General features: G+C 36.3%; 2 protein-coding genes and 1 pseudogene across 2 annotated transcripts; 1 reads left to right on the forward strand and 2 right to left on the reverse strand.

Moving 5' to 3' along the window:
- Positions 1 to 10208: 10208 nt before the first annotated feature.
- LOC104110613 (GRIP domain-containing protein RUD3-like) lies at positions 10209 to 11133 on the forward strand. The gene is made up of 3 exons (XM_009620140.1): positions 10209 to 10238; positions 10321 to 10460; positions 10767 to 11133. Exons 1-3 carry the CDS (start codon positions 10209 to 10211, stop codon positions 11131 to 11133), a joined length of 537 nt encoding a protein of 178 aa, XP_009618435.1.
- Positions 11134 to 12271: 1138 nt separating this feature from the next.
- Positions 12272 to 13921, reverse strand: LOC117280140 (uncharacterized). The gene is made up of 4 exons (XM_070200560.1): positions 13466 to 13921; positions 13004 to 13048; positions 12938 to 12957; positions 12272 to 12809 (listed from the first exon to the last, which is right to left on the reverse strand). Exons 1-4 carry the CDS (start codon positions 13919 to 13921, stop codon positions 12272 to 12274), a joined length of 1059 nt encoding a protein of 352 aa, XP_070056661.1.
- Positions 13922 to 17818: 3897 nt separating this feature from the next.
- LOC104110610 (D-galacturonate reductase-like) lies at positions 17819 to 21901 on the reverse strand (annotated as a pseudogene).
- Between the last annotated feature and the right edge of the window lie 50188 nt (positions 21902 to 72089).

The raw sequence follows: 72089 nt of genomic DNA on the forward strand, positions 1-72089 counted from the left end.
CTAATGTGACCAAATGTTCGCGGTCGCGATGCACACCTTTGTAGCCAAAACTCACCAGCTGAAAATGGCCTAAAGATGGTCTAAAACCACCCTGAAACTCACTCGCGCCCTCAGGGCTCCACGCCAAATATCCACACAAGTCTAGAAACATCATGCGAACTTGCTCGTGTGATCAAATCACCAAAATAACACCTGAAACCATGAATTGGACATCAACATGCATGAAATTTGAAGGGAGAACTTAAGAACTTCTATAACTACAACCAAACGTCTGAATGCTATCAAACCAACTCTGAACGACCCTGAATTTTGCAAGCAAGTTCCGAATCATAACGCATACCTACTCGATGGTTCAAATCTATCTTAACAATATCAAAATCACAAATCGCACCTCAAATCGACTTAATGAAGTTAATGAACTTTCAAAATTCAAAACTAACGGCGAACAAGCCTAAACGCGTCGGATTGATCTGAAATTTGGGACACAAGTCATAAATGATATAATGGACCTACTATAACTTCTGGAATTGAAATCCAACCCCGATATCAATAAAGTCACACCTCGGTCAAACCTATGAACATTTCCAAACCTTCAAATTTTCAACTTTCGTCGATTAGTGTCGAAACCTTCTAGAATTATCCAAATGCAAATCCGGGCATGCACCCGAGTCTAAAATCACCATCCGAACCTAACGGAATCATCAAAACTCTGATCTGAGGTCGAATATTAAAAATTCAAACCTGGTCTACTTTTCTAACATAAAGTTTCAACTATGAAATTCATTCTTCCAAACTAATTCCGAAAACACCTAAAAATCAACGCCCACGATTCACACACGTTATAATACATCATATGAATCTACTCAAGACTTCAAATAGCTGAACAGAATGCAAATGCTCAAAACAACTGGTCGAGTCGTTACAGTGACGACCAAGAAGCTCTACCTTGAATCCTCGCGATCAATAAGCTAACTCTGCCTAAGTCTGATATCTCCAATACCAGTATTTGCACAAATAATGTGCAGAAGTTTAGTATGAGTATAGAATGGTCGATACCTAGTAAGTATCAAGACTAACCTCGGTGGAGTAGTGATGAGGTACAAGTCAAGACTCCTACTAGGTAAAATAACCTGTGCAGTATAGAATTATAACGCTAATAATGATAGCATGGATCAATAAATGGCAATAAGAATCAACATATAATATAAACAGTAAAGTAATATGAATACTGTAAAGGTACCATTGAAAACAAATAAAGAAAACAAATAACAACCAATTAACCAAGCCGTTATAACACTAGTTTTGCAACGAAATTACTCTGAGATACCTCATCTCATAATCACAAGTCACGAGTCTTAACCCACAAATCATATGGTCACGGTACCTTGTGCCCACATTTCTAATCACAACCGCACAGAAAACTCACGTGCCAATTTCCTAATCCTCCCGATATCATAGGCCCTCAATCACAATCCGCATGTCATGGTCACGGGCTCACTATCACAATCCGCCTGGCATAGGCTCAATATCACAATCCGCCTGGCATGGTCACAAGCTCATTATCAACATGAGAGAAAATAATACAAGAATACATGGGTATGATCAATAAATGTTAAGTTTCATACTTTCGAACTAGTATAAGTGGCATGATACAGTGTATGCTTATGCGAGTGTACTAGTACATCTTAAGTCAACAAGTAATATCAAAGACATCGAGTAGCTCATTGAAAGCAACACAACAAGCACATAAGGTGTATGGCATACACAAGGAAAATCATACTAACATACGAATATCGTCAACATAATTCCCCCAGGCCATCACACCCCATCCCTGACATTTGCCACCCATATCTCTCTGATAACCACCCGTATCACTCTGCCATGACAATATCATCAACCACCCATATCAATCTGATAGCCACCTGCATCACTACACCCTAAAAATATCATTAGCCACATGTATCACTCTGATAGCCACTCGTATCACTCCGCACAATCAACAACTGTGAGATGCCACCCTTATTCCCTGCATAACAACAACAATGAGATGACACCCTTATGCTACACATAACAATAATCAATCCACACAACAATTCACATGGGCTAACATCATAACAACACGACATATCAACTCGAACCATAAGTGCCCATAGGCCACAACCTTTCCAAAAGAACCAACAATATCAATATTTTCATAACAAATAGCCCACGTCTCAAACACAATGTGTATAAAATTTCAATAACAACAAAATAAACGGGAAAGTAACTCAACAATGAACAACACCCCCTTTAATCATAACTTTAATTAAAATAGATTAATGCCTTTCAATAACTTCAACTTAAATTAATTGCTTATAGATAAATTCGATAATGAAGATATTTAAATGAAATGGCAAACGTCGGATTCTAGTGTATGAAATAGGCTAACAATGAAAGAGATGGAACGAACTAGAACCTACGTCTAATGCATGAGAATAACTCGGCAACAAAGGGTATCATGTAACAACAATTTCAATTAAGAATAACTCAACAATAAAGGAAGTCACACAATAATAAAAGAGGTAACAACTTCAAATAAAGCATGTGAAAGTAAACATGACAAATAAAAGATATAACATGTGCTAACAATTCTAAATAAATACATGAAAGAAGCCTAAGAGTCTTAACCGGTCAATTTCCACATATAATCCCGAGTATGCACTCGTCACCTCACGTACTCGGCTTTCGCATGACACAAATAGTACAAACGACTCAAATCCTAAGGGGTAGTTCTCCCACACAAAGTTAGGCAAGATACTTACCTCAAAAAAGCCAAATCAATACTCTAAAATAACCTTCTCGTGTGAAATAAATCTCCGAATGACTCAAATCTAGCCAAAATAACATAATCTCATAAATAAAAATCATAAAAAATAATTCCGGATAATAAAATTTTGATCTTTAATGAAAACTAAAAAGTCAACCCAGGGCTTGCACCTCGGAACCCAACAAACTCACAAAATTCGAACACCCATTCCGATATAAGTCCAACCATACCAAAACTATCCAATTCCGACTCTGAATCGGTGTTTAAAACTCAATAATTCACTTTTAAAAAGTTTAGACAAAAACTCCCAATTTTTCTTATTAATTCCCAAGTTTTGATGTTAAATCTAGTGATAGATCCATGTAAATCTCATAGATATATATTAGAATCACTTACCCTAAGCTTGTAGATGAAGGTCTAGGTTGAAACCCTTCAAATTCAAGCTCCCAAGTCTCTAAAGTGATGAAGAATGCAATAAAAGTCCAGAAATCCCGTTTATATAGTACAAAATCTGATCTTTCACAGTGTTGACCGCACTTATTATTTGTGTGGTTCGCATTTCCAAGTTCTGCGGCCACACTCCTGCAGTAACTGCACTACCAGTCCTTATTAAATTGACCATAACTTTTTGTACAAATGTCCAAATGCTGGAAACTAGACTCAAAGGGCTTACAACTTTTATTTTTGGACCATCCCCAAATTCTACATAGATTGAGAGATATATGCTCCCGAAGTCACGCAAACAAACCTGCAGATTCCCTGTTGTGGCCCTCAGTGCGGGCCGCAATTTGGCCATTTCCTCCACCCATGGGGGTTTGAGGCCACACATGAGACTTTGCCTCAGCACTCCAAAAAGGGCCTTCCATACTTCAACTGCTCTAGAATATCATCAAAGTGCCGAAATGCTCAAACTTGCTCAAAACTCACCTGAAACACACCTGAGGTCCCTGGGGCCCCATCCACATACCAACAAGTCCTAAAACACAATACGAACTTTCTCGAAGATTCAAATCACATCAAACAATACTAAAACCACAAATTGCACATCAATTCAAGCCTAATGAACTTCCAACTTCTAAAACTCATGTCGAACCATATCAAATCAACTCCGAATGACCTCAAATTTTGTATGCAAGTCCCAAATGACACAACGGAACTATTCCAACTCCCGAAATCGCAATATGAACCCGATATCAATAAAGTCAATTCCCATTCAATTCTCTCAACCTTCCAAACCTTCAACTTTCCAATTTTCCCAAAATGCATCAAATCAACCTACAGACCTCCAAATCCAAATTGGGACATATGCTTAAGTCCAAAATCAGCATACAAAACTATTGGAATCATCAAAATATCATTCTGTAGTCGTCTACACAAAATTCAAACTCTAGTTAACTCTTGCCACTTAAGCTTCTAAAACAAGAATCATTCTTCTAAATCAATCTCGAATCATCCAAAAACTGTACCCGGCCACACACGCAAGTCATATTACACAATATGAAGCTACTCGAGACCTTAAGCCACAGAACGGGACTCAAATTCTCGAAATAACTGGTCGGGTCATTACAAAACTACCCCGTAGGTATCAAATTGTTATGTGATACTAGTTGTGGGTGCTGCGTATGCACGAGGTAACGAGAGTCCATACATAGCTAAAGCATATTTATGTCAGGGTAGACTTAGGACTCTATCATATAATATTTGAATTATTTGAACTCAATTTGCTAGCTTAATTAATTGAATTCATAATTTAAATTGATTTAGGAATATATATTAGGCCGAGCTTTATCACCATGGGTTGTTGGAAAGATATTTTATAAACGGTAAAGGTTATTTTTACTTTATGCTCTTGTACTTGTGTTGTAAACACGTGACTTGTAATTCGATAAGTTTCTTACTTTCATGTGGATTGAATTATGTGAGTTACAGTTTTTACCTCATGGTTGTTGTTGTATTTCATATTTGTTCATAATTTATTATATTGTTTTATTGGACCACTAGTAGGTATCGATGTCGACCCCTCGTCACTACTTCTCTAGGGTTAGGATAGATACTTACTGGGTACGCATTGATTTACATACTCATGCTACGCTTCTGCACTAAATGTACAGGATCTGACATGTTCATTTGGTGGTCATCTTGGCGTATGGGCGCAACTGCTGAGGAGACTTTATGGTAAGCTGCATTTAAGGCTACGTATCGCGGCCCACAAAGTCTCCATCGTATTATTTATTTTATCCTGTCTAATTTACATTCCAAAAGGATATTGTATTATTATTGTACTCTTTAGTAAATGCTCATGCATTTGTGATACCGGATTTTGGGGGTGTTCTAGAATTTGCTTATGGTTTTTCTTAATATTGGTAAACGTTTACTTTATATTTTATTTAAATTGTATGTATCTACGATTCTTAACGTATTAATTTATCTATCTAATAAGATTCATGATTTCAAAACTAATAAAATGAATAATTAAGTTGGTAGTTCACCGTTGGCTTGCCTAACGGCGACGTTGGGCACCATCACGACCTATAGTGGGTTTTGGGTTATCTCATGGGGTTCAATGACTTGTGTTTCTGCAAAATTAATTGTCCGATCGGTTAGATCCACAACAGTTAATTATGATTAACGTTATTTCATGTGGTTGGCCATAGGGCAGATCTAGCTCATTACTTGTGTGCTCGGATGAATCCAAGCTTTAGCTCAAACAATGTACATGTGTTAAAAATTCCTTAAAAAGTATAAATAAGTACTCCCTCCATTCCAGTTTATATGAACCTATTTTCTTTTTGATTTGTTCCAAAAAGAATGATTTTTTTCTAAATTTGGAAACAATTTAGCTTAAACTTACAATTCTACCATTAATGAGAAGTTTTTATAACCACACAAGTATTCTGGGCACCTTTTGGTTTGTTTAGGACCACAAATTTCAAAAGTCTTTATTTTTTCTTAAACTTCGTGCTCAGTCAAACAGATTCACATAAATTGAAACGGAGAGAGTAATAAATTTCGAACCCAATAATCAAATGTGTTGTGCTAGAATTTAAAACTCAACTCATAATGTTTAAATCTTGAATCCCTCTCTTAATGGCTAAATCCATATAATCAAATGATTCTTCACATTTAGTGTTGATTAAGCAAAAAGTCAATTTTCTTTAGATTTTCTAATTTCTCTTTATCTTGTTGCAAATTTAGAGAAATATAATTTTTCTAATACTATATATATTCTGCTGTGTAAAATTAAAGTGGGATATGCACTTGCAATAGATATCCAAGTGTTGATATATATCATGAGCAGAAAACAGATCGAGTAATCTCTTTTAAAATTCAAGACGACCTAAATTTACGAGACATCCAACACTTTATGTTTTACCATGCCGCTCAACATGCTTTACTTTTGTTAAATATCTAATGGGAGGCTTTTCATATCCGCAAAAAGGAGGGAAAAGAGGGAAATTGAATACAATCATTTGATTATATGGATTTAGCTAATCATAGGCGAATTCAAGATTTGAACATTATGAGTTTGAGTTTGAGATTTATCACAAGGTATTTGATTATTGGGTTCGAAAACTATTATTTATTTATACTTTTTAATATGGGTGAGAATCGGTCGGTTCAGGTTCAATTAGATTGTAAATATTTTCGATTCGACATATCGGTTATCGATTTATAAAGATGTTAAATCGAACCGATAAAATATCGGTTAGTGGATATCAGTTAATCAGTTATTGATCGTTATCGATTTACCCGATAAGAATCGAAAACATTCTAAATCTCATGTTTTTATTACATAAATCATGATCATACTATTAAGAGAAAGGAAATAAATTTTTGTTCTTAAGAAAAAAAATATTAAATTTCAACTTTAGAAATCAAAACTTTGCATGTAAAAGTCCCAATGAATGAACTCAATTCTCAAAGTCAACAAAAGAAATATGTTAGTAGGAGTAATTAATAAGATATTCGACAATCTAATCTTATACTATTTCAGTACGAGCGGACATAATCCACAAGAAAATAGTAAAACCTAATCTTGTAAATGCTAAAACATCAATGCAATAAAAGAAACAAATAGAAAAACTAAAAATATGAACAATTAATTCTTTAAAGTTTAAAACCAAAAATCTTAACTGAAGAACAAAGATAAGAAATTCAGAAAAGTTTAAAACTTACCGTAAAGAATAAGGTACGAAGATGAAGAGTGACAACAGACAGAATTGAGAGAATGAGAGAATGAGATTTTATATACTTAGTGGGAAAAATTATAATTTTGATAAAACTTATTGGATTATTGATTAAACCGTTAATAAAATTGAGCAAATCAATCGACCCGAATCGAAAACTGAATAATTAAATAACATTAAATTGTTCTCAAATCATTCGCCCAATAACTCGATAACGATAACCCTATAGCATTTTTTCAGTTCGGACTATTGGTTTTATCCGATTTATGCCCAATCCTAATTTTAACGGATTTTAAAAGGCATGTGTACATTGTTCGAGCTAAAACTACTACTCCACTTGAACCTACAAGTAATGAGCTAGATCTGCCCCTATTAAGCAATGAAACAACGTTAATCATGATCAACTGCTTGTGGATCTAACTTATCGGATCATTAATTCTGCAAAAACACAAGTGTTTAACAAAAAAATAAGATTCTCGGTCAAAGCCTATTTTTAGAAGAACTTGGGTTACTGATAACCAAGAAATTCCGTACTTTCTCAATTATATGAAAGGAAATAAACGTGACAAGAAATATGGAAATAATTGATTGAAAACAAAAGAAAGTAATAGTATTCCAGTAAGAATTAGAAAGTGCCTTTACAAGTGAAATTCTCTTCCCTTATATAGGGGTTTACAAACATAATGTTTCATTCCTTTTATGTATGAGTCATTATGAGCATTAATGACATTAAATGAACCGTTATAATTGGCGATCGTAACTGTCCATGAAGATTCTGCAACGGTTTCAATTCTTCTTCCTCATTAATTGGAGTTTCGTGAATCTTCCCTTTTTATTGTCTTGATTCATTTCATCTGTGTCTCTTCATTGAACAATTTAGGCTTGAGCAATTGCGTCCTTTCATCTTGTGAGTGATCTTTTCATACCTCTTGTAACTCGTGCATCTTTTAATTATTATACTCCAGTTGTCATCATCTTAGTGATCCACGTATCATGCCCTTTCAACCACATATAATATCACGTGTATTATTTATTCTCTACCAATACAAATAGTCCCCCCACTTGCCGAATATTCTGCAATTGAATATTTGGGAAGTGGTACGTATTTATGGAGGGAATATTTTGCCGATGTTTCCCATATATCATTGCGTCTTCTTCAGAACCAACGCATTGCATGTCACTTTCATTTAATGTATGTGCCACGTGGCCTTCGTCGATTGGGTCTGCAATTCTGCGGCGGTTTTTAGGGCTTTCTTGCTGCCGCGTCAGTCACGAAGTAACTGTTTCATTATGACATTTCCTTCATGACTTACTTTACATAACAGTTGCTTTTTCTTATAAATACCTCATGTGCTTTTAGTTCCACGAAATCTTCAATCTACAGCATTTTTCTTATTTAATCATTTTTGTTCTTCAGCACGCATTATTTTCTTATATAACTATGTCTTCGTCAAACCCCGATCCTCGCAGAGTAGTAATTGTAGATGAACTTTCCCCTTCAACTACTCCTGTTAGGAGTAGAAGAGGTGGTAGATTATGTAGTTTAGTATCTGTATCTGTTCGTGGTTCTACTTCCCAAACCAATATTATTACTCCTTCTTCTTCTAGGACTAGGGCTTCTTCAACCGATAGATCTTTTGCCAGAAATAGGAAATAAAGTGAACCCATTCGAGAATCAATGTTTGATAAAATCGTTCCTTAAGAATTTTCTTTCTCTACTGATCGTGAATCGATTAGGAACCAAGTTACTTCTATGACTTTCCATGATCGTGCCGATGTCTATCCTTCCTAGATTACTAATGGCTTAATTTCTCTTGTGCGAAAAGAATCCCACTGGAAATCTGATTTTTCAGTTTTAGTTCCTGGCTCAAACCAAAGGATAACTTCGTACCAGGTTGGTTATTCTTTTGTTTACACATATCCTTTTACCTTAGGTTTCAGATCACTTATTGACCCAGTGATCATAGAATTTTGTCGTTTATTTAATATTTGCTTAGGACAGATTGGTCCTATTGTATGGAGAGTTGTTGCATGTCTGCGATACCTATCTAATTTGGCTTCCTTACCCTTTACCTTTCAACACTTGCTTCATCTTTATTCCCCTAAGTTATTTCATTCAGGGGTCTTTACTCTCGTGGCCAGAAGCAAAAAGGTTTTGGTTAGCCCTGAAGATGATAGAGATCATGGCTGGTACGCACGTTCATTGCTGCTCCCACAATTGGTTTAGTGGGTGAGGAGAACATGCCTTTTTCAGAAAAGTAGAATTTTGCACGTAAGTATTTTTTTAAGTATCTATCTTCTTCTTTTATGAGGGAAGAAGAGACTTACGATCTCGTGAATTTTTTTTTTTCGTTTTCGCAACCATGAAAGTTTTTGAAGAAATACCAAACTTCCGTGCTGGGGTAGAGAAATTGTTGTCGGTTGCTCCTATGGAAAGGAAGGTCTTGGAAATACCTATCTCATAAGTTTGGTTGGAAAGTCAAGACTCATGGTATTCTTCTCTTTAATTTTCCTCCTTTCTTTTGTATTTACTTGGAGGTTACTAACTTTTTCCTCTGCTAGGGTTTCCCATTCGAGGTATCAGTGTCGCATCTATTACTTCATCAAGACTCTCTTTGTCCCTTGCTCAAGAGATGATTTTAAATTCTTCATCAAATAGAAAAGCGGAGGGAGCTTGTGGCTCAGAGGGTGAAGAGGAACAAGAAGAGGGTCCTTTAGTGCGCATGCCTTGGGCTAGGAGGCGCGTTATTTCAGATGATGAAACCACCCTTCCTCCAAGTTCAGTTCCTGTGAATGAGCCTGAAAGTGCTACTTTAGTGAGTTTTGATGAAAAGATAAATATTGCCCCTCGTGACTCTACCAATCAATTATTTTCCCGTGGTTTTGATAGTGAAGATTTTGGTCCTGTTTTCGGAGAAGTACCCCTTTCCTCTTTTCCACTGTCAGTTCCTATTGATTCTCAGATTTTCGCTCCTGTTATTGCTGCTACTGGTCCTCCCGTGGCTGTTTTCACTTCCTCAACTATCCCTATTGCTACCACTTCTCATGTTGAAGTTGGTACTTCCAATAGCAATAGTATGATGAAAAAGGTTACCATAGAAGTCCCCGAGGATGGTAATCTTTTGAAATAATCTGGTCAAGCTGACGTATGGCTAAAACCTCTACTTGGCCCAGTTGAGAAGTCGAAGTTGGAAAGCCACAGTTCCTTGACGTAAATGAATGATATTGTTCATTCATCTTTGAAGGTACAAGTCCTATCTCTTTCCTTTATTTTCCTCGTGATTTTTTATCTATGATTGATAATCACTTCTTCTTTTTCTTTTGTAGATCAACTTGATAGTCACGGAGCTTATGAAGAGAATAGTCCACACTGAACAACTAGTCAACGATTATCGTACGGAGGCGGACAACTTGAAGGAACAATACGAGGGTCTTCAATTGGAGAAAGAAGTTTTAGATGAGGAGAAGTGAGCTTTAGAACAGCAAATAAGAGTGATGGCGGCATAATTGGCAATTAAAAAAGCCTCTTCCAGTCAAGTTGGCAAAGATAAAGACATCCTTGAGTCTTCATTTGCAGAGAAACTTTCCAAAGCTACCGAAGAGATTAGGGGTTTGAAATAACTCCTTAATCAGAAGGAGACCTATGCCGGGGAGCTTGTTCAAACACTCACTCAGGCTTAAGAAGACCTCCGTGCCTCTACTGATAAGGTCCAGTTCTTGGAGAGATCCCTTGCCCCTTTGAAGGCTTTTTATGATGCCTCTTTGACTGAAAGAGAAGAGTTGAAGGCTGAAATTGAGCAATGGGAGAAGGACTATGAGGCTCTCGAAGATAAATCAACTCTTGACGTAAGCTGGGCTTTTCTGAACACGCGCCTCGAGATTTTGATGGAGGCTAGCCAGGAAGATTTTGACTTGAATGCTGAGATTGCAAAGGATAAGGAAACTATTAAAAAAACTCAGCAAAGTCAGAACTTTTCCTCACCTGAGGTCGGAGTTCCCGAAGGTGATGAACTTACTCCTAGTGAAGTTGGTGTTCAAGCCTCTTCTGCTCAAGTCGAATCTTCTCCCGCTGCTGATGATGCCATATTGGATTCTGCCTCTCCCACTGCTGATAGTGTTTCTTTGAATTTTGCCCCATAGTGTTCTTAGTTTGTTTCTTGAACTTTTGATGGGAAGTTTGTTTTGTTTGTTTTTATTTTTTATTTTTGGAATGATTGGCTAGTTTTTACCCATGGTCCATTTTGGGGTTTGTAATCAAACTAATACCTTGGTTTTAACTAAGTTTATATTTAGTTTTAGCCAGGTTTATTATATAATATTTCGTTTGAGTTTATGTTTTACTCTTTGACTTGCATTTTAAAAATGCTTTAGTATTTAGTAATTTTGGTATAGACACGAATTTTATAAAAGAGGACCCTTTTATAAACGACACTAATGAAGAAGACATCTCAACTTCATATTGGTGTAAGTATATGAAAGAAGTAGGAAAATACATATTTCGAAGAGATTTCTTAAATAATTTGAGGAAGTTTCATATTTTGAACTTTCAAATTATATAACACTTTACATGTATTCAAGTAACCTTTTGTACAACATCTCTTTCATAACTATTTTCCTTATAACAGATTTCATAAAATCTAGGGTATATTTTGCAACCCATGACTAACCATTACCCTTAACCTAAATACTCGTAGGATCTTGTAATTTTACATCCGCTAGTTTACACTTTATCAAAGCTTATTACAAAGGTTTTTGAATCAGACTTGTTTTTTGGCTCTTCATTAGCTCTTGATTTTTTATTTTTGGGTTGATCGAGGCTTGACTTGAATTCTGACTCTTTTAGTCTTCTTTAGTCATCGTTGACTTTCAGTCTTCTTTGCCTTCCATAGTCCCCCAAGTGTTAGAGCTTTGAAGTATGAAATCTCGAGCACTTGATTATTCCTTACATGTGATCCATTTCCTAAAAAGGAAAATACATACGGGACTCGGAGGTATATTTTTAGATGATGACTACTTAACCCTTTTTATTTCCATCAGAAAGGTTGTAACCCAGGCCGGGAATAATTTTGTATCTCATGTGTCTTTCAGGTCTAATATCATCATTTGGTGTGGGCTAGCTTTTTGCCTATCATCTAAAATTGTTAGTATAATTTAACTGAACAAAACAAAATCGAAGTTAAGTGATACCTGACTATGGGTATTTCCCTTGCTTAGAAATAATATTTCTTCAAATGAACAGCATTCCAATTCCGAGGTAACACCTTGCCGTCCATGGTTTCTAATTCATAGGCACATTTTCCAGCGATACCTCGAACTTTATAATACCTTCCCAATTTGGGTTCAACTTTCCTGTTCCAGCTGATTTTGTTGATTGAAAAAACCTTTTGAGAATGAAGTCCCCAATCTTGAAGTATCTGAGATGAGCCTTCATGTTGTAGTATCGTTCAATGGTTTGCTTCTGTTCTACCATCCTTATTAGAACTGCTTCTTTTCTTTGCTCGAGTACATCCAAATTCGTTCTTAACTCTTCATCATTTGATTCTTCTGTTGCTTGTGTGAATCTCGTACTTGGCTCTCCTATTTCAACTGGGATTAAGGCTTCTGAACCATAAACAAGTGAAAATGGTATTTCTCTCGTGCCTGTCTTTGTTGTTGTTCGATAAGCCCATAATACTCCTGGTAACACCTCGAGCCAATTGCCTTTTGATTCTTCTAATCTTTTTATCAAATTATTAATAATAATCTTGTTTGTTGACTCAGCTTGTCCATTTGCCACAGGATGATAAGGTGAGGAAGTTATTCGTTTGATTTGCCAACTTTGAAAAAATTATGTGACTTTCGAGCCTATAAACTGTGGGCCATTATCACATACGATTTCTTTTGTCACTCTGAATCGGCATATAACATTCTGCCAAATAAAATTCATTACTTCCTTTTCTCGCACCTGTTTGAAAGCTCCTGCCTCTACCCATTTGGAAAATTAATCCATTAATACTAACAAAAATCATACCTTTCCTTTAGCTTGTGGCAAAGGACCCACTATGTCCATTCTCCACTTCATGAATGATCACGGAAAAATAACCGTGTGTAATAATTCTGCTGGGCGATGCATATTATTGTCATATCATTGGCATCTATCACACTTTGCTACAAAACTTTTTGCATCTTCCTCCATTTTAGGCCAGTAGTATCCTGCTCTAATTAGAGTTTTTTACCAAAGATCTACCTCCTGCGTGATTTCCACAATGCCCCTTATGCACTTCTTTTATCACATATTCTGTTTGAAGAGGTCCAAGGCATCTTGCTAAAGGTCCACCGAATATTTTTCGATATAAATTTTCTCGAATTAAACGGTAACGAGCAGCTTTTCGTCGAAGCGACTGAGACTCTTTTTTCCTTCAGGTATGGTTCCATACTGCAAAAAATTAACAAGCTCGTTTCTCCAATCTCAAGTCAGATTATTGAAACTTACCTCATTTTTATCCTGGTCTAGTACTGAATGAAATAAATATATTACAATAACATTTTCTGCACTTGTTATTTCCGCAACTAAAGCAATATTAGCTAGTGCATCTGCTTCTGCATTTTCTTCCCTGAGTATTTGTACAATCTTCCATGATTGGAATTGCCTTATCAATTCTCGTGCCTTTTCCAAATATTGTTGCATCATCCGTGCCTCTCTAGTTATATAAGTCCCCTGCATCTGATTGACTACCAGCTGAGAATCACTTTTAATCACGATTTGCTCTATGGAGAGTTCTCGTGCCAATTCTAACCCTGGAATTAGAGCTTCGCACTCTGCTTCATTGTTAGTAATAGGGCAATATTTAACTGCTTGTCTTATACTTTCTCCCGAAGGTGAAATTAAAACAATACCCAAATCTGCTCCTTTAATATTTGAGGAGCCATCAGTAAATAGAGTCCACATACCTGGATTAGATCCGGTGAATATTTATAATTCCTTTTCTACTTCAGGAACTATTTTTGTGCTTAAATCTGCTAAAACTTGTGATTTTATTGCAGTTCTAGGTTGGTACATAATATCATACTCACTGAGTTCTATTGCCCACTTGGCTAATCTACCTAACAATTCTTGTTTATGCAAAATATTCCTTAAAGTTTAAGCAGGTATTACGGAAATAGGGTGACATTGAAAGTAAGGTCTTAACTTTCTAGATGCCATAACTAATGCTAAAACAAGTTTTTCTTAATTAGGATATCTAGTCTCAGCATCCAACAAATATTTACTGACATAACAAATTGGAGATTGTTTACCTTTGTCTTCTCATATCAAAAATGCACTTACAGCCATTTCTGAAACTACGAGATAAACGAACAGCCTCTCACCATCTTTTGGTTTAGCCAGCAAAGGTATATTTGATAAGTATGCCTTCAAATTTTTGAGGGCTTGTTGGCATTCTTCATTCAATTTATGAGTCATCACCTCTGGAGGCATACCTGTCATATTCGAATGCGACCAAGCAAAACAAATTGCGTTAGTTTTTAAAAATTCAACTAACTTACTTCTCATTCCTGGGCTCAGGTTTTCTCTAACATAAACTTTTTGATCTGGCCATTGTTCGAATAGCACAACAGCTTCGAGCTCCACAATTGTTGTTTTGATGTTTTAATTCTCCTCTGGTTCTTGAATTACATCCAGACTCGAATCCATATTAGTTTGCTTTGATACATTTTCATATGTGATTTGATTTACCACATCTTCCACAAAATCCTCATTTGTATCAATGCTTTCCTTGTGTGACTGCACCACTGAATTGATATTCTTAGAAGTTTGTTGATCTCCTTGAAATAGTTGAATTCCCCATTTTGAAGGAAACTTAATAACTTGAAATGTCTGTGTCTATTACTTGATATTTTGTCTCTTTAATGACTCCTTCCGCGAATGTAGTTAACATTATCTCGCCCTTCGTAATAACGGTTAAATCGTTGAATCCAGATAAGGAACGTGCTTTTGGTATCATCTGGTCGCCAATTTGCATTTCGTTCGCCACTCGCAATAAGATAATATTCACGGATCTACCTGGATCAATCAAAACTCGTTTTACATTAGTATCTTGTATAAGTAAAGATTTTACCAGTGCATCATTGTGAGGAATCATTAAGCCATCCGCATCTACATCATCAAATGTTATGCTATCTTCTTCCAAGGTTTTTCGAACCCGCTTTCCGTGGGTTACTGTGACTTTTGCCGTCTTTTTCGCAGTTGTGTACGTTACACCGTTGACTTATTCTCCCCCGCTTATCACGTTAATTGTTCTCTTTGGAGATGGAGGTTTTGGAGGTTCTTGCCTATTTTTCATGTAAGACTGTTTACCTTTCTCGTTGAACAGGTCTGTCAAGTATCCCTGCTTCAACAAATGTTCTACCTCACCATGTAATAGTCTGCAATTTGATGTTCTATGGCCGTGATCATTATGAAACTCGCACCAGAAATCTGGATTTTTTCTGTTTGGGTTTGATCTCATTTCCTTTGGTCATCGCACCTTATCTCACATACTCCTTAAAACAGCTACCAAATCAGAAGTACTTATATTGAAACTATAGTCTTCAATCCTTGCATTTGTGTTGGTATCCCCATCACGCATATCTCGATCTTTTATGAACCTAGATGATGATGAACCTGAATCTTTGTTCCTCAATCTATGGTCAGATCGTACATTTTCTGGCTTGGAACGTGTGTCTCACCCTGGGGATCCCATATAAGGCTCATGCCTGTTTTTACCGAACCTCTTTTCAGATTCTGACCGCCTTGGTCCTGTTCTCTCATCAACCTTTGACTGAGCAACGATGTCTTCTTCAATCCGTAGCTTGGTACTATACCTGTTATATACGCCATTCCGTGTTGTGGCAAGAAATTCTCATAAGCTTTTTTTAGCCTTCTCGTGGCTTCTGAACTTTTTTTGTTTAGATTACTAGCGAACGCCATAGCTGCCCAATTATCAGGTACTCTTGGTAGCATCATTCTTTCATGCTGGAATCTATCTACAAATTCTCTGAGCAATTTTGTATCTCCTTGCTTCACTTTGAAGATATCTTCCATTCTTTTTTTAACTTTTTGATCCCCCCAGTGTGCTTTTATAAATAAATCTGCAAGCTCAGCAAAAGAGAATAGAATTTTCAGGTAAAAGAGAATACGATGTTAACGCCCCTTTCGTGACTGTTTCTCCAAACTTTTTGACCAACACTGACTCAATTTCCTGCTTGGTTAAATCATTACCTTTTACTCCTGTGGTGAATGCAGTGACATGGTCACGTGGATCGGTTGTTCCATCATATTTTGGGATGTCAGGCATTTTGAACTTCTTGGGAATGGGCAATAGAGTCGCGCTTGGTTTCCAGGGTTGTTGCGAATATTTGTCAATATCCACTCCCTTAATCACAGGTGGTACACCAGGTATTTGCTGGATGCGGTCGTTTTGTTCTTTCACCTGTTTATGCAAAGTTAGTAGTAAAGTTTGTAAATCAGAATTATTTGGTGTACGTGGTCTCCCATCACGTGACTCATTGGGAGTTCCCCCGCTTCCTGAATTAGCAAGCCCTGAGAGTGAAATTTCCACAGTTGCAGTATTATTTGGGGAAGGAGTTGGTGGTATAGTTGACAGTCCCCTCACGAAAGCTTGGAGAGAATTATTCACGTGTTCATCGATCAACTGTTTCACAACATCCTGCTCAACGGTCTGCTCATCTCCATGTTGTTCATTCGTGTGAGTAGCAAATCTTTCAGGTGTTCCTTCTCGAGAAGTGCGTGGAGATCCCTGAGGTGATGGAACTGGAGTTCCTTCTACCTGTTGGTTGTTGTCATTGACAGTTGACATGATTTGGTTGTGAGAGAGAAAGATTTGAAAAGTAAAAAGATTATCAGATTTCCGGTAACGGAACTAATTTATTTAACCAAAAAATAAGATTCTCGGTCAAAGCCTATTTTTAGAAGAACCCGGGTTACTTATAACCAAGAAATTCCGTACTTTCTCAATTATATGAAGGAAAATAAACGTGACAAGAAATATGAAAATAATTGATTGAAAATAAAAGAAAATAATTGTATTCCAGTAAGAATCAAAACGTGCCTTTACAAGTGAAATTCTCTTTCCTTATATAGGGTTTACAAATATAACGTTTCATTCCTTTTATGTCTGAGTCATTATGAGCATTAATGACATTAAATGAACCGTTATAATTGGCGATCGTAACTGTCCATGAAGATTCTGCAACGGTTCTGATTCATCTTCCTCATTAATTAGAGGTTCGTGAATGTTCCCTTTTTATTGTCTTGATTCATTTCATTTGTGTCTCTTCATTGAACAATTTAGGCTCGAGCAACTGCGTCCTTTCATCTCGTGAGTGATTTGTTCGTCCCTCTTGTAACTCGTACATCTTTTAATTATTACACTCTAGTTATCATCTTTTTAGTGATCCACATATCATGCCCTGTCAGCCACATATAATTCCACGTATATTATTTATTTTCTACCGATACAACAAATAATTTAACACTATGAGATAACGTTGTGGTTGGTTTGGCTGCCAACGAGATAAGTGTTGGTTATGGATGGTCTATTGCCCACATATAGTTCAACCCAAAAGGTTTATTGTGCATGTACGAATAGTCTGTTGCAAAGCACAGTGGCATTGCTGGACTAGAGATATTGAGATGTGACATGTATATTTGCTACTATTTTTTTTATAAATATCTTTTTTAATGAAATACTTTATTCATGCATCATAGTAATTTGAAAACTTAATTTATTCAGCGACTGATCACTTAATTTTTTTAATAAAAAATTTAAACAAATATTTTCATTGCTCAAGAAATTAAATGGGTTTATTGTAACTTTATGAATCTTGAAATGTAATTAATTCGCCAAGACAACAATTACATCTCTGCATCTAATTGCAGGAAAATATCATGAGGTCCATAAAGAGAGGCCATGCTAAAACCTCTACGCTGTGGAAGCTCACTTATTTTCTTCGACTCTTCTTCAGAAAGTGACCAATCAAATATTTGAAGGTTCTCTTTCATTCTCTCCTTGTTGAAACTCTTTGTAACAAGATTCACCCCTTGCTCATAAACCCACCTCAATGCTACCTGCACAAAGTCAATTAATTTTTATATTATCATGTCATTTAAAAAATAAATACGGATAGTAATCTATATTACGTGAAAATAAGATTATATTGTACTAGTAGTGTAAAAATATTTTACACAACCAGTATGGTCAAAGGTGTATCCAGTGTAAAAGCAATGAGTTTAGTTGAATCCATAACTTTCGCTCATACCCTGTATTTTTGCCCAAAAATATATTATTAAATCTGTACCAACAATGAATTTGAACACATTAAATTAGATGAGATGTGGTAAAATTAAGAATTTGAAAACATAAAGTTCAAATCCTAATCTAAGTATGGTGTGGTTATACCTCGAACAAAAAATAGATCTCGCCGGTAGCTAAACTAAGGCCATTTAGAATTAGGAATACGCATAATCGGTCCAATTCTTGTTTGGTCATGAAAATCGGAAAATAGTTTAACATTAAAATCTCTTTTATAGTACAAGTTCTACGCATAATGAACATGACTTAATGCCATTTTTTATATATGAAAACTTGTTTTATGATCGAAGAAAATTAAAACATAGAATTGGAGACAAAAGGAAGAGTATTGAAAGAGTGTTTGATAAGAAACCTAGACAAGAAAAAGAATCAAACAAGAAAATGAAAAACATAAGAAAACAAGAGAAATTAAAAAAAAAAAAAAACCTGAGCAGTGGTTTTTCCTTTGGATTTGGCAATTTCAGTTAAAACATCACATTCACAACTCTGTTATCACCCCATAATGTATTATTTGAACCCAAGGGAGAATAAGCAGTGATTTGTATTCCCTTTGCCTTGCAAAATTCCCTCAGTTGCTTTTGTTGCCACATTGGGTTCATCTCCGCCTTTTCAAAACACAAGAAAACAAAGGCATCTATAAAACAAACATTGCAGTTTACTTCTAATTACAAATAAATTGTCAGAAAACAAATTTAGTGACGTTTTCAAAGCAGCAGCAACATCAATAACATACCTAATGTGATCTCATAAGTAGGGTATAAAGAGGGAGAGATGTACAGAGATTTTATCCCTGCTTTATGTGAAGTAGAGATATTATTTCTAATAGTCCCTCAACTCCAAAAAAAAAAAATTTCAAAATAGGTTTGAAAAGTAATAGAGTAAAATCTGACATTTTCAAAAGCAAAGAATTAAAACACCAACCGAGCAGAGACGGATTCAAGAGTTTTAAGTCAATGGATATGAAGTAGCACTCCACCAAGTTTTCCTTTGTGACGTTAGTGGATGCATAGTTAAAATAAATACACAAATATTTAAAATATTTACATATGTATATATTTCGAGTTGCAGGCAATGAGTACGTCCAGATAAAAAATGTGCACCTGCCCCTTGGAGTGGGTTGGTTCAGTCAATTTACTCCATTTGATCCTTTTTATCCGTCATTTTACTTAAAAAACAATTGATTTTAACACATTAAAAAATCAAAAAGACATTAATTATTTTTCTATATTTCCTTATTTTGACTACTCCAAGAAGGTATTTAGAAGAGATAAGGTAATTTAGTCAAACATTTCTTACAAAATTACAATTATTATTAGGTGATTTTTTTATCCGTCGTTATAGAAAGAAAAAAAAATTGATTTTACAACATTAAAAAATCAAAAAGACATTAATTATTTTTTCAATATTTCCTACTCTGACTACTCCAAGAAGGTATTTAGAAGAGATAAGGTAATTTTAGTCAAATATTTCTTATAAAATTACAACTATTATTAGGTAATTTTCTTAATGGACATTCCAAAACCTTAAACAACAACAACGTAACAACAATATATGATCAAGTGTAATTTCACAAGTAGAGTAATATGCACGCAGTCTTACTCCTATCTTGTACATATAGAAAGACTGCTTCCAATAGACAAGCGTACTAACACCTTAAAATAGATTTTAAAAATGGATTATTTTTATCTTGGGGAGCTGAAAAGATTGGAAAAAAGACTCACTTGATTGATAGCTGGAGGAATTTTAGCAATGGAAAGGAGTTCCTCAAGCTTTTTGCAAGAGAAATTACTAACACCAATTCCTTTTGTGAGGCCAAGACTCTTGCATTCTTCCATTCCTTCCCACACACCTTTGATATCCAATGGGTAAATGATTTCTTTTGGAACTGGGAGTTTTTGTATCGTTTCACTTATTCTCAGAGGCATGTGAATTAGATACATATCCACATATTCCAATTGCAAATTTCTGCACCAAAAAGGTACAAAAGTTTTGACTTACTTCGACAAGATTTTGGAGCAGATTTGAATGTTTGCTAAAAAAAAAACTATAAATTAAATACTTGATAACTCTTGGTACCACGACTCTCTTGTAATGTGTACAATGGTAGGATATCCTATGGGGTTAGTTATCCTACTGTTTATATGGGATAGTTAATTCCACCATTTTAATGTAAAATTTATCACAGAATTAGCTAATAAATATAATCAAGCATGAAATAAATATAACCTTAAATTATTTCTCGAAATTATTATCCTTATCTCATGTACCAAACGACTTAGTAAGATTTAATTCAATTCATTCTTTTCGTAGAAACGGTTTAATTTCCTTGAATTGGTTTGCAACTCTAATGGTTGACACTGACGATAGACATTGGTTGTATATCCTTGAATTGGTTTGCAACTCTAATGGTTGACACTGACGATAGACATTGGTTGTTTTGTTTTTCGTCGCACTTCCAAGACACTTCATAAACGCGTCGCGTAACAGCTGAACACATAAATTTTGGAACCAATGCAAACGAAGCATGTCCAAAAGTAAACCAACCTCACTACTACAAAAAATAATCGGATTTCAAAGTAACACGATCTCTTTCAAAAAATTCACATGGTGTTACAGCGGTGCATTTCGGATCCTCCAAAAATACTGCATTATTAGAGGATCTGACACAAATACGGCAACATTTTGAAGAGTCCACGCAACATAGATTATAAATTATGTCATTGAATTTATCGCAATATAACTCACGGTTACACCTACTTACTCAACATTATATTTTTTATTTAGCCCTTCTAAAAGGAATATTGGCTCTAAAAATTTCATTTATGTCTACCAAAACGACAGGAAATGTTTCGGCAAAAGTAGGCATACGACGTACGAAAAATAAATTAAATTTATGAAAATTACATAAAAAATAATATAAGTCATAATAGTTAATAATCCAAAGTATTTAAGAAAAGTGTGGTCAAAGAACAACCTCTTTCAACTCCCCAAATAGTATATCCTCACATAAATTGGTACAAATGAAGTACTCCCTCACTTTTACTTGTCCAATATTTTAAAAATAAATTCACTTTTACTTGTCACTTTTAGCATATCAAGAGAAGACAGTTTCATCTTTCATGTTATACCCACAGTATTAATTACTCATTTCAAATCATTTTCTAAAATTCATTAAAAATATGCATCAATTAATATGAGTATCATGGTAAATTATGCAGCTTATTTATTAATGAACGGGGGTATCATTACCGAAGACTGAGTTTACAAGCAGGAACAACTTGATCACGTTCAGCAAAAGTGGACCATAACTTAGTAGTGATGAAAAGCTCATCCCTCGACTTGATGATACCAAGATGAAGAGCCTCAACAATGGCTTCTCCGAGAGACTTTTCCGATGGATAAATAAATGCCGTGTCGAAGTGGCGGTAGCCGGCTTTAATAGCTTCTAATAGGGTAGATTTCACTGTCTCCGCCGACTCCGCCGGCGGAGATGAAGAAGCAGTTCCCATGCCAATCACTGGCATGGCCTTGTCACAATTGTTCAAACTTACTTCTTGCATTTTTGGCCTTGTTGTGTGAATGTCTTGATACTAAACTTAAAATGCTCAACTTTAGTACTTGGTAAGAGTATTTGTATTTAGAAAAAACTTTCGTTCTTTTTTGGTAAATTGAAAATTTGCAAAATCTTTAATAATTTACCTTGCATAGATCTTGGGATTATTATAGACAAATGAGTAATTCTCACATATAATTAATAAGTGCGGAAAAGACTTTAATTATGCGGAAAAAGAATCATTTGTCTATTTGGAATTTAAGTTATTTCATCTTGACATGTCAGGAAAAAAAACAGGTATATACTAATGACACTTTATCTTCTTGGATTTTTGAAATATCTTCCCGAACATTTTAAGAAAATTATACAAGGTATATCTTATTTCATTTTATATTATAATTGCTATAAATAGTCACTATCTATACATTAAAAGGAAAAACAAATTCGCAACCGGAGTTTACTTTTGTTGTTTTCGCAGTATGAAGCTTGTATTTAATTTGAATTTATTTAAAATACCGTTTTACATAATGAGAAATGTTGCCTTATGTAGATTATGGACCGTTTAGACGCGGCAATAAAAATGGGTGAATGACACAGTTATCCACAAAAATAAAATTATTTACCCTTACCTACCCATTTATTTTTCTACCCATCAATCTAATTACATTTCCTACCCATAGTAATTTTTGCGGAGAATTTTCTCTTTTTTCTCCAATTCTTTTTTATTTCTATGTTTCTTTTCTTTTTTCCTTTTTTTCTTTCTTTTCTCCTTTTTTCTCGTTTTTTTTTTTTTTTCTCTCTCTCTTTTATTCATTTATTTTTGCACAAATCGTATTGTTATTTCTATCATAACTTATTTCACACTCAAATTTGACTCCTTCTTTATTTTTTTATTTTTTTTCTTTTCTTTATTTCTTGTTCCATTTCTAATTCCACGTGATTGCCATGCAAACCTTATCTCCTTCCCTACAAATATTAGTACACACTCTACATTAGCAATAACACCAAATCTCCATATATACTACTAGTTAGTATAGAAATGATAATAAAATATTGAAAAATGCAATAAAAGTATAAGTAGCAAAAAAGACTTCTAGTACCATATGATATCAATATGGTATACATTTATACCAACAGAGTATATGATTTCTCTAGAATATTGCTACAACTATGTGCAACTATACCACTCTACCAAAATATTAAAGGATGCAATAAAAGTATGAGAAATTACATGCTCGCATTGCAAGCTAAATATTCGCAAAGCAACTTGCTCAATTTGTATACTAACAGGGTATATAGTTATATGGGGTCGTTCCAACAATTGCATGTAACTATAAAAACTATTACATAATACACATAATCTATGTCCATCGGCACAAAAAAAATTCAGCACTGCAAATCATGTTCATATAAATAATTCCAGAATAAAATCCACTTAAATATGTAGCTAAAACAACCAAAACAATGTTCAAACTACCATATGATAACAATATGGCATATAACTATACCAACATGGTATACAGTTTTACTGATTAATTTTCGGCAACTATATGACTATACTACTATTACATAACACACATGCATAAAGAGAAAAATAAAAAAATAGTGTATCACATATTAATATAATAAAGTATTTCAAGATATTGTACTATATTACTATTATTAAAAGAAAATCAAATAGTGTATCAATTAAATGCAGCTAATACAACCAAAAAAGAATTCAACTAATATATGATACGAATATAGTATATAGCTATACTAATAGGGTATATAGTTGTATGGGGTCGTTCCAACAACTGCATATAACTATAAAAACTATTACATATTATACAAAATCTATGTCCATAGGTACAAGAAAATCCAACATAGCAAAATATGATCATATAAATTATTTCAGAATATAATTCACTTACAAATATAGCTAAAACAACCAAAAAATATTTTAACTACCATATGATACCAATATGACATATAATTATACAATTAGGGTATACCGTTCTACTAATTAATTTCAGGCAATTATATATGACTATACTATTATTACATAATATACATGCATAAAGAGAAAAATTAAAAAATAGTGTACAACATACTAATATAATAATATATTTTAAAATATTATACTATAATACTATTATATAAAACAAATGCATAAAGAAAAAATCAAAATGATTACATAATACATATGCAAAAAGGAAAATTAAAAAAATTTAAGATATTGCACTATTCTACTATTATTAAAGAAAAATCAAATAGTGTACCAATTAAATGTAGCTAATACAACCAAAAAAGGTTCCAACTAACATATGATACCAGTATAGTGTATATATATATACCAACAGGGTATACAGTTGTACGCAAAGAGTTTAAAAAAGATTTTTTTAATTCAATTATTAAACTGAAATAATATCAGTTGTCACATAATCTAATTAACTCAATTTTGTGCGTCATCGATTATACTAAAATTTAGATATATTATAATAATATACTATATACTATTTTGAAATGGAGAATAAATTAATAAAAAATATTCAGTAGACACATAGATCCTATAGAAGAAAAATATTTATTTATATTTGAGAAGACAATAAAAGAAAAAATAGGTTGGGGCAATTAATGGGGTTTCACGTTATTCGAGATTAGAAAGAAAAGGATTTTGAAAATAGGTAGTTGAGTAAATATTTTAGATTGCATAGGTACACATTGTAAGACAAATTAGAATGAGCAGTAACGGGTAATTAAAATTGCCTGAATAGGCATTTAGAGTAGATTTCCCAATAAAATTTTGAAAGGATCCATTAACAATTTTGCCGTCCAAACCCTAAGCAATAGTTGAGCTATGTATTTTTTTTTTGGGTTTTTCGTCTCCTATTTGGTACTCACTTTGGGCTCGACTAATTAGATTCATGTCGGAAAATTCCACTTTAGGTGGTAAATCGCTCCCTAATAATGGCAGTACCAATTTCGGGACTCAAACTCGAGACCTTTATTTTTTTGGGTAAAAAACAGCTTTCTTTTTAACCAAAAATATGCGTTACAAAACCAGGAATTGCTGACCAATTCCTACACTATGTATGACAACTCTATGCATCTTCTATACACTACCCAGCCAATAACAATATTTGGTTCCATCTATATCCTATACACGTCACAGTTAACTATTCAAAGTGCAAAAGAAAAAATACATCTCAAAGTTCATAGAACCTAAATATACTATGGAAACCAGTTCAATGCCTCCAAATGCTTATGTCGGCTGGGGTATAAATTGCCTTTGATGTGTATGTAGACTGCAATCTCTCTACAGCGTCTACCTGGAGATGAACTCTCACTCTGAAATCTAATCTTGTTTTTGTCTCTCCATATAAGATATATCATCATCCCAAAAGTAGCTGAAACAATTGTCCCATATCCGTTTTTTCCTTTTGGCACAAATGGTCACCCATTGTACTTTCTCCTATTATATTTTTATTTGCCTGGTACATCCCATCCAAGTCAAGAGTCTAAGCCAAATACTCTTTGTATATTCACATTCAAAGAATAGATGCTTGGAGTGTTCATCAGCTAGACCACAGAAAACACAAGTTTGGGGCACTTGAATACAAAATTTATGTAGTCTCTCGACACTAGGTAGCCTACCTTGAATAACCAGCCATTTGAATTTGTATCTAGGGTGTAAATGTAGATGTAAGGTTAGGATTTTCAAGGGCACCTGTGGGAATTAAGGAATCCGCAACTGGTACAGCTTCTTGATGTTGAATCTTTCATCAGGGCATTGCAGTTGAACTAATCTTGAAGTCGGGTCACCTTGCAAGGTAGGTAGTTCAATAATAAGTTTCCTGAGTTTAAGGATTTTCCTCACAACTTAGGCTGCATTCTTGGGTATGGGCATACTATCCATAGTTTGATGCTTAATGTAGTAAGCATGAATCCATCTTATCGACAAATATTCGGTCCTTCTTCTTTGTGATAGCCCATAGGTGTTTTGCCATAGATGCTTTATTCCAATGGTAGAGATTTATCACATTCAAATCCCCAATAGCTTGTGGAATACATATCTTCTCCCATGACACCAAAGCCTTCCTAGAGATAGCAGATGTACCTGTCCACAGGAATGTCCTACATATATCTTTAATCATTTTCAACACCTTCTTTGGTAGTAGGAAGATTTGTGTCCAGTAGGATTGTACTCTAAATATCACAGATTTTATAAGTTGTAATCTTCCTGAGTATGACAGCATCTTTAATGTCCAGCAGTTGATTTTAGCGGTGATTTTCTCCACCAGTGGCCAGCATTGTAGAATAGAAAGTTTTCTGGATGCTAGTGGTATACCAAAGTATCTGAAAGGTAATGTGCCCTCATTATAGCCAAATTCATGTAAGATGTCCTCTTTAAAGGTTGCAGATATGCCAGCAAGGTAAATGGAACTCTTGTCTGCATTTGCCTGTAACCCTGAGGCCTTTGAGAATTTCATAAATTCCTGCTCAACCAGCTTAATAAAAGGGAGGTATACCCTGCAAAACATCAACAGATCATCAGCAAAACATATATGGATCACCCCATATTTTTGCATATAGGATGGAAGTGAAACTCCTTGTTTAAGTTCAGCTAATCAAATTCCCTTTGTAGATATTCCATAGCAAGAACAAACAGGTAAGGTGACATAGGGTCACCTTGCCTTATTCCTCTTTGTCCTTTGAAAGGTTTAGTAAGGCTACCATTAAGAGTCAAAGAATAAGTAGCAGTTGTTATGCATTCCATGATCCACTCAATAAATTGTGTGGGAATCCCAGCTCAATCAATAGTCTTTTCATAAATTACCAATCCAGTGTGTCATAGGCCTTCCTAAGATCAACCTTGAGCACACACCTTGCTAAAATACTCTTCCTGTTGTAGCCTTTGAATAACTCATGAGTGAATAGGTTATTATCAGTGATGCTCCTACTTTCAATGAAAGTTGATTGAGATCCTCCAACCAATCACCTACTAGTGTCTTTAGCCTCCCAGAGATCACTTTTGTAATGATCTTGAACAATGTTGTACAACATGCTATAGGCCTATAGTCCTTCACCTGTGTGGGGGGAGGAACTTTTGGAATCAAAGTAATAGTAGTACAATTTATGGCCTTATTCATCTTCCCTGAGTGGAAGAATTCCAATACATTTGCAAGCACGTCACCCTTAACCTCCTCCCAGTATTGTGTAAAGAATTCTATTGGAATTCCATCCACACCTGGAGTCTTATAATTTATCATGCTCTTGATAGCATCTAAGATGTCTTCTGTTGTAACTTTCCTGATCAAATCAAGTTGTTGAGTCCTTGTCAGAAAAGTACCTTTCTTGATCACCTCAAGAATTGGGACAAGGAAGAATATTTGATGACTCTCCCATCAGCTTGGTAAAAAAAATAGAGGAATTATTTTTCTACCTGTTTTGGCTATGTAATTTTGATTCCATCATCAGTGTGTATAAAATTTATAGTGTTTGCACTTGTGCGTAGCTTCCACTGAGCATGAAAATATTTTGTGTTATAATCACATTATATCCATATGGCTCGAGATTTCTATCTTAAGACTTGTTCCTCAATATTGCTCCACTTTTTCACTTCAATAATTGCTTCCGTTTCTTGTTCAATAAGAGTCTGGCATAATGGTTGTAAGGAAATATTTGACTACACTAAGTCCAACTTCTGCTTAGCTTGGTTCAGCTTTTGTTGATAAGAAGCCATTTATGCGTTAAGATCCCTCACTGCCTCCTTCAATCGTTTAAGTTTCTGCCTTGTTCTTGACATCACTACTCCTATATATTCCTCTCTTCACACCTGTCACGACCCAAAATTCCCACCTTGGGGACTATGATGGCACCTAACATTTCACTTGCTAGGCAAGCCAACGTTAGAATAATCTTAACCATTTTTAAACAATTTAAATTAAGCAGAAGTCAATTACTGAAATAAAATGTTGAAGACCATAACTACCGAATCATCAAAATACATCTCTGAATCTGGTGTCACAAGTGCACGAGCTACTAGAATGTTACAAATAAAGGTCTAAATAAATTTCAAGTTGTTTGAAAGATAATACACAACTAAGATAAGATAAGATAGAAAGGGACTTCAGAACTGCAAGCGATGTGCAGTTATACCTCAAGTCTCCTCTAGGTAGCTAAATTCGAGCAAGTCTATGGTACGCCGCTGGGACCAACTCCAAAATCTGCACAAGAAGTGCAGAGTGTAGTATGAATAAAATCAACCCTGTGTACTCCGTAAGCGTCGAGTCTAACCTCGACGAAGTAGTGACGATGCTATGACAGGACACGTACGTAAACAACCTGTACAAGTATATACAAATACGAAACAAAAATAATACAATTAATAACACTTTATAAATTTGGGAGGGAACATGCAAAGGGGGATGATATAATAATTTTAGCCGAAGAAGAATCACTTGGCAATCAATTAATTCCTCATCAAAAAAATGAGCAACTGATAATATGAAAATGGCACGGCACCACCCTTCGTGCTTTTACTCTCAATCCTCCCATAAACTGATAAATAAATAAATAATAATAATTGGCACGACATCACCTTTCTTGCTTTTACACTCTCTGAAAATGGCACGGCATCACCCTTCGTGCTTTTACACTCAAAAATGGCACGGCAACCCCATTTGTTCTTTTACACTCTTTATCACCATGACAATGATAGTATAAATAATAAAAATGGTACGGCATCACCCTTCGTGCTTTTACACTCTTTCTCACCATATTCAAAAATAATTAAATCAATAAAAATTGCATAAATAATTTTCAAATAATAAATAATAATCTTAAGCATGAATATATTAATTAAATAAATAATTATTCAAAATGAATTAAATTCCTCCAGCATGCTTTGACTCAACCACAGCTAAGGGTGGCAAGTGGGCCGGTCCAGGCCCGGGACCGGCTCGGGTCCGTGGGCGAAACGGACAAGGGCCGTTTGGCCCGGTTTTAGTGGGCCTGGGCCGGTCCTATGATTTGGGCCCACCAGGCCCGGGACCATTTAGCCCGCCATGGCCGGTCTTGTGGGCCTGGGCCGGTCTTGTGGACCGGTCCCTTAGCGGGCCAAACGGTCCCAGCGACTATATTAAGCATGAATTTTTAAAAAATATAGTTGTTGGGCTGTCAAAAATAGTCGTTGGCTATTTATAAAATAGCCATTTAACCCCCCAACTTTGTTTTAATCCCAAATTTTTTATAATTATACTTTTTTCCTATTTTCAACTATAAATACCCCCTCATTCTTTTATTTTTTCTTATAAAATCATCAATCTATCACAATCTCTCTCTAATTTTCTTCTATAATTGCTACTATTGCTTACTTTATTGTTACAATTTGTGAAGTTGGTGAATTGAAGTCTTCAACGATAATTAATTTTTAACAAGTTGTTCGTCAATTCGGTAAACTCGTTCCAACTCTTAAGTTTCAATATTATAATTTTGTTTGTTTTATTTATTTTTTATTACTTTATTAATTAAGATGGCTTCCTTAAAAAAACTTTTTGGTAAAAATAAGGGAAAATCCAAGAGTGACGAATCTAGTGCTCAATCTGTTCCTCCTCCACTGCCCCAGGCTCCCCGAATCAAACTTCATATCCGTCCTACACCTGCTATTCTTGATAGCGATAATAGTTTATTACAATTTACTGAAAGTCAATTTTTTCATAATATTAGAGCTGGTGAACAATTAGACCATGAATTAATGAATGCTCTTTATTCTAATCCAACTATTGATGAAAATGATGACGAGGAAATAGATTTTGATGAAACTCAATCGGATGATGATACACCAACTAGTCATGCTCCTGATGTTAACCCAACTAGTGATAACCCTGCTAATCCAAATGATACCCCATTTGATACTCATGTTACTACCCCTACTTTTTCTAGACAACCTAGCAAACGGACAGAAACATCTCCCGTTTGGCCATTTTTTACTCAACTAATTCCAGAAAATAAGGCTAAGTGTAAAACTTGTTGCACAGAGTTAGTTTTTAAATATTTTGGATCGCGGGGGAGGGGGGGTTTGGCTAGACACATAATTAAATACCCTCAAGATAGAGTGAGATATCTTCGTCTGAAAGCTTTGGCCGAGGGAAAAAGTCTACCTACTCCTAGTCAGGTTGACCCTAGTACCGGTTCAAATCAATTTCAACCGGGAAATAACACTGTTACCGATGGTATTTTATATTATGATCCAAAAAAAGATCGGGAAGAATTGGCAAAAATGGTAACTGTTACCAAGCTACTTTTCTGCCACCACCAACGGAAAATCCTCTGGACCTTGATAGATTTATAAAGTTTGTAAGAGATACCATGTAACTTGTATGAACAAAAATTAGTATGTATTATGTAACTTATATTTTGGCACATCTAGTTTCTTTTTCTTCTCAATGGTGGTATTAGCACCTTGTTGTGCTCATTCCATAGGGGGATGAAGAACTAAGAAAGATATTGCCATATTTTTTAATGCTATAATAAAATTACAAGGCATATCTCTTTACAATATTTTTGTCTTTAGACTTAGATATTATTTTTAACATCCTTTTATCTCTAATTTCTATTTAATTTTTAAAAAAAAATTTGTTGGGTCCACTTAGCCCGCGGGCCGGGACCATTTAACCCGGGACCAAAAGGTCCCGAGCCGGTCCCTGTAAAAGGACCGTTTAGCCCGGGACCGTTTGGACCGGATCACTTAGCCCGTATAGGCCCGGGACCGGCCCACTTGCCATCCTTAACCACAACGCATAATAAGGGTGACATGTGGGATGGGCCCGGTCCTAAGTGGGCTTCGCGGGCCCGTCCTAAGTGGGTCGGTCCTAGGCGGGCCGGTCCTAAGCGGTCCCAGGCTTTGCGAGCTTCTTTTTGGAACCGGCCCGGGATCGAGACCACGAACTAACAATCCCGGATTAAGTGGGCCAGTCTCGGGCCTAAGCGGACCCAAGCGAGCCTAATTGGGCCCAACAGATACTATCTATTTTTTAATTTTTTTATAAAAGTTAGAGAAACAAAATGGTAATAAAAATATCTATATATATATAATAAGATGTATATATAGTATAGTATATATAACTATACTATATATACATAGTATATAAGCCATATTCGATAGTATACATCTTACGATATATATAGTATAATAGCTACTTTCTATTTTTTTTACAAAACTGTGACCTAAATTTTTTAATTCAAATTTAAAGACAAAAATATTTTAAAGAGTTATTCAAAGAAATGCGTTATAATTTTATTATAGCATTAAAATATCACGGCAATATCTTTCTTAGTCTTCCTCCCCCCTATGGAATGAGCACAACAAGATGCTAATACCACCATTGAGAAGAAAAAGAAACTAATCACGATGTGTCAAAATACAAGTTACATATTAATTTACATGGTATCTCTTATAAATTTCATAAATCCTTCAAGGTCCGGAGGAATTTCCGTTGGTGGTGGCGGAATAGAAGCTTGGTCATCACTACTTCCAGGCGAAGCATCATCCTCCGCAAGTTCAGCTAGCATTTCTTCGTAAGCTTCGTCTACCTCTAGTTGTGATTCAAGAAGTCCAAAATTTATTCTTTCTGAACGGATCCAATCTCTAAAAAGTACTGATTTTTCCAAACTCTCCCTCATAGACGCTCTATAATCATCGAGTGAAGTCTTGCTTGTCTGAAAGCGCTCTCTGATGCTATTGTTGAAGCTTGAATAGTTAAAATATCTCGGGCCATCCTTAAAAGAATCGGAAAGTGTTTTTATTTGTCCTTCCACCATTCCAAAATATTAAAGGAGTCGTCGGGATTCACTTCCTCAATTCCCTATGACAAATAAATTTCAAGCTCATTTAGTTATGAAAAATCACTAGTACTAGAACCTTGAGAACCCCTGAACCCCGCCCAAGCACTAAGTGCTCTTACTCCCGCAGTTCTTTTAGATGATTGAGAACTAGAAGAAGAAGGAGTTGGAACATTTGGTCTAGCATGATCTAATGCAACTTGATAAGCATTATAAATAGTTTGAACATTTATTTTAATTGAGGCTATTGCGTCCGGAAGTTTAGACAACTCCTCATCTTCAAGTGCTAAACCATTATAAACAGTTTCACACCAAAATTGAGGACCTCCTAATTTCATAGTAGGATTTAATAATGCAACAACACCATAAATAGGGGGAATAAGGAAAAAATAATTTTTAAACTTTTTTCTCATATAATCAATAGCAAGTTGATAAATTTTCCCACCCTTTGAAAAATGATCAAACAAATTTTCAAGTTCTGCAATATAAACTAAACAGTTAGAAATAGTAGGATAATATTGCCCAGAAAATTCATTTGTAGCAATATGAAATTTTTTTAAAAATCTACAAGCATTTTAACATTATCTCAATCCGTATTTGTAAGGTGCTAATCATCATCACTTACGTGAGCATTAAACATTGAGTTTATGGGGTTTCTATATTCATATGCAATAACTAAACTTTCATACATGTAATTCCATCTAGTTGGACAAGGTTTAGGAAACTTTATTTCTCTTAGGCCAAATTCATCGCATCTTTTAAAATATTCTCTAAGTCTACTTCTACGGTTTGAATAAAAAAGCCAATTAAGAGCCATTTTAACCTTTTCAATTTCAACATTTAAAATTCGCATACCATCACCCACAATTAAATGGTAAATATGATAAATACATCTAACGTGAAAAATGTTACTAGATGCAGGACTTAGTGTAGTGGTAAGCAAGGGTACAACATTTGTGTTACTAGTAGCATTATCCATTGAAACTGACATTATTTTATCACTAATGCAAAAATATCTACAAATATCCGTAATCATGCTAGAAATAAACTGCCCTATGTGACGTGAATTAATTATTCTATAAGCAATAATGCGCTTTTACATTATCCAATCCTCATCAATCCAATGACCGGTAACAGTAAGGTAATCACAGTCATTACCACATCTACCAATATCAGTTATAATAGCAACACGACAATTTATATGAGTAAATAAATAGCGCAAATATTGTTCATATTCATGTTTATATTTATAAATATCGCTCTTTACGGTTGTGCGAGGAAAACCTTTATAAGTAGGATTATAAACTTTTCTAATATAATGCACAAAGTGAGGGTTAGAAGGAAAACTATAAGGTAAGCACATAACAGTAACTATTTTTGTCAATTCTTCCCGTTCTTTTTTTGGATCATAATATAAAATACCACTGGTAACAGTGTTAATTCCCGGTTGAAATTGATTTGACCTGGTACTAAGGTCAGCCTGACTAGGTACACTTGTCCCCTCGGCCAAAGCTTTCATATGAAAATATCTAGCTTTATCTTGAGGGTGTAGCAATATGTGTCTAGTCAAACTTGCCCTCCCCCTCCCCCCCCCTCCCTTCCCACACCCGACTTCCAACATATTTAAAAACTAACTCTTTGCCACAAGTTTTACACTTAGCCCTATTTTTTTCTCTTAGTTGAGTAAAAAAAAATGGCCAAACAACAGATGTTTCTGCCCGTTTAGAAGGTTGTCTAGAAAAAGTAGGGGCAGTAACAAGAGGGTCAGACGGGGCATCATTTGGATTATTATTAGTTGGGTTAACTTCAGGAGCAGGACTAGTGGGTGTATCGTCATCCGGTTGCTTTTCATCAAAATCTATTTCTTCATCATCATTTTCATCAATAGTTGGATTACCATAAAGAGTATTCATATATTCATGGTTTAATTGTTCACCAGGTGCAATATTATGGCAAAATTGACTCTCGATAAATTGTAATAAACTATTATCGCTATCAAGAATAGGAGGTATAGGATGAGTAACAGGTTTGGGTCGGGGAGCCGGGGGAAGTAGAGGAGGAACAGATTGGCCACTACATTCACCACTCTTGGATTTTTCCTTATTTTTACTAAATATTTTTAAGGAATAAGCCATCTTAATTAATCAAGCAAAGTAAATAAAACAAACAAAACTATAATATTAAAACTTAAGAGTTGGAACGAGTTTACAGAATTGACGAACAACTTGTTGAAAATTAATTATCGTTGAAGATTTGAAGACTTGAAGACTTCAATTCACCAACTTCACAATTTTGCACAAATTGTAACAATTAAGTAAGCAATTATAGAAGAATATTAGAGAGAGATTGAGAGAGATTGATGATTTTGTGAGAAAAATAAAGAATGAGGGCGTATTTATAGTTGAAAATAGGTAAAAAGTATAATTATAAAAAACTTGGGGTTAAAACAAAGTTTGGGGGGGTTAAATGGCTATTTTGGCAGACCAAACGACTAGTTTTTAAATGGCCAAACAGTCAAATTTTCTTTTTTTAAAAAATTATCCGTTGGGCCCGAATAGGCCCGTTTAGGACCGCTTGAACCAACCCACTTCCCAGCCGGTACCGGTCTCGCGGGCCTCACCTATGGGACCGGCCCACTGCCCAGCCCACCTCCCCACGATCCTGGTCCTATCCGGTTAGGACCGTTTAGGCTCACTGCCCATTTGGGCTTGCGGTCCTGGGCCGGTCCCGATCCTAACCGGCCTACATGTCACCCTTAACGCATAAGTACTCATCACCTCACATATACGTTGTACCCGCACATTAAATTACGTAGCAAATAAATAAATAAATCATACTCCCTCAAGTCAAGTTAACCACGATACTTACCTCGCTTTGCAACCAACTCAAGATTCCAATAAACCTTTTCCCCGTGAATTCGTGTCCGAAATCCTCAAATTTAGTCATAAGCAATTCAATATACTCAATACAAATTGTAGGAATTGATTTCATATGAATTTACTATTTTACGAATTAAAATTAGAAATTCATCTCAAAAATCAACAGTGAGTCCCACGTCTCAAATCTCGGAAAAACTTACGAAATCCGAATATCCGTTCCAAGACGATTCCAACCATACAAAAAATATCAAATTCCAATGTCAAATGGACCTCCAAATCTTAAGTTTTAATTTTTGGAAAGTTTTACAAACATTCCAATTTCTTCCATGTAAATCCGGAATAAATGATAAATATAGACACGGATTTATAAAATATAATCACTTTTGGTTATAGAACATTTACCCAATTCAAATTCGTGAAAAATTCCTTTGGAATCGCCTAAATTCGAGACCCAAAACTCAAAAATGAGTAAAAATGGCTAAATTACGATTTTATGGGTTCTGTCCAGCATTTTCGCACCTGCGGACTATATTTTCGCATCTGTGGACTCGTATTTGCGAGACAAATCTCGCATTTTCGGAACAGGGCTGCCCAGCAGAGGACCGCATCTGCGGTCCTTCACGTCGTAGAAGCGACTGCGCAGAAGCGCGAAGGAAGCCGCAGAAGCGAGACCTCCGCATTTGCGGTCTCTCAGCCGCAAAAGCGGCATCGCTCCTGCGCGAAGTGCACCGCATAAGCGGTCAGGAGGTGAATAGTCCCACGTCGTAGAAACGACCAAGATTCTGCAGAAGCGGCCTCGCACCTGCGGCTAAAATTGCGCAGATGCGACGCACCAGAACCAGACATGTGTTCTTGAACAAAAATGGTCGAAAATTCGTCTGAAACTCACCCGAGCCACTCGGGACCTCGTCTCATTATACCAACCGGTCCCGTAACATAACACGGACTTACTCAAGATCTCAAATCACATCAGACGACATCAAAATTATAATTCACACCTCGATTCGAACTTTTGAGTTTCAAACTTTTCAATTTGCAAAAACCGTGCCAAAACATATTAAACGAATCTGGAATGACTTCAAATTTTTCACACAATTCATAAATGACATAACAGAGCTATTCCAATTTTCAGAATCTCAATCCGAGTTTGATATCAATAAAGTCAAATCAGTGATCAAACTTTGAAAACCTTTAGCCTTTAGATTTCTAGTTTTCGTTAAATGGCAATAATTTGAGTTAGGGACGTCCGAATTCAATTCTGGGCATACGCCCAAGTTCCAAATCACGATATGGACCTACAGGGACTGTTAAAATACTAATTCAGTTCCATTTTCTCAAAATATTGACGGAAGTCAACTCAGTTGAGTTTAAAAGCTCTATTTCATATTTTAATCCATTTTTCACATAAAAACTTTCCATAAAATTATACGAATTACGCACGCAAGTCGAGGAATGATGAATAGTGCTTTTCGAGGTCTTAGAACACAGTAATGAATGCTTAAATTAAAGATGATATTTTGGGTCGTCACAACACCCCTTTCACAATGCCTGCAAAATCTTGGTGATGTAAGACTGTATTATATGTAACTTGAGTGGTCTAGGATGTAGTTTCTTATGTTGATATGCAAAATTGGAGAATGGTATAACACTCCAGGATTTAGATAGTCTGCTTCAATATAGCTATAGTATAGCAGCCATTTGTAATTTCCAAAGTCCAAGTCAATCTTGCTATACACTCTTGAGTTGTCATCTCTTTTATTACACCATGTAAAGTACCATCCTATGCTTTTCAAAGGAGTAAATTGCAGTTTATCCAGTAATTCCTTGAAACCTTGAGTTTCTGCCTATGTGACAGGGGCCCCAATTCTATCCTCTGAGTCCAGCATATTGTTGAAGTCACCACATACAAGCCATTCAGTTGTTACTTGAGAGCCAATAAGAGAAAGCTTGTCCCGTAGTTGTTGTCTCTTCACCAACTCATTACTTGCATATATAACAGTGAATAACAAGGTTGTTTGAGTAGTAGTGTTATGTACTACACAATGAATGAACTGAGCATTAACCTTTAAAATCTGAACCTATATACGAGGTTTCCACAGTATCCAAATACGACCATTATAAGCATGATTGTAGTTGTATTGAGCCTGCCAGTCCTTTGCTACCTTCTAAGTAATCTTACTAGATTTATTTTCTTTCACCCTTGTTTCAATAATCCCCATAACTTCTATTCTATATTTTTTTAGAAAGAGAGACATCTCCTTCTGCTTGAAGGGCCTGATAAGCCCTCTAATGTTCAAGGTGTTGATGATCATGAAGGTTTAAACTGGCATATGCCACCCTCCCCCCACAGCAGGTGATATGTGGCTCTGAGTCAGTACCTCAAATCTGTTGGTGATGGAGCATCTAGGTTGGTTTGTGTATGGTTGATCATTTAACCCACCATCAGCAACCCTTTTACCATGATTATGTGAACCTGTGTTTCTCACAGGTGCTGTTAGTGGTATGCTCCTTGGCCACCCATTTAGCCACCACCTTCCTCCTCTTCCTAGCTCTTCGTTTCTTCCTTGGTTGTTCAACAAAACCATCATTTTCCTCCCGAGCCTTCCTTATTCTGCATTCCTCAGTGGTATGGCTGACTTTAGCATAATCAGCACAGTTTTTTGGTCTCCGACCATACTCTATATTCTTATTAATAACACCAACAATAGTATGGAGTTCAAGACTATTAGGCAGGGGATGGGATATATTTGTCTCTACCTGTACTTTAGCATAGGAAATGTGATCCATCTCAGCTGTAAACATGTCATCTTACATAAGATACCAACAACACTTGCCATTTTACTTAAAGATTCAGTGGAGCAGTAGCTAACAAGTAGGCTAGGAAACTTTACCCATAATGGAATCACAGTCAAACAGTCATAATCAAAAACAAAATCGATAGACCAATTCTACAAAATGAATGGCTTATTATGGAATGTATAAGGACCAGATTGCATAACTCGATCCCTATCACTCATAGTATCAAACCTAAATATGTAGTATCCAATGTCATGGTACAAAATCTTGGATATGGTAATAAAATTTCACACATTTTCCACATAGTTCTCCGTGGATTTGAAAAATAGAGTATCACCCAAAACATACCCTATTAGAGATGAACCCCAATATTCCCGTTGTTATCTGATATCCTCCTCAACAATCTCAACCACAAAGGTATCACCATGCAAAGAAGGAGGAATGTAGGTAAGGACCTTAACCATTTGTGAACTCCGATTCCTCTGGTAGGGCTTCTCCTCCTTTGAGGAAGATTCATATTCCACCATCGAAGGGAATTTTGCAGTAGTAGGAATTGGTGTTGTGGAATTTGCTAGGTCAGAAAATTGTAGGCGACGAGGAATCTCTATCCTTGTTCTTCTCGCAACACGTTTCCCAGCTGGATTTATCTTATTCTCACTCTTCTCCTCAATTTTTGGTTCTTCACGGGTGGGTTGGAATTGTAGCAGTAGGAAGCTACCAAAAGTTAATGGCCTCAATTGTGATTGAATTCCACTCGCCGGTGTTATTTCAAACAGTGTCGCCGGTGAAGGCGCGATAGTGGTAGAAGGCATTTTCTCACTATGCGTGCACATTAGCAAGACTCGCTAAACGTGCGCCGAGAGTAGAAAGCATGCCTCCGAACCTTACTATCAATTTTCAGACTTCCTTTCAATGAGCAAAAATTTTCAAAAAGAATATTTTCTACCGTTTTTAAAAAATTCATCGAACTATTACTCAAGATATTTGGTTAAGGATGGGGTTAATACCATCTAATATAACGTTTGGTGGTTGAAGCTTGCAAATTTACTAAAAGCTTTTCGTCAAGTGACGTAGTACTCTTTTTTCACCTTATTGTATTCAGTTGATGTTCCACTAGGCATGGGAATATTGAATACAATTAGTTACTAGAGACAAAGGCATCAGGTCAATTAGTTCGATATGTGCACAATTTGACTTGGTCATCTTTTCTCCTTGTTTTTTTAAGAGTGGAAATATTTGACCGCTTATTTTTTAACAATTAAAATTTAGGGCTTTCATTAAAGTACTAAAATCATCATATTAGTCAATAAACCTTTTAACAATAAGATCCAAGGTAATATATTACAAATATATGGCTAACATCTTATTAACTTGAATTAATCTTACCAACATAAATAATAATATTACTATGGGAAATTAAAGGCTTTATATCTTGTATATTACACTGTAAAAAAAATAAAAAATAAAAGTTGACACTATTTTTTAGCATATAAAGATTCTATTAAAAAAAGGTATTAATACCTTTTACTTTACTTTGAGCTACTAACTCCATTGAGTCGTCATTGAATGAAGGGCTACAACAGTCAGTTAAGGAGGAGGATTTGGATAAGGCATCAACCACAACAAATTCCAGAGACTGGTCTACTAGTATCGGTCTCAGTGAGGTGTTTCTTTTTTACGTTTTTATGTTCTTCTAACTAAACTTTTATTTGAAAAAATATGTTTCTCGTGTAAAAAAAAAATCTTTTAATTACAAGTCGAATTCGATTCGCCCCCTCGTCTGGATTTGTAATGCGATGATTTTAAGTTGACATCATTATTGAATGGGGATTTGAATGATACAATATATATATATATAGAGGCAAATATTGTATTCCCTCCTGAGGAGATTCTTAGGATTACTCAGAGAATTCGCGCTATTAAAGATACTCAGGAGGGCAGGCCGAAGAGAGTCGGTTGGATTCACCACTAGTATGCCGGTGGGGATAGTTTAGCAGTGTTGGCCTACCGGTGGGCGCCACTATCAGTTGTTGGGTTGATGGGGAAGCAAGATTAATGTACATTTTGATATATCTATTATATCATTGTGGTAGCTGATTTGATTTTACTTGTAAACATTCGTGCACATGATTTTCTTTGTTATTGCTTTAATTCGGTTTGTAGGTAGACATCATTTTAATTGAGAATGAAATAGATTTACAAGACGCTAATTATGTTGATATGCCTATCCAAGCCTGACCCACACCTAAGGGTGGTAAGTGGGCCGATTTCGGATCTAAACGGGCTAAGTGGTCCGGTCCAACGGTTCCGGTCCCGTGGGCTAAATGGGCTAAATGGCCCAACGGATTTTAAAAAAAAATTAAATAGAAATTAAAGATAAAAGGATGTTAAAAATAATATCTAAGTCTAAAGACAAAAATATTGTAAACAGATATGCCTTGTAATTTTATTATAGCATTAAAACATATGGTAATATCTTTATTAGTCTTTATCCCCCTATGGATGAGCACAACAAGGTGCTAATACCACCATTGAGAAGAAAAAGAAACTAATCAAGATGTGCCAAAATATAAGTTACATAATACATACTAATTTTTGTTCATACAAGTTACATGGTATCTCTTACAAATTTCATAAATCTATCAAGGTCCGGAGGAATTTCCGTTGGTGGTGGCGAAAAAATAGCGTGGTCATCGCCACTTCCGGGCGAAGCAACATCCTCCGCAAGTTCAGCTAGCATTTCTTCGTAAGTTTCGTCTTCATCTGGTTGTGATTCAGCAAGTCCAAAATTTCTTCTTTCCGACCGAATCTAATCTCTGAAAAGTACTGATTTTTCCAAGCTCTCTCTCATAGACGCTCTATAATCACCGAGTTGAAGTCTTACTTGACTGAAAGAGCTCTTTGATGCCACTGTTGAAGCTTGAATAGTTAAAATGTCTCGAGTCATCCTTGAAAGAACCGGAAAGTATTTTTCTTTGTCCTTCCACCATTCCAAAAAATTAAAGGAGCCGTCGGGATTCACTTTCTTAATTCCCTACGACAAATAAACTTCAAGCTCGTTTAGTTGTGAAAAATCACTACTATTAGAACCTTGAGAACCCCTAAACCCCACCCAAGCACTAAGTGCTCTTACTCTCGCAGTTCTTTTAGATAATTGAGAATCAGAAGAAGAAGGAGTTGGAACATTTGGTCTAGCATTATTTAATGCAACTTGATAAGTATTAAAAATAGTTTGAGCATTTATTCTAATTGAAGTTATTGCTTCCGGAAGTTGAGACAATTCCTCATCTTCAAGTGCTAAACCATTATAAACAGTTTCATACCAAAAATGAGGACCTTCTAATTTCATACAAGGATTTAATAAAGTAGAAACACCATAAATAGAGGGAATAGGAAAAAAAATATTTTTTATACGTTTTGCTCATAGAATCAATAGCAAGTTTATAAATTTTTCCACCCTCTGAAAAATGAGCAAACAAATTTGCAAGTTCTGCAATATAAACTAAACAGTTAGAAATAGTAGGATAATATTGCCCAGAAAATTCATTTGTAGCAATATAAAATTTTTCTAAAAAATCTACAAGTATTTTAACATTATCCCAATCCCCATTTGTAAGGTGCTCATCATCATCACTTACATGTGCATTAAATATTGAGTTTATGTGGTTTCTATATTCATATGCAATAACCAAACTTTCATACATGTAATTCCATCTAGTTGGACAAGGTTTAGGAACCTTTCTTTCTCTTAGGCCAAATTTATCGCATCTTTTAAAATATTCTCTAAGTCTACTTCTACGGTTTGAATAAAAAAGCCAGTTAAGAGCCATTTTAACCTTTTTAATTTTAATATTTAAAATTCTCATACAATCACCCACAATTAAATGGTAAATGTGACACATACATCGAACATGAAAAATATCACTAAATATCAACAAATACATCGAACATGACAAAGCTTTCAGACGAAGATATTTCACTCTATCTTGAGGGTGTTTCATTATGTGTCTAGCCAAAGTTCTCCCCCACCTCCCCCCACCCCCCACCCCCTCCGCGATCCAAAATATTTAAAAACTAACTATGTGCCACAAGTTTTACACTTAGCTTTATTTTCTAGAATTAGTTGAGTAAAAAATGGCAAAACGGGAGATGTTTTCGTCTATTTGCTAGGTTGTCTAGAAAAAGTAGGGGTAGTAATAGGTGTATCAGATGGGGCATCATTTGGATTAGCAAGGTTATCATTAGTTGGGTTAACATCAGGAGCAGGACTAGTTGGTGTATCATCATCTGGTTGAGTTTCATCAAAATCTATTTCCTCGTCATCATTTTCATCAATAGTTGGATTAGAATAAATAGCATTCATTAATTCATGGTCTAATTGTTCACCAGCTCTAATATTATGGCAAAATTTGACTTTCAGTAAATTATAATAAACTATTATCGCTATCAAGAATAGCAGGTGTAGGACGGATATGGAGTTTGATTCGGGGAGCCCGGGGCAGTGGAGGAGGAACAGATTGAGCACTAGATTCGTCACTCTTGGATTTTTCCTTATTTTTACCAAAATATTTTTTTAAGGAAGGCATCTTAATTAATAAAATAATAGAAAATAAATGAAACAAATAAAATTATAATATTAAAACTTAAAAGTTGGAACGAGTTTACCGAATTGACGAACAACTTGTTGAAAATTGATTATCGTTGAAGACTTCAATTCACCAACTTCACAATTATTTCACAAATTGTAGCAATAAAGTAAGTAATAATAACAATTATAGAAGAAAATTAGAGAGAGATTGTAATAGATTGATGATTTGTAAGAAAAAATGAAAGAATGATGGGGTATTTATAGTTAAAAATAGGAAAAAGTATAATTATAAAAAGTTTGGGATTAAAACAAAGTTGGGGGGTTAAATGGCTATTTTATAAATAGCTAACGGCTATTTTTGACAGCCCAACGATTATATTTTTTTAAAAAAATATAGCCATTGAGACCGTTTGGCCCGCTAAGGGACCGGTCCCTGGCGGGCCAAATGGTCTCGGGCCTGGCGGGCCCAAATCATAGGACCGGCCCATGAGACCGGCCTACAAAAATTAAGCTAAACGGTCCTGACCCTTTTGGCCCACGGTCCCGGGCCTGGACCAGCCCACTTGCCACTCTTACCCACACCCTCTCCCCTATTAGGCAAGGCATGAGATTGCATATTCTCAGTTACCTAAGGAAAAGGGTATATTTACTTCTCTACTTTAAAATTTTATTTAAATAACCTTTGTTCTACCATAAGGATATAGATACCACTACTATTAGCAAAGTATGCAAATCTACCTTTATTTTAAGGGCAAAGGTCCAAATATGCCCTTATACTATACAAAATTGAGTATATTTGTCATTCGTTAATACTTTAGTTCAAATATGCTCTTACCGTCACATAGTTGGTCCATATACGCCCTTAGAGTTACACAGTTGGCCCATATATGCCCTTTTCGAAACGGAATTCACCCAAACTAATTAGCTCTTTCGTTAATTGTATTAAAGTGTATTACAAACACTATTTCCTTTTTATTAGTACTTTTTTTTTCTTTACCTTTCTCTTTTCTTTCTTCTTTTTTCTTTTCTTCTCTTTTTTTCCCCCTTTTTCTTTCTCCCTTATCCGCTTCCTCCATTATTGATATCTTCTCCATTTTCGTCACCAATTTTACTTGACAAAAATCATGAATTCCAATTACTAAGAAACGTCTCCCATAAGGTAATCAAGTTCCAATTTCAGTGGCCCTCTAAATAAACGAAATTAAATTGTTCCAAAAATTATGGTTTAAACTTTAAAATAATAAAAACATCTCAACCTTTAAACATACTCAAAAGACTAAAATATTTAAATTATTTTCAGAAAGATAATTTAATGATTAAAAACCTAGAGTTCAAGTTGTAGTGTTATAAATTTGAGTTGTTAGTCTTTTTTCATCTTTTTTCAGCTGGATATTTTCTATTTTTTATTAACTATGTAAATTAGGGGCGTACATGAAACGGGTTGGTTCGGTTTTGAAGGAACGGGTTGGTTCAGTTTTTATCAAAACCAAACCAAACCAATTATATCGGTTTGGATTGTTCGATTTTGTTGGATTTTTCGGATTTTTTGTTACCTAAATATTATTTTAATCTTACTTTGTTAAATTTTTTAGAACTAAATATATGTTCAGTAAAAATTAAAAAATTGACAAACATATGATCTATAAAAATATTCTTATGGAGAATTTTCTTAATAATTGGAATTCATGAGTTTTGTCAAATGAAATTGGTGATAAAAATAGAGAAGACATCAGTAATGGAGAAAATCGGATAAGGGAGAAAGAAAAAGGGAAAAAAAGAGAAGAAAAGAAAAAAGAAGAAAGAAAATAGAAATGTAAAGAAAAAAATTACTAATAAAAAGGAAATAGTGTTTGTAATACACTTTAATACAATTAACGAAAGAGTTAATTAGTTTGGATGGATTCCGTTTCGAAAATGGCATATATTGGTCAACTGTGTAACTTTAAGGGCATATATGGACCAAATATGTGACGGTAGGGGCATATTTGAACTAAAATATTAATGAATGATAAATGTGCTCAATTTCGTATAGTACAAGGGCATATTTGGACCTTTTCCGTTATTTTAAACATAGATATGAGGTGGACCCCACGTCATCTCACCACCCTAATCCTATTTTACCCCCTAATTTGAACTTTTCTTTAGAGTATAATGTTTGGTCTTTTATAGAAGAATTCCAGAAAATTAAAACAAAAGGCAAAAACAGCTGATTCTTTCCATATATATAGTTGGAATAACCCACAAACAAAATTACAACCCATAAAATCCAATTATCAGACTGAATTGAAAGCAAAGAGCAACTTCGGTTGGGTTATACCTCGAGCTTAAATGGTGAAAGAAGAAAAAAGATCTGGAAAAAACAACGGTGTTTCAAAAGGAAAGAAATTTCAACAAATAGCACAAGTGGGAATTACATCAAATTTATAGCAGAATCTATTTTCCTTAAAAGTTCACATAAGTCCTTTTCTTTTTCATTTTCAGTTTCCAAAATTTAGATATATTGAAACAGCAAAGAAAAAAAATTCAGAAACATTTGTTTCATGTCGCCTCGTGCTTGCAGCATGGAAGAGAGGTATAAAATTGGGGGGGGGGAAGGAAGAAGAAGCAGCAATCTTCAAGTTCGAAAAGAATACTAATTCGAACTTTTTTCTTTAGAGACTAAGGTTTAGATTCCCCTCTATTCAATGGGAAAAAAGAATTAGAATGCAATTTTACATTTGAAAGAAACTAAGGAGCAAATATTGTATGAAACAGAAGAGGAAGAAAAGGAAGGTATTTAGGGAGGGGGTAAATAGCGTTAAGGAGGTGAAGCGGCATGCCACGTGCGTTCACCTCCACGTAAATAAAATATTGCGGTAGATTTGAATACTGTATTAACAATAGGAGCATATATGTCTCGAAAGTATGATGGAATTAAATTAATGTAGAAAATATTTAAAAGTTGAGGGATAAATCTGATTCTTTTCCTTACCTTAGGAGATAAAAGATATTAGATGTGTTTAAATAAGGGCAAAACACAACTTGGCTATTATAAGGGCAATATATATATATATATATATATATATTTTTTGTAGGTTATTATTTTTGGGCATAAATGTTTCCTAACCTGGCTTATTGACAATCATGCCTTGAAGGCTATGAACTAACCCCAAACTTCCCTTCGAAATGGGCCTACAAGACCAGACCTAAGAAAGACTTATGGGCCTGCGTAAGTACTGAAGTGAGTGTGGAATTATGGATGTTAAAATAGCACGAGTTAGCCATTTTTCGGACTGATCATTCAAAAATAGTCGGCGTTTGCCAAGTCATTGAAAAATAGCCACTATTTTGCTGCAACAGAGACCGGTCCAACATAATATACTGGAGTTCGGTGCACATGTGTATGAACTTCCAGCATATTATGCTGGACCGGTATACTTTGCTGGCTCCCGTATAATATATTGGAGTTCCAGCAAAGTATACTGGAACTCCAAACTCCAGTATAATATACTGAAGTTTTAGTATACTTTACTGGAACTATACTGGAGTTCCAACAAAGTATATTGGAACTCCAGTATATTATGCTGGAATTTCAGTATATTATGCTGGAGTATTTTCCGGATTTTGAACAGTGTTTTCGTTCAGATTTATCTTTACATGAAAAGTGGCTAAAATTCGATGACTTGTAAATCTGGCTATTTTTTAATTTCTCCCATTATGGATAGTGTCTTATATTTAAACTTATATTCACATCGACTTGTTAATTTGAATAATTTAATTTAATTTAATTTCCACTTATTTGTGTTTTTTTCTCTCCTTCAAAATGATTTAAAAATCCTCAACTACTTCTAGGAGTGATATGTTAAATTTGGTTAAAGTGAAGTTTTTGCAAAAATGATCCAATTCAACGTTGTTGATGTTTATATCGACCAGTTATAGAAAATTTATAGTTCATTCTTAACATTCTTTCGTTTTATTGGTCATAACATTAAACATATGTGTACATATATTCACATATATTCTACCTAGAAAGAGAAAGTCTCCCCTCCATCTAGAATACCTACGTGGACACAACCACTACACCACCAATTATACCACCGGACAAAAATAACCAAATAGATTTGGAAGAAGCACCAACACAATCCTATAAGGAAATGTTACTCGACAAGCAGGCAGTAAGCCAAACAGAGTATTACGATAAGAATTCCTCTCAATCATCAAAGATGATAAAGAAAAAAGTATTGAAGGCTCAATTGCCCTCTCACAAGAAGACAAGAAACACCTATACAAACCATGGCGTTTTTCAGTAATCATAAAGGTATTTGGTCATAGAATGCCTCACCATTATCTTCGATCTAAACTGATTTACCTACGGAAACCACCCGAACAGTTAATCTTGATTGACCTGGATGTGATTTCTTTATTGTCAAATTCGGTCTAGAGGAAAATATGGCTAAGGCACTACATTTAGGGGCATGGTTCATTTCTGTGAATTTTCTACCAGTACGCAAATGGGAATCAAAATTCGTCCCACAAGAAGCTACATTATCTTCCACGGCCATCTGGATTATCCTATCACAACTACCAACAGAAATTTACGATAAAGAAATTCTGGAAAAAGTTGGGTGAAAGCTTGGCAAACTACTTAAAATTTACTCATGCACATCTTTCGCATTAAGAGGAAGGTATGCACGCATTTATATCCAAATCCTGCTTAAAACATCGGTGGAAACAACATATCATATGTGATCACAAGAAATCAGTGATTTACGAAAGAGAAGGGACTTTATGTACAACGTGTGGAAGAATTGGACACACGACAAAAAATTATAAGTTCAAAAAAATTCCACCAACACAATCACAAGAAGTCCGTGAAAGTACAGAAATACACACCAAAAAGGATGATGATGATGGATGGAAGACAGTAACCTTCCCTAGACGAAAGAAATCCAGCCAACAACCTATGAATGGAAGGAATAGTAGAGTAGGAAATGAAAGCGAACAACATCTTTCATAAAAAGCACAAAAGATCCAGGTAAAGATGTTCGATGTGAACTCTGGTAAGTCTATGGAAACCAAAACATTTCAATACAATTCAAAATCGAATAGTGCATAAACCAATAATTACAACACGTCCAGTGGCTCAATGAATAAACACACTCCCACCCCCCGCTCTGCAACAGCCCAACCCACAAGGCCCTAGTCCAAGTACAGTGCAAAACAAAAGGCGGGGATGGGGCCTGATGGAGCTGATACGGACAAATTAGTTGGGCCCGCTAATATTGTCTATCAAGAAGCCCCTATCATTAGCCCGATCTCTGACCTACACTCGGCTAGTGATGCAGTTTTGGGCAACCACGACTCAAACCAATCACCCAATGGGGTCCACACCTAATCAGATCCCCCAACCCAAATAATTGTCCCTGCCCAAATACCTATGTGCCCCTTACTCCCCTCCTAGCGGAGTACGCTAATGGGGAAGACACACCACACTCCATGGACACTGAAGTGCCTCATCTGAAAAATTACCCAATCTCAGGTGACATAACACCCTCCGTCCACTCCAACAGATATACCATTAATTCCAAATCTAAGTTACCAGATGCAATAACCGATGAATTTTTCACTGATCAAGATTTGACACCACACAAAGCCATTATGAACCCGCTTGTTAACATAACCCACATCTTTACCCAAAGAGGAAAATCAAAAAAAAAACTTAAAAATGGAAAAAAAACCTAACAGCCACCTATCATAGTGATGCCTCTTCCACTGTCGTTGGATCATTGCCAGCATCATGGCTGGAGGTGGCGCTACAAGGCCAAGGACTAGCCTACAATTTTACCCTGGGGAACCAACCAGTCACCCTAATCGTTCAAAACCCTGCGTATCTGGTGAGGGTAATGGTGGAGGCCCTAAACAGGGTCTTGGCAGTGGTAGGCAATGACTCTCAACGGTAACATGAAACCCAATCTAGAACCCTCGCTGATCAACAACCTCATCTCCCAAGCTTTTCAATCAATCCCCTTCTTCCTAGACCCAGTAGCGGAGGACCCTACAACGTCTCCAGTGTTTGTGACTATCGAGCCCCAATCCCATCAAGATTCATCGTCTTCTGCACTAGTAGAAAAGAACTAGTCATCGCCTTTAGGGAACATTACAAGGGAGATCAACAGAGCCCTTTGGAAATGGAGGGGGCAACTTATGGATCTCTATGCATGAACTCCCTTATGCTAGACTTAGTCAGAGCAATCGAGTTTAGTGTGGAGGGCATCGAGGTTCTTGTGCTCCTGTGTCCCAGGGCCCTAACCAAATATGGACTAAGCCTGGACTCCCATCACAGTCAAGGTGTGACCAAACCACACTTGAATCTAACCCAGTACTGAGTTTGAGAAGTAAGAACCAAAAGAAACCAATGACGCCTCCCCAGGGGATGGAGAAGGCCCACAAAAACCAGTCCCCTACCCACCAACCACCCCTAATAAATTACATCATATGGAATGTTAGGGGTAGAAATACCGCGGAGTTTAGGAGACACTGCCTTGACACGGTACAACTCCACAAGCCAGCAATGTTGGTTCTGTTAGAAACAAAGATGGTTGACCATAAGAAGTTGACTGAGGAATTGCATTTTGACATGCTCATCTAGTCTACGGTAGTGGGGTTGTCAGGTGGGATTGTTATGATGTGGCAAGTTGATGAGGTATCCACTAGCACCATATTAGCTGATAGGAAATTGTTATGGGATAATTTGATTAATATCTCTAAAAACAATATTGGGAATTGGTTTGTAGGTAGAGATTTCAATAAAGTCTTAAGGTCTAGGGATAAGTTTGGGTCAACTCCATTAACCCAAACCGTAGCAACCTCTTTTGGAACTGCCTCAATGAATGCAAATTAGTTGACTTACATTACAAAGGCAGTAAATGCACTTGGACCAAAAAAAGATACAAAAATAAGGGCAGTCTAATTTTAGAAAGGATAGATAGATGTTTTGCTAATGACTGTTGGATTTCTCAGTACCCTGAGGCCATTGTAAACCATCTCCCTAGGACCCACTCAGACTACTTCCCTGTACAAATAATGCTAAAGGGGGATACTATCAATAACACTAATATGCCCTTCAGGTTTGAATCAATGTGAACTAGCCACCCTTCCTTTCCTAGCATCATCAATGAGGTTTTCACCCCAAACTCTCCTTTAATCCAATTAACCAACACCTTCAAAAACCTAGTGACCCAGTGGAACATGCATACCTTTGGTAATATTTTCCATAAAAAGACAAGGATCATGGCCAGGATTGTTGGAATTCAAAAATTTACCAACTACCAGTTTAGCAACTTCCTACTAAATCTGGAAAGTAGCCTGACTAGTGAACTGGACTCCATCCTCAAGAATGAGGAAGACTTCTGGAAACTCAAGTCAAGGGTGTTTACCCGTAAAATGGTACAGTTGAATTTATACGTCGTTTCTAGACAAGTGAACTAATTTGATCCTTAAATAATGCAATAATTTAAGAAATATACAATACTTAGCCTTAAAATATAGATGAAACAGCAGAGATGACACTTCCGGGAATAAGGTTTCCGGGACAACAATGATAAGATCAAAAAGCGTGAAAGTAAGATTGTATTAAGCTTTATATAGAAAGTAGTATAAGTTTAGCCAGAAAATTTGTGTCATTTACAATGATAAATGGGCTCACTATTTATAGATGTATCTAGGAAGGAGGTCCTAGTATCGTGCCCTCATTTAATGTCAAATATAAGGGTCATTGATGAAGATGTAACGGTGAACATAAATGCCAAATTCTCTGTAACGGGCCGTCGCTCTTAATGCTGCAGAATAATCCTTATTAAATGCTACCGGGAATAGAGTATTTAATATACCTTTATGAACGCTATCCCTTCCGGTGACAAGCGGAATGGCTGTGTTCGGTCTTCGGCCATCCCCGCCTTGGGTTCCACGTGTCTTTCCTTTAGATTACCACATGTCATATCATATTTCACCCTATACAGATAGTCCCCCTGTTTTTCGGTGACATAACTTTGTGTTATCGGGAAGTTGGTAGAAACATTCTTTTGGCGAAAATTACTATAACTCCCTCTGAAGGCTTCTGACGGTTGATTATACGCACGTCTCTTCGCATTTGATGCCCCGAACACGCGACATCCCACGATTCAGCACAACTTTTTCCGATTATCAAGGTAATAATGGACATGAATTTAGCCACCAAAAGTTCAGTTATATGCATCATTCTTTTCCTTTGCACTTCATAATTTCTCGAGCTTCTGATTTGCATCTTTGTTCTCGATCATTTTCTCTAATTCTCTTCAAACAAAAATATTTTCCTTATTCTTATTATTATTTCTTATACTTTTGTATGAATGTATTCTAAGTTTTACTTCTTCTTGTTTTGTAGGCCAACTTTCTTGCTTCTGAGGGCCTTTAGAGGTTGAATCGTGAGAAGGAGGAACTTACTTCTGAACGGAATCAGCTTTTGGTGGAACGGGACCAAATTGTTCTCCGCCTCTCGGAACTGGAAACCAAAGTTACTGAGGTCATTATTTGGAGTCTCGTTTGTAGCAAAGCGAGCAAGAAGTGGTAACTATTAGCCAAGAAATTGGCCCGATGAGGGTTAGATTTGATGAAGCCAAGGCCAACTGGGCTGAATTCCAAGACGTCGTTCTTGCTACAACCAAGCGCGAGGCTGCTACTGCCAAAAAAGTGACTGACTTAGAAGCGGCTTTGAATTCCAAAATTGAAGAGATTGCTGCTGTGAGGTCGAAACATGCCCAGTTGGAAGAGAAGTACAAGAAAATTATCGAGCACAATAGGCTTTTTAGTTCTACCGTTCGTAACCTTGATGTTAGCCTTAGATTTGTTAAGTCTGCCTGGGAAAGCCTTTCTGCCGAGGTTACCCAACTCAAAGAAGAACTTAAGCTCTGAGCGGCTTCCCTCGTTGTCGAAAAAACGTATGCCATGTACAACATGAGGAGAAAAACCTTGTAAGAGGCCAACGCATGTATCATTGACTATGCTGCTGAAATTGCTAAGGCCCGAGAGCTTGAGTTGCCTGCTAAAAATGGACTTCGGGCGCAGTCTGATGTTCCTGGTTCTTCTGGCGTTGGTTCTGAGTTTTCAGAACTGAAGAGGAACCAGAGAGTGACAATGCTAAAAACCAGACTGGGAAAACGTCGAGCCATCGGTGGACCTACCTAATTCTCCCGGGAATGCGGACACTTCTCTTCCTCCTGGTTTCGGAGACACTGCAGTTTAGCTTTCTTTTCTTTTTCTCATTTTATACCTTTACCGTTTTGGCATGTTCTTGTAAATAAAGACATATTTTTACTCAAATATTGTTTGAGTCTTACTTTCGATTGAATATCCATGCAAGTCTTTAACCTTTGCATTTGCTTAAGAATTTTGCGCACGTTTTTCTATTCACGCTTTACTATGTGTAGTCATGCATTTTCCTCGAAGCACTTTGGTTTTGAGCATTATCCCTTTTACGTGAGGGTCTCTATAAGTATTTGTGCAAGTTTACTTTTTGCATCCTTTCATGTACGTCTTCGGGTGCATTTTTTCTCGAAGACATTTTGATTCCTGGCACATTGTCTTCCGAAACCAACCCTTTAACGTGAGGGTTTTTATAAGAGAGGGACCTCTTATATTTACGGTGCTCTTGAAGAGGACGTTTTCTGTTAATTATGACACTAACATTTGAAGTACTTGTTTAACTTTCAAATGACAATGTTAGTTCATCGTTCAAACAAGAAAAAATATAAAAATAAAAGGATTTCATTTCATATAATTCCTTCTATTTTCAAAAGTACACACGTATTTATTATGCTAAAAAGAAATTGCCATTACTTGTGGCTATCTTGTGCAACTTATTTCTACGCGGCTGGTTGCACACTCCCCGGTTCCAATGATGCATTTTGTTTCTGGATTTTTGTTTCCCGATTGACGTGGCAGCCAATGTTGTCGTATCATCATATCATTCCCCCCCTCCCCCCTCCCGTGTTCGAATGCGAAGAATGTGAATTGGAACACTGGAAGTCTTATGCCTTCAAAGATTCCACCAATGAATTGCTAGATAGTCCTTAACTCGACAACATACCTTACTTCCGCTTATGAATCCATGTTATTGAGCAAAATACTATCTAACAATCTTCTAGTGGTTTGTGCTTGTGAACGGTCGGGTAACCTTTGTTCGGTAGCAAACCTAACTTCCCAGTAGGAATTTGCTATCGAGCCGAAGATTAACTAACCGTCCCCGAGTGGAAACTTATTTGTTTGCCTTGCTATCAAAGGTCTTATTGCTGTTGTCTTCATAGTATGCTTTATATCGCTGTCTCATTAAAAATCTTGCCAGAAAAACCCAATTGGGACAAAATCTAAATGAAGGGAAAAAGAGTGCAGCACATACTTTCCGCTTGAATAATGTTCATCAACAATAATATCTTTTGAGGTGTGCCACGTTCCTGTTTCTAGGCAACTTGTCTCCATTCTGGTTCTCCAACTCATATGAACCTTTCCCAGTGATAGCTGAAATCCGGTAGGGACCTTCCCACATTGGACCTAGCTTCCTCGCATTGAGCTCCCAGGTATTTTGGGTTACTTTCCTCAGAACCAAGTCTTATACTTTGAAATAATGGAGGTTGGTTCTTCGATTATAATATCGCTCAATTCTTACATGCACCAAGTCCCTGCGTTCCTAGAGCAGTTCCAAGTTAATTAACATTGCTTTGTTGTTCGATTCTTTATCTGCCCAAAAATATCTCAAAGTGGGTTCACCCACTTCCACCGGGATTAGGGCTTTAACACCGTACATAAGGGAAAAGAGAGTTTCTCCTGTGCTCGATTTAGCCATTGTTCAGTAGGCCCATAGAACTTCGAGCAATTTGCCTTTTGCTGCTTCCAGCCTTTTCTTGAGGTTTTGAATAATCACTTTGTTTGTTGACTCCGCTTGACCGTTTGTGCTCGGATGATAAGAAGAAGATGTGATCCTCTTTATCTTCAAACCATCGAGGAACTTTGTAACTTTTGCACCGATAAATTATGGCCTATTGTCGCATGCTATCTCTTTTAGTATTCCGAACCTGCAAATTATAATTTTTCATGGGAAATCGACCACTTCGCGTTCTTCGATCTTCTGATAAAGACCTGCTTCCACCCATTTAGAAAAATAGTCAGTCATAATTAAAAGAAACCTTACCTTTCTAGGAGCCGGTGGTAGTAGTCTGACGATCTCCATCCCTCATTTCATGAACGGCCATGGGGACAAAATCGAATATAAGGTATCTGCCGATTGGTGTACTAGTGGTGCGTAGCCTTGGCATTTATCACATTTTCATATGAAGTTTTTGGCGTCTTGTTCCATGCGAGGCTAGTAACATCCTGCACATACCAACTCCAAAGAATCCGCGCCCGGATGATTGCTGCATATCCCTTCGTGGACTTCTCTCATGACATAATTAGCTTCTAATTCTCCAAAGTACCGGGCCAACGGGCCTTATAAGGATTTTCTATACAATTGGCCTATCTTGAAGCTATAACGTGCAACTTTGGCGCATAACGCTTGTGATGCTTTGGGGTCTTCGGGCAACTTCCCGTGCTCGAGATAGTCGATTTTTTTTATTTCTCCAGTCCCTTACCAAACTAGTCGAATTTACCTCATAGTAACCATACGTATCCAAGACTGAGTTCATCAGTTGCACTACCATCCCGGACTCTGATCCCTTTATTTTCGTCGATGATCGTAAGTTTGCTAATGCGTCCGCTTCAGCGTTATATGAGTAATATACCACTCCTAAAATCGTGCCAAAAGAGCTTGGACCTTTACTATGTATTGTTACATACGTTCTTCTTTGGTATCAAAGATCCCGTAGACCTGATTTACCACCAGCTGCGAGTCATATTTGATTTTGATAACCTCAGAATCAAGTCCCCGGGACAATTCGAGCCATGCAATCAAATCTTCATACTCTACTTCATTGTTATTTAAAGGGATCGTTACGATGGCTTGCCTTAAAGTTCCCCCTGGAGGCATGATTAAGACTATTCTGAGTCCGGACCTTTTTACGTTGGAAGCTCCGTCTGTAAATAAGATCCAAACCCCCGATGTCGATTCTCACACCATTACTGCCTCCTTAGTTGCCAGAGGCAGTAGTCCCTGACTGAAATCGGCCATGAAGTAAGCTAGGACTTGCGACTTAATTATAGTCCTTGGTTTATATTTTATGTCGAACTCACTCATTTTGATGGCCCATTTGGCCAATCTTCCCGAGAGTTTGGGTTTATGGAGGATGTTCTGCAAAGTGAAAGTAGTCACCATAACTATTAGATGGCATTGGAAGTAGGGCCTTAGCTCCTAAGCGGCGAGTACGAGATCTAATGATAGTTTTTCCAAATGTGGGTAGCGAGTTTCTACTCCCGTTAAAATTTTGCTAACATAATAAATGGGAAATTGCATACCTTCATCCTCCCGGACTAAAACCGCACTTACCGCAACTTCTGAAACTGCGAGGTAGACTAGAAATGTTTCACCTTCTTTTGGTTTTGAGAGCAATGGAGGGCTTGATAAGTACTTCTTCACCTCAAAGCCTGCTGGCACTCCGGTGTCCATTCGAAATTATTTTTCTTTTTGAGCAGTGTGAAGAAACGATGACATTTTTCTGACGTCCGGGAAATGAACCTGCTCAAAGCTGCTAATCTTTCTGTGAGCCTTTGGACTTCCTTTACGTTTGACAATTGATCTGGGATATCCTATATGGCCTTGATTTTGTCGGGGTTTATCTCAATTCCCCTTTGTGAGACCAGAAATCCCAGAAACTTACCAGAACTGACCCCGAACGCGCACTTCTTGGGATTAAGTTTCATGTTATGCTTCCTTAGGATGTCGAATGTTTCTTGCAAATTCTTAAGGTGGTCACCTGCATTCAAATACTTAATGAGCATATCATCTATATAAACTTCCATAGTCTTTTCTATTTGCTTTTCAGACATCTTATTTACGAGCCATTGATAATTAGCTTCGGAGTTTTTCAACTCGAAGGGCATCACATTGTAACAATATGTACCAAAATTTGTTATAAACGAAGTCTTTTCCTGATCTTCCTAGTTCATCTTGATTTGGTTGTATAAGGAATAAGCATCGAGGAAACTCGTTAACTCATTCCCGGCCGTAGCATCAATCATTTGATCAATATTTGGCAGTGGGAATGAGTCTTTGGGGTACGCCTTATTAAGGTCTTTATAGTCTACACACATGTAAAATTTATTGTTCTTCTTAGGAACTACTACTATATTGGCTAGCCAGTCTGGATATCTTACCTCTCAGATTGAATCGATATTCAGCAAGCGGGTTACCTCTTCTTTGACGAATTTATTCCTAGCCTCGGCAATAGGGTATTTCTTTTGTCTTATCGGAGGTACGTTGGGATCCAGACTCAGTTTGTGCACGGCTACTTCCGTCAGGATACCTGTCATATCCTCGTGTGACCAAGCAAAATAATTGGCATTAAATTTAAGGAATTTAATAAAACCAAACCTGAGCTCCGGGTGAAGTCTTGTCCCCAAATGTAATTTTCTTTCTAGGAATTCTTCGAACAATGCAACTTGCTCCAGTTCCTCCGCCGTGGACTTTGTTGTGTCCGTCTCTTCTGGAACTTGGAAATATCTCGGCACCTGATAATGTTCTGACGACTCTACTCCCGGGCTAACTTCTTCTAACTCGGGAGTAGGTGTCGGTTCTTATAATTGCTATGTTGTGTGGTGCTTCTCTTTGCTATTGAAAACCGAAATTGCATTCATATCCTTTGTTGCCAGTTGATCACCTCTTATCTGCTTAATTCCTTCGGGCAGCAATAGGTGATATGTTGAGGGTACAACATTCATCTCGTGTAGCCATGGCCTTTCCAGGATGATATTGTATCCCATGTCACCATCTACTACTTCGAAGAGAGTTGTTTTCATTACTCATTCAGCGTTTATGAGCAGCAAAATCTCTCTCCGGGTCATCACACTCGTAAGGTTGAAATCCAGCAAGGAGCTTTGTTGCCGGAATAATGCTTCTGGTGAGTTTAGCTTGCTCCAATACTCTCCATTGTATGATATTAGCCGAACTTCCTGGATCTACTAGAACACGTTTAATCTTAAAATCCAACACAATTAAAGAAATTACCAGTGCATCGATGTGTGGTAACAACAATCCGTCTGCATTCTCCTCTGTGAAAGTGATATCGTCTTCCCGGAGTCTTTTACTATAAGTTATTGTTACTTTCATCTTCTTCGCTGACGAAAAGGTGATCCCGTTAATCTCATTCCCTCCGAAGATCATATTGATTATTTGGCATGAGGGTTCTCCTCCTACTTTCGAAGGTTCCGTGTTGTCTTTATTACGACCATAATTGTTCTTAGCTCGGTTACTCAAGAATTCTATGAGGTGACCATTCTTCAATAGTGTTGCCACCCCTTCCTAGAGGTGTCGGCAATCCCATGTTCGGTGGTCGTTCGTCTTATCGTATTCACACCATAAGTTGGGATCCCTCTGACAGGAATCGAATCTCATAGGTCTCGAGAATCGTGCCTTTTTTTAATGTTTCTCATGGCTGACACCAACTCTACTGTACTAACATTGAAGTTATAATCCGATAACTTGGGGTAAGAAGGATCTCGAGACCCCAGCGTCTCTTTATACCGAAGTGATCTATTGTTTCGACCATGATCGGTCCCTCTGTCAATGGTGAACTTGTTTGCTGCCCGAAAGTTTCCGCCACGGCCTTCGGTCTGCTCGTAAGGCAAATACCGGCTCCTCAAAGTTTATCTGCATCGTAGTCATCCTTTGAGTTTTCTCTGCTCTTCTCCCGTCCTTTGGCCAATGATGTAGAACCGACCTGGTCATCTTCGTTCCTTATCTTTGACTCGTATCGGTTGTGGATATCTGCCTAAGTTGTTGCCTGAAACTCAAGCAGGCTCTCCTTCAGCTTTCGTGAAGCGTCTCAGCTTCTCGGATTCAATCCTTTGGTGAATGCTTTAGCTGCCCATTCATCCGGGATAACCGGGAGCGACATTCTTTCTTTCTGGAAACGGGTAACGAACTCTCATAATAATTCGGATTCTCCATGTGTGATCCTGAATATGTCGGCCTTTCGAGTTTGTACTTTTCTAGTCCCGTCATGAGCCTTGATGAAATAATTTGCGAGTATCTCAAAGAAATCTATGGAATGCTCGGGTAATAATGAATATCACGTTAGAGCTCCCCTCGTGAGAGTTTCTCCAAATTTCTTTAGCAATATAGATTCAATTTTGTGAGGAGCTAAATTATTTCCTTTTACCGTCATTGTGTAGGTGGTAATATGCTCTTGTGGGTGTGAAGTCCCATCATACTTTGGCACTTCAGGCATTTTGAACCGCTTCGGGATTAGTTCTGGTGCCTCACTCGATTTGTATGGAAATTGAGTATACTTCTTTAAGCCCAGGCCTTTCAATATTGGTGGTGCGCCCGGGATTTGGTCCATGCGGGCGTTTACTTCCCTCATAAACCGTAGAAGTTCATTCTTGAATGGGTCGTTCTCATTGTTGAGACTGGATCCACTCCCCCAGCCCCGCTGAAACCAACTTCACCCCTGGGAGTGTTGTTGTCGACTCTCTGCATTTTTTGGTTTACGGGAACATCGGGAGGAATTGGATCTCGTCTATTTGCATTATTTGAAGCCCCCGATAGCGCCTGCTTCAGCTCCATCATAAACTTATCCTGCCATATGAGATTGCCTAGATTGATTGCTTGTTGCTCTTGTAAGACCCTCACCGCGTCCACGACATGCTCATCATCAACATCACTGAGAGTTGTCTCCCAAACCTGTCGAGGGTACTGCCTGTCATGCACTAGCGTGGCGTCATTTCTCTCATTACTGTGTCACTAATTGAATCCTTGAAATGAGGTTGATCCCCTCAAATTTCAGGGTTGTGCATGTTGTTAACAATGTTGTCTACCATTTTTGTGATTTTTTCTAAGACAAAATAATCAAATCACTTTAGTAAAAAATGCAAGGATCCATTTAATTACACGGCTGTCTAGGCCTCGCGGTGGGCGCCAAATTATTTACCCGTAAAATGGTACAGTTGAATTTATACGTGATTTCTAGATAAGTGAACTAATTTGATCCTGAAATAATACAATAATTGAAGAAATGTACAATACTTAGCTTTAAAATGTAGATGAAATAGCAGAGATGACAGTTCCGGGAAGAAGGTTTTCGGGCATAGGAATGATAAGATCAAAAAGCGGGAAAGTAAGATTGTATTAAGCTTTGTATAGAATGTAGTGTAAGTTTCGTGTCATTTACAATGATAACTGGGCTCACTATTTATAGCTGTGTCTAGGGAAGGAGGTCCTAGGATCGTGCCCTCTTTTAATATCAATTATGAGGGTCATTGATGAAGATGTAACGATGAACATAAATGTTAAATTCTCTGTAACGGGCCGTCTCTCTTAATGCTGCAGAATATTCCTTATTAAATATTATCGGGCGCAGAGCATTTAATACACTTTATGAACGTTATCCCTTCCGGTGACAAGAGGAATGGATGCGTTCGGTCTTCGGCCATCCCTGTCTTGGCTTTCACGTGTCTTTCCTTTAGATGACTACGTGTAATATCACATTTCACCCTATACAAATTGTCAGTTGGCTAACTGAAGGTGATGCCAACACCAGGTTTTTCCGTACCTCCACCCTCAAAAGGGGATGGAGGAATAGGATCTTGTCCCTTAAAGATGACAGTGGTAACTGGCTCAATGACCAAGGAGACATTAAGATCCCCATAATGCATTTCTTCAGGAGCCTTTACACTTCCTCCCACACTCAAGCCCCTATTCTCACTACTAGTCATATGGACATGACACACAGTCCCTCAAACTGCCAAAGAGATAACTTGGATAGGCCCTTAGAGGATAGTAAAATCAAATTGGTTATTGTCTCTTTTAAATATTTTAAGACTCCTGGTCCTGATGGGCTTCACCCATTTATTTACCAAAGATACTGGAGCATTGTGGGAAAAACAGTGATTGACTTTTGCAAGTCATGTTTTGACACAGACTCCATGGATGAAACCATGAACCAAACCCTACTCTGTCACATCCCCAAGTGTCCCCAAACTACCATGCTCAAAAGCTTCAGACCTATAGGGCTTAAGACCATCATAAAGAACATTGTCAACAGAATCAAGCCTCTTCTCCCTGCCATAATTGGCCCTAGTTAGGCAAGTTTCTTATCCAATAGAAGGGCCTCAGATCATGCCATCATTGTTCAAGAATACATCACACACTTTGAAAAAATAAAAGGGAATAAGGCTCACATGATCCTCAAGATTGACTTAAAAAAAGCCTTTGACAAGTTTGAGTGGTCTTTCATGAGAGACACTCCACATGCCTTCAACTTCCCACCTGGGCTAACTAAGTTAATCCTATCCTGTATTAGCTCTTCAAACATCTCCATCCTAATTAATGGTGGCAAGACTGACACCTTCAAGCCTTCTAGGGAAATTAGGCAAGGGAACCTAATCTCCCCCTACATGTTCATTATGTGCATGGAGAGGCTCTCTAGGCTCATTGATAAGGTTGTTCAGGATAAGCAATGGCTTTCAATTAGTATCAGTAGGTCTGGCCCAAAGATATCTCATCCCTTCTTTGCTGATGACCTTACACTGTTTGCAAAGGCAAATACTAGAAATTGCAACACAATCTACTCTATCCTGCAGTCCTTCAATGAAGCCTCTGGGCAAAAAATCAATTACTAATATCATGTTTGGCCAAACTGGAAAAATCTGCTTATTTGAGAAGTACTTTTTCTAGAAGTGCTTTTCGAAAAAGTACTTTTGGAGAGAAATAGTTTGTGTTTGGCTAATCAATCTGAAAAGCGCTTTTGAACAATAATTTGTGTTTGCCAAATTTTTCAAAAAGTGCTTTTAAGTATCAAATTACGAATAAAGACATGAAGAGATTTACTTAATAGTTAATATTATATGAATAAATAAATAACCTCAAATATTTATTATTAAATATAATAATTAAGTTTTTTCATTTTATTTAAGTAAAACATGAAAATAAAATTCAAAAGTACTTTAATTCTTTCAAGATAATTTAAATATATCAAAAAATTATTTAACAAATAAAAGCATTCATCTCAAAAGTCACCATATTAGAAAGTTATCCTAAAAATAAAAAGAAATATTTATACATTAGGAGAGTTCAATAATATAATCTCTAATTCTAAGTATTTGGTTTAAAATAAGTAAGGTTATTTTAATATATACCATATTTTGCTAAAGATATTTTTGATAAGAAGAAATGTCAAAATTGTTTCTGGGGAGAAGCTATTATTTTCTGCTTCTCCAAATCTGCTTCTGCTTCTTCCCAAAAGTAACTTTTTCCCCCAAAAAAGCTTGGCCAAACACCTCAAGTTGAGAAAAAAGTATTTTTGAGAAAAAAAAAAAAGCACTTTTGGGGTAGGGAGAAGTTTGGACAAATAGGCTATAAGTCTAGGGTTCTCTTTTCCTCTATCATAAAGCCTGACACAAATGGAGAACCTTACAAATACCCTTTTCATTCAAGCTACTACATCTTTTGGTAGGTATCTTGGGTTTCCCAATGTTCCATAAGAGACCTTCCAATAGTGACTTCTAGTTCATACTAGACAATATGCAATCCATGATAGTTGGCTGAAAAATAAATTTCCTAAATATGACTAGAAGAATCATTCTGTCCAAAGCTTCCCTTAGCAGCATCCCTAGACATGTAATGCAATAAATCAAATTGCCAACTAACACTACCAACTAAATTGATAGAATTCAAAGGAATTTTATCTGGGGTACTACACCAAATAAGAAGAAAATGCACCTAGTTAGCTAAGACAAAGTCACCATGCAGAAATCTCATGGTGGGTTGGGTCTGCAGAAAGTTGATTACAAGAATAAGGCCTCCCATGTATACCCCCCTCCCCCCCTCCCAAGAAACCCAAATCACCAATCTACAATGTATCCTCAAAGATTGGGATACTTGCAACAAGGCCAGTAGATGGGTTGTCCACAAAGGGAATATGGTGAGCTTCACCAATAATGTATGGATTCCTAACTATCTAGCCATTAGGGACATGATAGAGGGTCCACTCACCCTAATTGACATTGCTACCAAAGTAGACACTATCTACAGTTTAGGAAACTGGGATATCTCATCCATATTCATAGACTTTGCTAAGGATATTACTAATCTGATCAAATCAACCTTCATCCCTACTAACTCTGCCAAGGAAGACAGGCTAATTTGGGGGCTGACTCCAAACGGGTCCTTTACCACCAAATCAACATATACCTTCATTAGCAACAACAATAAGACTCTGATGAGAAAGAAGGTAACATCAGTTGGATATGGAAGATAAAAGTCCTAATAAAATATAAAAAAACTTCATTTGGCTGCTTGCACAGGACATGCTTCCTACTGGAGCTTTCCTGCACAGAATTAGAGTTAATTGCAACCCTGAATGTTGTTTTTGCTCAACCATACCTGAAACTAGTGACCACATATTTTTTTAATGCCCCAATGCAACCCAATTCTTGCATGAACTAATACCCAAGGGAACTACTGAAAGCCATCAATTGAATCCTATCTTTTCAGCCCAGCTTTGGCCAATCACTTGGATTAAGCTAAGGAAACTGTCCTTTATCAACGTTATCTCTTGGGAAAACATCCTTCCTTTTTGCTTCTGGCACATCTGGCTAGCTAGAAACTATAATCTTTTCAATAAAAAGAAAGATACCATCTCGACTAATAACACCATTGCCAAATCAATTGAGTACTATATTGTGGCCCAAAAAGGTATGACTAGGAAGCCCTTTCCTACCATAGTTAAATGGGAGCCCCCCGTGAGGGGGCAATATAAACTAAACACTGATGGGCAGCTAAAGGGCAACCTAGGCATAGGGAGAATTGGTGAGGTATTTAGGACTCATAATGGGATCTGGATTCTGGGATATATGGAGAACATGCAACACACCACCAACACTATGGCAGAATTAAAAGCATTGTTAAAGGGCCTCCAAATTGCTAAATAAAATGGATGGGTTCCTCTAGAAATAGCTACAGATTCAACAGAGGTAATAAAAATGCTACTCACAAGCAATATAACTTATGACCCTATGATATGTGAATGCAGGTTATTGATCCAAATGATGGACAAGGTGGTGGTGAAACACAGTTACATGGAGCAGAATAGAGTGGCTGATGCACTCGCAAAGGAAGCAGCAAAATCAAAATTTTTTGGAAGAACTACCATGCTATCAGTTCCTCCGATATTTGCAAATGATATATTTTGGGCAGACATCCTAGCAACTGAAGTAGTTAGACATTTTTTGGCATGTAATATGGATACACTACAACAAAACATGTCTGTTTTAGAGTAATTACAATACCCTCCAGCTAACCAGTACTCTGCAATGCAGTTCCTAATATAATTTTTCCTTTGACAAAAAAAATAAATTTAAACTTATGCCAAAAAACTTATTATCGGTAACATTTAAAAATTTAGCCACTGCTAATTTTTATATCAAATAAATGAATACTAAGTCTCTCGCATATAAACTTTTACCCCTTGACTTTTAGCCCTTGACTATGGCTAAGTGTTTTATATTTTGACTCTAAATAGTTATTTTTATAATCCAGTATTTTCTACCGTGCACAAAACTCGTTAAATAAACGGTGGAGGGTAGTAGGGGAAAATAGGAAAATTGTACTTTGGGGGCCATCATCAATCATTTGCACTATTTTGTTTTTATTTGTTTTGGGTTGAGAAAAGCAAAAAAATAAATCAAGGTGGAATATGACATAACAACTGTACAATGGCATGCTATAAGACAATATTTGGTCTTCACCTCTTAATCTTCTTTTGCTTTGCATAAAAAGCCCCACCCATTATCACCATAATAATGCTTTCCCAAAATTAAGAGAAATAGGAGATAAATATTAAAGGGGGGAGGGAACTCAAAAAGCTAAAGCAAAATGAAGTGTAAGTCATTTCCATTATTAAAATTTGTACTCAACCAATAAGATCCTACTTATCAGAATTGATAACGATTATCTAGTTTTTGACCGTGACAGAGTTTGAATTATATTATCTTAAGTTCATCTTATTTTATATTTGAACTAAAATAAGATTCCTTTTCATATTGTAGAGTGTTTGATTCTGCTTTTACTTCAGTTAAATAAATATGATATGTATAACTGAGTTATATAATTGTAATATTCACTTACAAAAATGAGAGGAAATTACATTTTTTGGTGCCTAATTTATAAGGGTCTTGCATTTTCTATCATTATTTTAAATTGTGAAATAATATACTTTGAAATAATCCACCAAAGTGAGACATCCGTTAACAACCTTAACTTTTGGACGGAGTCTCAGAGTCGTTTTGATGTACGGTAAAATCTTTGTATAACAACCTAGTTTGTTTCGAATATTTTTAAATGTTATAACGAAGTGCTGTTATACAGAACATATATTATAATATAATATGAAAATTGGTTCCGAAAAAAGCTTATCTTTTATAGTAAAGTGTTGTTATATGAGGATGTTGTTATAGAGATGTCTGATTGTAGTTGATTAGAAGTAACTGATAAGTACCAAGTATAAATGGTACTTTTTAATTTTGAAATTAATTTTATAAATAAATAGTTATTATATGTTTGAACAAAAAAAATTAAATAGATCTTAAGCAGTTGGTGTGTTTGATTAAAAAAAAAACTTAAAAATGACTGAAATGCTCATTTACAAAAAAATATATATTATTGTTTTCACATGAAAAAAATGAATAATAAAAATAGAATACAATACGGAGAAGTGCTTCATGCCAGTAATTTTCATTCTCAATACTCAAACCAAAAGGTTCTGATTATTAAGAATAGAAATTTTTTATCATTCCCGATCAATAATAGTGTTAAACCACAAAAAGCAGCAATAAACGATAGATATTCAATTTCGCATACTACTCCCTCAATCAAGTTTAATTTACTGGTCCATTATTGACTTGGTATATTTCTTAAAAAGCAATAAATAATATGATAATTTTATTATATTACCCCTGATTATTATTATTATTGAAAAACTAAATTTGACTATTATAAATCTAAAATGTTGGAAAATGATAAGGGTAAAATAGATATAAAATAATAAATTATTTATTGGTTTATCAAATTGAATAAGTAAAAATTAAAATCTATTTTTAATATAGTGAATAGGTAAACTTGGACGGAGGAAATACCAAATACAACTATTCTTTGCACACCTTCGTAAAAGCAACTTATGTTTTCCATGACAGGATTTATGTGGGATCCAATAATCAATAATTGCAAGCGTGATAAAGATTCTTTTTAAGTCAAACAACTTTCTTCTTTTGCTTATCTTTTTAAATTCTTTTCTATAATTCTTGTTTTCTCTTATCTTTTTAGATATTAGCAACAATATATTGCATCCATAATATGCCAATGAGTTAACATTGCCTTTTGTCTTGACCATTAATAAAATATTATTGTTTTCTTAATGTGAGGGTAAAAGTATTTCCTTCTTTTGACTATTCACAAGTCATGCGCATTGAACAGTCAAAATAATCTTTCAATCTTTAAATAGAGGCACTAAGATTATCTTCTAAATTTACTGTTTGGTGTGCCATTTATAACGATAGAAAAAGCATGAATATAATGTCGACTTACAAAAATACTCTTATAATATTAAGCATAATAACTCATAATAAAAGAATATAATCACAATTCTAGATATTAGTCTTATAATCCTATTAATTTTAGGACATAATACTACACGTTAGGAATCCTACATGATTACCTTTAGAAATCTTATTAGTATAATTATTTATGGGTTGTCTAATTCATATAAAATTGAATAAGTAAATATCTTTAGTCATGTAGTCCTATTATTTTCAGGATATACTTCTTAAAAATTTCTATTACTAATTTAATTTGAAAACGTATTATAATGCCCTATTACTAATTTAATTTGATGATGTATTATATTGTCCGAATTCATTTAGAAAAAGGAGAGCATGTATTATTATAAAAGCATAAATACAATATTAATATACCAAAATAACGCTAAATTATTAAACAGAAGAACTCATAGGAAGAGGACATAACTGCAATAACTTATATTTTGAACTACAATACCTTCTATGCTAATTTTTGATATTTAAGATTTTAAAATTAATAAATTTTATCTATTAAATTATTATTAAAAATATGTAGGAAGGTTTAATAAAATCAATTTCATAAGAATCATCCGTATTGGCTACCACTCCATAATATCCAATACCAAAAAAAAAATAAAAGTACTATTAAATGGACTGCATAAAGAGTTAAAATTCTTTTTTTTAAAATTATATTTGAACTATTTTTCTACTCAAATAATATTTTTTTAATCAATTTTTCGTATAATATTGAAAAATACCCAATTATTAAACAACAATTAAGAAAATATTTAAGAATATAAATCTATGAGAAAGAGAAAAAAAAATGGTTGGTAAGAGTCAATACGACTAATGATTCTACAAACATAAAGATCTAAAAATGAAATGTCATATCAATCTTTTACTCTTTGAAAATTAAATTTATGGTGGATAAAATTATAATTAACTTAACTAACCATCACAAATATATCAAAGCAGAGCAATGGTGCTATATTTATAAGGAAAGCAAAATTGATAATATGAGATGAAGCACTTATGGTTAAGTGTCAAACGATCGAAATAATTGCCCTGAATTCTAGAGATATGTGGGATATTAATGAATCGTTTGGTGAAAAATTAATGATTTGGGATGTGATTTATGTCAAATACTATCAGTAGTTCCAAAATCGACAAAAGCATAGACTGTAAAAGCTAGCTTGCCAAAGTTATACTTCTTGCCTCAAATGAAAAAAATTCAACTGATAAGAAATATAAAGCAAGAACAGATCCAGTATTTAGTGTCTTCTTGCTTCGTGTCAGAAATGAAGAAGAACATCCAATAAAAGATGATTTGGTTCTTCATGAACATTTGGTTATCAATTCCCATAGTAATAGTAGTGCATTTAATAAGAAAAATATTTCTATCATTAGATTAAAACACAATTTGTGCAAATCGCATGACATAATTAAAAAGATATCTTAGCTACCAGAAATGAATATGTGATCAACTAAATAAAAGGTTGATATTAAAATTTTATAGTAAAAACAAAATATTTTTCTGTTTTTGACTCAGCAGAAAATGATACCAATAATTACTACCAAGAAGAATACTTAAATACTTTAATACCAAATGGCCATCTACCATACATATTTGTTGTCAAGTTTATTATTTCTTGCGTATGTTAGTGTCACCGTTTATATAATAGATGTTGGCCCAAGTGAAGTTTGTTTTGATGATTGACAAAGAAACTCAAGCATGGACCAGGTCCATACACAGTATACACAGACACGGGCAGATTCAAGCATAAGGCATGCACGTGAAGGAGATAAGCTTAAGTAGTTATATCGGATATCTCCTGAACGAAAATGTTGCATAAGTGATAAGGAGAAAGACTCCTTACTCGAGAGAACTCTATCCTAGATAAGGGAGGAGTTAGAAGTTAAAGATAATAAGAACTCTTCCACCATGGAAGAGTATAGCATTAGAACTCTAGTTATTTCCTATTCTACTAACTCTATAAATTGCAGTATGTTCTCATTCTACAGGTACACACAAACGCTGAAGTTAAACGTGAGTTGAGAGCAAAATAGCAAGGCATTTTGCAAGCAATTCCTATGTGATTCAAGTGTGCGAACCTGAAGCTACATGAACCAGATAGAAGAACCAGTTCAAAGTGTCTGTCTTTTATTCTAGTTTCATTGTAGTAGGGTTTTCAAATTGTACCTTTCAGCTTTATCTAGAGACAATTGTATTAGGTACTCTGAGTATTCAAGTTAGAGTTAACTTGAAGTTATCGCAACAGTTAGAGGCTGGTTGCCACAACGGGATTAGAGGTAATCCTTAGGTTTATAAAGATTTTTGTAAATGCTTTTTTTGGATCAATGATCTAGTGAAGTGTTGGAAAAAATCCTACTGAGTAGTAGGTCGTGGTTTTTTTACCTTTTGAGCTAGGTGTTTTTCACGTAAGAATACTTGTGTTCTTTACTTTCCGCATTTACTATTTCCGCAACAGTAGTATAAGGAACACATAGAAGAACCAGGTCCTTCTATGATCAGTGCACGCAAAAATTGGACACCATACAACTCACTCCCCCCTCCCCCGGTGTGGTATCAGAGCGGGTTCTCCTTGAAGAGCCTTACACCTTAGGAGAAGATCAACATGAGTGCACCACCTGGAAACTGGGAAGGAAAATCCACTGCAAGGCCACCACTTTTTAACGGCCAGTACTACTCTTGGTGTAAAAACAGGATGAGAGATCACATTATAGGAGAGGACTATAAGCTATGGAACATTGTCACCGATGGTCCACTGGCTACCTTGAAGATAAATACTTAAGGAGTAGAGGTGCCAAAGACAGGAGCAGATTGTACTGCTGAGGACTTGAATAAATAGGAGAAGAATGCTAAAGACAAGAAATGGCTTGTTTGTGGACTTGGTCTAGATGAGTACAACAGAATCCGAAGTTGTACAACTGCTAAGCAAATTTGGGACACATTGCAAATGGCTCATAAAGGAATACCTCAATTGAAGAGATCCAGAGGAACTCTACTGTATTCCCAATATGAGGATTTTGCTATAAAGGAAGGAGAAACCATTGAGGAGATATACACAAGGTTCACTACACTGACAGATAAACTAAAGTCTCTTGGAAGGATTATTCCTGAAGAAGATAAAGTCAAGAAGATACTGACAAGGGTTTTGCCTATCACTTGGGAGAGCAAAATCACTGCCATTCAGGAATCAAAGAATATTTCCACTCTCCTACCTGATGAATTAATTGGAAATCTCACTGTCTATGAACCTAGGAAACAAACCATGAAAATGAATGTACCTAAGAAGGAAAGGATCTCGGCACTCAGAATCACTGAAGGTTATGATCTATAAGATGATAATATGGCTATGATCGCCATGGACTTCAAGAAGTACCTGAGGAGAGGAAAGGCTCTTCAAAAAGTGGAAACTATAGCAAGTCAAAAGCTCCTGAGAAGCAAACCAATGATGGCTGCTACAAGTGTGGAAAGACTGATCACCACATCAAGAACTGTCATTTATGGGAAATTGAATGGAAGAAGGAAAGAGGTGAACGAAGGAACAGGAAGAAGGAACAAGTTCAACCCAAGAAAAGCAACAACAAAGGATCAACCAAGGCTATGGTCGCTGGGAGAAAGCTCAGATGATGATGATGAGGATGAAAAAGCACTTATGGCCATTGGAGAATCTGATGAAGAAATTAAGGTAAGTGTAATTTATCTCAAAGACAAGATTAAATTATTATATAAAGAAAGGCTATCTTAGTTACTTCTAGAACTAATTGATGAATCTGATGATGTAAACAATGAAAATGAACAGTTGTCTAAAGAAAGTGTGATTTTGAAGGCTAAATGCAAAAACCTGGAACTTAGGGTTAGTGAAACTGTAAATGAAAATACTATGTTAAAGAACCAGGTTCATGCACTTGACTCAACTGCTCTAGAGCTTAGATCTGAAAATCTAAAACTGAAATTAGGAACAGGTAAAAAGACAGCTGATCATACACAACTCACTCTAGAAGAAAATGTATGAAAAATGAAAGATGAGTTGTATAAAAGGGACGAGCAGGTAAGAATCCTTAAGGATGATCTAAGCAAGGTCAAGCATGAGCTAGACAAAACTTGTAAATGGAACAGGTCCTTCGATGCACTTTCAAGTATACAAGAACACCATAGCAGCAACAGAAGAGGACGTGGTTTTGGGAACCTGGCACCTAAGTGGGATCCCAAAAGCAAGTACCTCACACTTCCTGAGAACAAGATTTGCACACATAGGTCACTATAAAAGTGAATGCACTGCAAAAGAAAAGGCAAGTCAAAAGAACAAAGAATTTGTTCAAGGGAAGAATAAGCTACCAAGTTGGGCTAAAAGGAATTTGATTCATCCTTTTGCCTATAAAAAGGGACCCAAACTAGTTTGGGTTCCTAAGACTAACCCCTAATTTCCTTTTGCAGGTCCAAGTGAAGGGAAGCAGCCAAATATGGTACATGGATAATGGCTGCTCAAAGCACATGACAATTTAAAGACATAATCTTCCACATTTAGCCCGTGTACACACTCGTCACCTCGCGTACATGACTTTCAACACATCAAAATCTCCACCTCAATATCAATCCTAAGGGGAATTTCCCCCAAACAAGGTTAGACAAGTCACTTACCTCAAATCTCTCTCAATAAGTCAAAGAGTTTGCCTTTTCCTCGATTTTCCAACTCCGATCAGTTCGAATCTAGCCAAAATAATTTCATACTATAAATATAACTACAAGGAACTAATTTAAATAATGAAACTACGACTTTAACGAAGAATCAAAAATTCAGCCCAAAAGGTCGACCCGGACCCACGTCTCGAAATCGGGTAAAAGTCATAAATTATGAACACCCATTCGACCACGAGTCCAACCATACTAGTTTCACTCAAATCGCTTCGAATCGACATTCAAATCTCAAAAATTTGTTTTATGAAATTTCTACAATCTTCCCCAAATTTTCATCTCAAAATACTAATTAAATGATGAAAACAAAGATATATTCGTGTATATTTACCAAATCCGAGTTAGAATCACTTACCCCAATAAAATTCTTGAAAATCCCACGAAATATCCCCACAAACCGAGCTCCCAAAGTCCAAAAATAAAAAATGAGATGAAACTCTCGTTTATATGGTACCAATCTGATCTCCCAATATGCTGACCGCACAATGTTTTGTACGGTCTGCACATTTAAGGTTTCTGCGGCCGCAATCCAAATTGTGCGGTCGCAGTTCAGCAGCATCTGCACTGCCAAGCTTTAGTAATCCGACCATAACTTTCTGTACAAATGTCCAAATAATTACTAAGTTATATTTCTGAAAACTAGACTCAAAGATCTATAATTTTCGTTCTGGATCGTCTCCAAATTCCTTGTAGATTAAAAGATATAAGCTTCCGAAATCAGACCAGCGAACCGGCAGATTCTCCTTTCTACGGCCGCAAGAAGAATTCTGCGGACCATACAATCTCAATTGCAGTCCGCACACTTTCAACTGCGGTCCTCACAATTACCACTGCCTCCACACTTTGGGAGTTTGCGGCCGAACATCTGCACTCCAAAATGTGCCCTCCGCACTTCAAATATTCCAGAACATCATTAGAGTGTCGAAATGCCCAAACTCGTTCAATACTCACCCCGAAACTCACCCGAGTCACTCGGGACCTCAACCAAACATATCAATAAGTCCTAAAAATTAACATGGACCTGATCGAGGCATCAATCACATCAAACAATGTCGAAACTACGAATCGCACCACAAATCGAACTCATAAATTTCCAAATCTTCCAACTTCCAAAACTCGTGCCGAAACATATCAAATCAAGTCCTATTGACCTCAAATTTTGCACACAAATCATAATTGACATTACAGACCTACTCCAACCTCCGAAATCTGAGTCCGAAGCCAATATCAAAAGTCCACTCCCGGTCAAACTTTCCAAAAATTCATCATATTTCTAACTTTTGCCAATTGGCGCTAAAATGACCTACGGACCTCCAATTCAACATCCGAAAATGCTCCTAAGACCAAAATCACCCTACGGAGCTATTGGAATTGTCAAAACTCTATTCCGAGGTTATCTTTATATACTTCAAACTACGATCAATACTTAAAACTTAAACTTCCATTTTATGGATTATGTGTCGTATTTCACTTCGAAACCAAAAACAAATCCTCCCGGCAAGTTACGTAACCACAAAATGAAATAGAGGGAGCAGTATATAAGGGCTTGGGGCTAATACTCTCAAAACGATCGGCCGGTCTTTACATCCTCTCCCTCTTAAAACAAACGTTTGTCCTCGAACGAGTATAGAGACATACCTGAAGTGGTGAAAAGATGAGGATAACGGCTGCGCATATCATGCTCGGTCTCCCAAGTCGCCTCCTCGACCGGATGAACCCTCCACTGTACTTTTACTGAAGCAATGCACTTCGATCTTAACTTTTGAACCTACCTGTCCAAAATGGCCACTGGCTCCTTGACATAGGACAGGTCCTTGTCCAACTGGACTGAGCTGAAGTCTAACACATGAGACGGATTGCCGTGATACTTCCGGAGCATGGAAACATGGAACACTGGATGAACTACAGTAAGATTAGGTGGTTGTGCAAGTCTATAAGCTACCTCCCCACCTCTCTCAAGGATCTCTAAAGGCCCGATATACCTAGGGCTCAACTTGCCCTTCTTCCCGAATCTCATAACACCCTTCATGGGCGAAACCCGGAGCAAGACCTGCTCATCAACCATGTATGCAACATCATGAACCTTCCGATCCGCATAACGCTTTTGTCTAGATTGGGCTGTATGAAGTCGATCCTATGTCAATTTAACCTTTTCCAAAGCGTCCTGAACCAGGTCTCTACCCAATAACCTAGCCTCGCCCGACTCGAACCAACCCACTGGAGACCGGCACCGCCTACCATACAAAGCCTCATACGGTGCCATCTGAATGCTCGATTGTTAATAGTTGTTGTAGGCAAACTCCGCAAGTGGCAAGAACTGATCCCAAGCACCCCCAAAATCTATCACACATGCACGAAGCATATCCTCTAATATCTGAATAGTGTGCTCGGACTGTCCGTCCGTCTGAGGGTGAAATGCTGTACTCAACTCTACCCGAGTACCCAACTCACGTTGTACGGCCCTCCAAAACTATGATGTAAACTGCGTACCCCGGTCGGAGATGATAGATACCGGTATGCCATGAAGCCTAACAATCTCGCGAATATAAACCTGAGCCAGCTGCTCCGAAGAGTAAGTAGTAACCACAGGAATGAAATGAGATGACTTGGTCAATATATCCAAAATCACCCAAACTGCATTGAACTTCCTCTG

Source organism: Nicotiana tomentosiformis, chromosome 4, assembly GCF_000390325.3.
Source record: "Nicotiana tomentosiformis chromosome 4, ASM39032v3, whole genome shotgun sequence".
In the NCBI taxonomy this organism is placed as follows: Eukaryota; Viridiplantae; Streptophyta; class Magnoliopsida; order Solanales; family Solanaceae; genus Nicotiana; species Nicotiana tomentosiformis.

Bases quoted from the DNA above. Each gene is read 5' to 3' on its own strand.
- LOC104110613 (XM_009620140.1), top strand. From the start codon at position 10,209: ATGAATGATATTGTTCATTCATCTTTGAAG. The intron at 10,239-10,320 runs GTACAAGTCCTA...TTTCTTTTGTAG, and splicing joins TTGTTCATTCATCTTTGAAG to ATCAACTTGATAGTCACGGA. The intron at 10,461-10,766 runs GTGAGCTTTAGA...TTTGACTGAAAG, and splicing joins GAAGTTTTAGATGAGGAGAA to AGAAGAGTTGAAGGCTGAAA.
- LOC117280140 (XM_070200560.1), bottom strand. From the start codon at position 13,921: ATGTGGACTCTATTTACTGATGGCTCCTCAAATATTAAAGGAGCAGAT. The intron at 12,958-13,003 runs GTATGATTTTTG...CCAAATGGGTAG, and splicing joins TGCCACAAGCTAAAGGAAAG to AGGCAGGAGCTTTCAAACAG. The intron at 12,810-12,937 runs GTGCGAGAAAAG...ATTTTTTCAAAG, and splicing joins AGGCAGGAGCTTTCAAACAG to TTGGCAAATCAAACGAATAA.